This window comes from Coturnix japonica, chromosome 10 (genome assembly GCF_001577835.2).
Source record: "Coturnix japonica isolate 7356 chromosome 10, Coturnix japonica 2.1, whole genome shotgun sequence".
Classification (NCBI taxonomy): domain Eukaryota; kingdom Metazoa; phylum Chordata; class Aves; order Galliformes; family Phasianidae; genus Coturnix; species Coturnix japonica.
In genome coordinates, this window is record NC_029525.1 from 13,337,942 (window position 1) to 13,410,030 (window position 72,089).

General features: G+C 42.9%; 1 long non-coding RNA gene across 1 annotated transcript; it reads left to right on the forward strand.

The window, feature by feature from the left end:
- The first annotated feature begins 31,775 nt into the window (after positions 1-31,775).
- Positions 31,776-59,277, forward strand: LOC107318834. The gene is made up of 5 exons (XR_004308590.1): positions 31,776-31,873; positions 40,439-40,516; positions 40,644-40,752; positions 49,509-49,705; positions 59,166-59,277. It is a non-coding gene; the product is annotated as an uncharacterized LOC107318834 (long non-coding RNA).
- Positions 59,278-72,089: the final 12,812 nt, after the last annotated feature.

The following is a 72,089-nucleotide window of genomic DNA, read 5'->3' on the forward strand; positions in this document are numbered from 1 at the left end:
GGATAAGTGTCTGACGGCCCTTCTGTCCTGTAAACACTTAGACTAGGTGAGCTTCTCGATCTGGAGGGTGGAAAAGACAGTAAGAGAGAGCTGGAAAGTCATGGCATTCATGTCATTGTTTTCTAAGATGGCTGAGCTGGGGCTACTAAAGGGTCAATGAAAACTACCGTAGGTTCAGGAAATAAATAGTATGAATTATTTCATCATGAGGCACCAGAAGTTGCAATCCTGACTGCTTTGTCGTGTAAAATATCCTTTGGCAATGAGTTCCACGGTTTAAGATAAAGATTCATGTAGAAACTTGCTCCATTTTTGTATGCTGTTTCTTGATAAATTCTTCATCCGTCGTGCTTTGAGGAATGGTGAATAACTCTTTGCTTTCTAATGGAACAGCTTTCAAAGCTGCAGTTAGGATCTTATTTACTTCTACAACAGTCGGTAAAACATGCTTGTGACTTATGAGCCTCCTTTGCAGATAAAGAAGTAAACCGTAAGAGTACACACATTTTCTGTGGCTACTTCTTGATTTTCTGACTTGGAGACATAGTGTCCTGCTCTTGCTTGAACTGCATGGCTCCCAGGAAACTTAAGAAGTAGTGAAAATTGAAGAGCAGAAGGAGCTGAAAATGTTCCCAACCGAGTGTGGGATAAGATTTAGCCAGGCTGTTCCGGGCAATGTGAGGATGGGGCTCTGCTCAGTTATATGGTTTTTAGGGTTTGTGACTTTGTCTTTAAGTATTCACACTAGAATTTGTTTCACTGAACAGAGAATTAGGCCTTTAATCTTTTGGTTTCCATTAAAGCCATAAGAGACAACAGTGAAGAAGAAAAGGGTAAATCAATGACGGTTTTTCTCCCTTTTCTTTACTGTAATCATCTCCTCTGCAGCTGCAAAGTGGTCCTGGAGGAATTAGGGGCCTGCCTCCCTTTGTGTCTTCTTTAGAAGTAGCGATAGTGAAGGGCCAAGCTAAATGGTTTTAACATAAGTAATGTTCACAGCTTTAATTGTGGAGTTCCTTATTTTAGTCCCTTTTGTAAGCAAGGCAGTTGATACCTACCCAAGCTCCAAAGCTTATTCCTGCTGTACTTAGTACTAAGTTGTCACAGCTTCTGGAACTGGAGATGCATTGTGTGAGTACATATGGTCAGAAGTAGAAATCTTTTGTGGTTTCCTCAAAATAATTCAGGTCTGACTGAGGAGGGAGGGTGAAACCTCACGGGGTGCTGCTCAGGCTCAGCAGCCATGTGCAGTCCTCTCTGCTTGCCTTCTGAACCATTGTTTTCAGGAGCTCCCGTTAACCTCATTTACTAGATTGCTGCCTAAAGAAAAAGTCTTAGATGAAAATCTCTGGAGCCTGGGCAGTGAAAAAATAAATATTCAGCATAGGTATTTCTTCCACAATAACTGTGTGTGTTTCTGTGTTTATACGTGGTTTTAGATGTACGTTCCTCTTCCATATCCAGTTCCAGAAGGGACTCCTTTGCATGGGAACATTATGGGAACATTATCTTTTTTAATGTATATAGCACTCGCGTACTATATGTGACCAATGTGGTTCCATCCACATCATCGTGCAGTTTGAGCAACAACAATGTTGGGCCACCTGCCATGAAAAACCTCAGCTTCTGGCTTGACTGCTGGGGAGAAATTTCACAGGTCTTGTGGAAAGTGAGGCATGAAAATATACTGTGGGATTGCAAGCAGCTTATCAGTGAGAATGTGCCTTGCGAAGTCAGAGCTGAGCAGAGTATTTCATGTCTTTGGCAAATGTGGTGTGCATGATCTGAACCATTAATCAAATGCTGACAGCCTGCTTGGGGAAGCGGAGTGTCAAATGGAGGAGGGCTTGCACAGCCCGATCCAAATGGCATCTGGGGGGAAAAGAAGGGGGGGGGGGGGGGGGGGGAAACAGCAAGGAAAAGAATGTTTATGGTGCTGGAATGATTTTACTTGCATTTATTCTAAGTGTTTGGAAACCTATACTGATCTGAGGAGAAGCTGGTATGAGTGGAAAGAGTCAAATCAGCGCTTCATGTTGCCCTCTCAAGTTCGATTTATGCCAGGCTTTTGACAACCACTCAGTTGAGAAACCTATCAAATGTGCTTTAAAAAAAAAACAAAACAAAAACACAACAGAAACATCCAAGCAAACAAAAAACCTCTAATAACCCAACTGCAATAAGTTTGCACAATTCTGTACATCTGGCATTGCTAATGTCTCTGTGATGCGTGTCCAGATGTCTACTTAGAGAAGGTGGAACCGTGTTTGGCTTTTTTATGTACAATATTTGCTGACTGCAATTCTGGCAACCTGTGGTTTTGTCAAAATATAATGGCTTTGTCTTCGGTTTCCCCTCCTTTTTAATGTTCTTTCTATTGTGGAATTAAATAATATCGTGTAAGGCAAAAAATATATTTTTAAAGCATTTATAGAAATGAAAATAATAAAAAAAGCTATCCAGTATATTGCCTTTATGAATTCATGTATGTATTGGAAAGCACAGAGCTGACCCTTTTGAAGCTCATGTTTTCTCTGCTCCATTTATTTTGGGAGGAATCCATACTCAGTTTTCATAGTGATGAGAGGTGCATGTAGTCACCAATGTGAGAAAGAAGGTTTTAAGTCTTGTGGTGCTACTGTAAATTAACAGAAATTCATTAGAGCTATGTTTAATTTCCAGCAAAGCCATAGAGACCAGCTGATCACCAGAACAGTGGTATCACATAGTCCTGCTGGACATGGAAATTCATGGCTGACAGATTATAGTTTGGCCTGCTCTTCTAAATTACTGTTAGCCTTCTCCTATCAATAGTGTGTATGTATATAAATATACATACATATATGTATGTATATAAATATACATACATACATTTTTGTATATAAATATACATACATTTTTTTTTTCCTTTGTCTTTCTTTTATATACTAAAGAAACCAAGAAGCTTTGGCAGCAGTCAAGCAGGAGCAGGGGCAGATCTAGGAGAGTGAAGAAAACAAGAAACAAAAGGAAGAAAACACGAAAATTATTATTATTATTATTTTAATGGTTCCTGATGACATTATTTTAGTCTTGGAATGGCTCCAGGTGAAAAGAGGGAGTGAATATGTTCCTTGTGTTTGAGATGTCCTGATCTGAGCGCTAAGAAGTATTTTGCTGGGCTTAATTTTACAGAAGGATGTGTCTTCATTGTTTGAGCTGTCCTTCATTTTCCAAATCTGTGAGTTTCTTTAGTTCATATTTACACAGCTACAGCATTCATGGCTTTGTACGTGCAGTGAGTTCATGCAGTTAATAAATGATGTTATAGCATTTGCACTGCGTTCCTTATAGTGCCCTATGGCTGCAGTCTCATGAAATTAAATCTGTCATTAAAATAAAAAGCTTTATTGACTGTTGCATCTATGAGGACAAGGGAAAAAGCAGATATGCTACAGAGAGAGCTGGCAGTGAGCATGTTCATATCTGAACTGGACTGCAGGATGTTCCTTTGGTTGCTGAGGGCTGAGTTCAACTCTGAGATTACACCAATGCCTTTCCCAAATTGTTGCGTGTTGGTCAGGGCCGTATGGTGTTCTGAGACCAAGTTCTTGGATATTCCTCCTAGCTGTTGCATTTTAGGGCTTATTTTTAATACCTTTTCAGAACAGTGTGGGCTCTTCAACCTGTAGGGGCTGAAAGGAGAATTAAGATATTCTGTCATTTAAGAGGGTGTATAACTGTGTAGCTGCTTTGGCAGGCACTGTGCTGCCTAAAAGCCGCCCTGAGCTCTTTGCATCCCAGTAGCAGCAGTAATGAGGGTTCAGTTAAAGGACTTGTGGGCACAACCTTCTTCAAAACCCTCGGAGGTTTTTTCAGGCTTGGTTTTTGAGTTCAGGTGTCCAAGGAAGGCCCAAAGATGTGCTGTGGAAGCCTGTCACAGTAAGTCATGATTGCTATTCCAAGAGCAGAACAGGAAAATTGCATTGCGCTCTGCTGCCCTACTTCAGATAGAGCAGGACTGCAGCCAGGCTGCTTCCCTCGTGGTGAGAAGTGGAGAAACAAGCCCATTAGACTCAGCCAGTTTTGTTCCCCAAGGAAAAGAGCATTTCTTGGTAAGTCAACACAGAATACAGTATGTATAGAAAAAGCCTGCAGAGATTAGACAAGCGAAACTCTGTCATGCACGGGCTATCTTTAAAACAAAGAGACAAGAGGGAAAAATACTCTGAACTTCCAGTTACCTCTTGTGCAAAATGCACTCAACTGCGCCAAGTCAACGATGAACTCTGTCTGCTTTCTCCCTGCTAAAAAATTCAGGCTTGTCTCAGCCTTGTTTCTTGATGTCAGTGAATATACAGTCAGTTGCATTGGCAGGTAATACGATCTTGAGGCAATAGTGAGCTCTTCCTTCCATGGCATTTTAATTTTTGAGCTCAAGGGTGCCAAAATAATCAGGGTTTTGCATTTCATAATTTGGCTGTATATGGCCCAGGTTCTGATAGTTAATCCTTCAAGGTGGCAGTAGCCTAATTAAAGCTACATAGTGGTAAGAAGATAATTGTAAGTCCTTTGAGTGGCTGGTCTGGATTTAAGCCATGTATAGTTTGATATACTCATCTATAATGTATCAAAAGTCTGCAATGGCTTTTAATGTAAAGCCATGTAAGATAAATGAAGAGTACATGTGGCAGGTGCTCAGTACATGCATTTAGATTAAGCCCTGCTCATTGAGGTGGTGATTAGATGAGTTATGTCAGGGAATTGTAACTGCTTCAGTGGATGAAGAAAAGGTTATTTCTAAGAGCTCATTTTAACGGCATAACTGGCGCATAATTCAGATATCAAATTCTGAATGAGAAAGGAAAGCAAGAGGAGTGTAGATACTGAGCCACGTGGACAATGCACAAATGCAAGGGAAGTTGCAAGGCAGAATTAGTGCTAAGAAGCTATTTGAGTAATGCTCTTTCATTAGCTTTAAGTAGTGGTATTTAACTATATCTAATGTGATGTTAGGATGTGATTTGTTCAGGAATGGGGGCTCAGTCATACTTATTTGCTGTCTCTGTGCCTCTATTGACCTGAGAGCACGCAGGTCAGATCTATTGGAGCAAAGTTGGAAGCGCGAGGCTTGCCTTCCACAAACAGTTTTTTTAGCAAGAGAACCAGTGTGTTCATCAAACTGGCAGGAGTCCTGAAAGAAATGGTTAGGTCTTGCTCTTTCAGCCCTGACATGGGATTATAAAGAAAGTACACACGCACCAATGGGTTTGCAAACTCTCCAGAAATAATCCCAGACCTTTTTTGTCTGTGCTGTTTCTCCAGCTGGGCTTGGGCAGATGTTGATCAGGGACTTCATTGAGCACCAGTGGGTTTTTCCCATCTCCCATGGGCTGGTGTGAAGGGGATGAGGGCAGAGGAGAGGACTCATGGCAAGGATTCCTGAAATAAAAGTTGAAGTGAGAACTATTGGTGATGGGTGGATGGTTGGAATGGGTGATCTTGTGGGTCTTCTCCAACCTTGGTGATTCTGTGGTTCTTTTAAAAGGAAGAATGAAAGTGGGTGGGCAGTGATCTGGGTCTGTTCAGCTTGTACTTTTGTATTATGCTCACAAAGAAAACAGCTCAGAAACACAAAGTTCTGGACTCACTGACCTCTGTATTAGGCTCATGACCACACTCACAGTGTTGAGAGTGTGATGCCTTGTCTCGCGTGCTGTATTTCACGAGAGTGTTCTTGGTCTATTTTTTTTTTTCAGCAAGTGCAATGTTATGCTCTGAGATTTTGCAGCATTAACTGTTGTCAAGGTATGCCTTTCTCTTAAGGGGCAGCTGAAATCATGGCACCTGTTAAGTCCAGCGCAGCACAAGGAAAGGCAAAGTGGGATAAGTGAGATGTAATTCAGTGGTCTCTTAGATGAAACTGGCGTGAAGTAGTAGGATCTGAGTTTTGCATCTAGTGTTCCCATGTACTGCAGCTTCATCTGTCCAGTCTGATGCTGGTAGATCCACAAAAGGCTCTGAGCACCATCTAGCAAGTTAATTTTGTTGGGTGCATCTATGCTTGATGAGAACTGATGAAAACGCTAAAGGATCCCAGCATGTTTCTTGCCAGCTGTTTTCCACAGCAGCAATATCTACTGTATCTAATCTCACGCACTCTATTAAACTTCTCAAGCAAGACAAGTGCCCTGTGACAAGTGATTGATCTGCTGTGCCTTGCAGTGACCTCACTAAGCAGAAGGCTCCCCTCAACCAAGGCTCCTGGAGGGGAACGGTGGAACGGTTGTATTATTTCTTCCTGTTATGTGAAGACTTAGCAGGCCATGCAATAAAAGACATAACATTCAATTGACCTTTTGCTTATCTATAAACGTAAAATGAGCTACACAGACCCCAATTCACTGAGGAGCCATTTCCGAGAAATTTATTTCCTTTTACCAGCCATAAAAATAAATTGCTCCACACAAAGAATAGGCACAAAAATAGCTCGACTAGCCTATAGTTAGATTATTATGAAGGTGATGTTTTTCCCTGGGCAATCACAGCCAGCCAATGTGTTGTCAAATTTTTATCTCATTGAATTGCTAGGCACGGATTAATGTTCTAGGGAGATTTTGTGTGTTGCAATGGCCTTCTGTAACCTCCTGCAACCTCTCTACCCAACATGGGATTGAGGGATTGCCTTGTATTCTTTCAAGGAAGGATTTCTTTTTCCCCTGCCTTACTTTAAGCCAGATTTGAAGATTCTTACACAAAGCATTAAAAAAAAAAGAAAAAAAAAGATTTTTTTTTGTGTGTCATATCAATCTATTTGGACAAAGCCAGGCAAAACTGTTCTGAAAGGCAATGAGAGGATAAGGCAATAAGTCAGAGTTTATCCAGCCCATTTCTTTTTGTGGAGCCCAGTACAATGAGCTTAGCTATTAATCTTGCCAGGGTTCTAACTGAAGAAGTTGGCTCACTCATTTCCCTCCTTTCATTCCGCTTTTCCAATGGAACTCAAGAGTGTAAAACACTCATAAAAAAACTCCTTTAAGAATAAACCTCAGCAATAGTGCCCATCTGGAATTAGAAGGCAGGAATTACCAAAGCAAATGTTTTGTGCTCAACTGTGTCTCGATGTCACATGCTGATGGACACACGGAGAAAAGAGCAGGTTAGGAAGCCCCAAAGTTGGGGGTGAATTCTGTTTGGTGCTATGTCCCGCTCTCCCTGCCTTTGCCTCCCTTCAGCTTTTCTTTCTGGTTAACTCTGAGATCTTTAGGGTAGAGTCTGTTCCTCGTAGTCTGTTTGCAGAGAGTATGGAACCAGGTGTGCAAGGAGAGCTGAAGCTGCTCTGCAGGGTATTCCAGCACTTCATCACCCATTTCAGATTCAGTCTCATGCTTCCAGAATGGGAAAGTAACCCATGTTGCAATGAGTACCACCTCCAGCATCTTCTAAAGGAGTAAATGGGCCAATGTATCATGCCCTGAGAGCTGTTCCTCTGAGGTTTAAGAACTGGAGTGGGCAAGAAATTTGCCCAGAGAACCATTGTGGTCTCAGTGTTTCTTTTTTGCTTGTGATAAAGCACTAAATGAAATTCTCAAGGTAAGAAGAGAGTTAGAATGACATCAGAATGAAAAATGCAGGTTTCTTGTGTTCTAATCCGTGCTTGAGCCATCTAGCAGGAGATGCTGCTGTGGGCTGGGTTACAGGGAAGAGGGGCTATAACCTTTAATGCTATCAGGTAGAAGTTCTTAGGTGTGTGTTTACTTAAGAGTAATGTGCCATTAAGTAAATCTGGCTTTTCTTTGATAGTTTCAGAATATTTACTGGTTGAAAACTTACTTGAGCTGAAATCATTGTGTAATGGTGCTTAACATAATATAATATTAAGTTCCAAAACAACGTTCTCTGTTTTGTTGTGTTACTAATGAGGAATGATTAGTAAAATCGACATGAAATTTATCTTTAGAATCATGATCTTAAATGGTTTCCTTTACTTCTATAGTTCTGTGTATCTCTTTCAGACTAAATGGTGTAAAATCTCCTTTCTTATTCCATTCCTACTGACTACCCATCATGCTGTGTCTAACAGTAGTGCAACTAATGCTTGTGTGGGTGTGTGTAGATATATATTATATATATAAATATATTTTATCTTATATAATTATGTAGTTTTATAATATATGAGAACACGATGACACAATGATAGGTATAAGAAACATTTGTATGAACTTTGAGAGTTTACTTCATTACTCGTGTTGGACCTAGCCTGTGGGTGGGCCTGGGTGTCTGCTGTGCCCCCACCTTTGGACATGGTGATCAGTCAGTGGGGTCTTAGTTTCACCACAGCCCCTCTGGGCTGGACTGCTTTGGAAAGACACATGTTGGCACCAGCTGGGACCTGGGCACTCTGAAATTCAGCTCTGACAGGCAGTTTGGGAGCTGGCTGTGATTTTAATAACTGGCTTGACTACACTGTCTCCAGCAGATCTGGATGAGGGGCCTGCGTTTGGCAGGAAGACTTTATAGTGGCATAGATTAACCTGGTAAGATGCTGAAGTAATTTTCCTATTAGGAATGTGGCTTTGCTTTGCATGAGTACAGCATGTCTGCATTTGGGATTTCTGGTGGGAGTGTTCTTAATTTAGACTGAGGTCCATGCATATCAGCAACTCCCCAGTCAGCCATTTATTTTTACTATAGCCATGCTGAAAGGATGGGTCCAGTTCCTTTTAAACCATTCCAGAACTCATGCTAGGGCAAGAAAATCAGTCTTGAAATAAAAGGTGACAGATGGAGGTGATATTTTCAGCTGGATGTGGTCACCTCAGTCCACAAACTGATGAGTGAATTGTATCCAGCTGATAGTTGGCTCCCCATTTATGGATTCTCTTGCTGGGGCATGCGTATTCAGCTCCCATGTACTTGGGACCCTATATGTCCTTTTACTCAGCTCTGTCTGCTCAGATGAGTCTTACAAGTGACACGGAGCTGTGTAAATGGACTGCAATGGAGCGTGGATCCGGTCTGTGGTGTGCACAAATCCTATTGCTTCCTGGCTTTGCATCTCTCTCCCCCCCAAACCCCTCCTGTGGTAAACAGCCTCTAAAGCAAACACACATTTCTGTGCATTATGTCACTTCTGGGTAGCAGCCAGGGGATAAGATTAGCACCATTGTCATCAGAACGAGCATAGGCTGTCTCTTTGAAGAATGATACTGGATCCTCAGGACTGTGCCTATGTATTTTTGGATACAAATGCAGCCTCAGGGCATTGGGGGTGAGGAGAAAAGGGAGAGAGGGGTGATGAGAAAAGAGAAAGCAATAAGATAGCTTTGCTGACAACCCATTTTCTCCTTTTCTTTTTGTTTCTGGAAACAAACTCGAGGTATGAAGAATAGGTCCTTGAATCTGCTGGTTCCCTTCTGTGCCATGGGGAGGACCTAAATATAAAGAGATATATGGAACAATTAACGTCACTTGGCTGATGGTGGCTTTTTTCCTTCTTCTTGTGGATTCTTCATCCTTATTTAGCTCCCTGCCTCTTTCAAATACCAAAGATAGGGTCATGTAAGTTGTCAGGCCTGAGGTCTTAAGCACGGCCTGGCAGCTGCTGTGAGCTGCCCTGTGTGCCCATGGTGTGTACTACTCATCTCTTGTTTTTTTTATTTTTAATCCTTATTCTCTGTGTCTGGTTCTCATTTGTCCCCTTCTTTCTGTTTGGTGCTTTGTGCAGCACCTTCTGCCACTCAGCACAAGTGGGAGCTCTCGATGTTGGACAGAGCGAGCAATGGCATTCATGTCCCTAAATACCTTCCCTTACAAATGTCAAGATGCCCTTTCAAAGGGACTCAGGCGAACAGATTCTTTTTTGGGAAAGATAGGTGAACTCCAGCTGAACTTGCATCCTTTTTTTTCTTTCCCCAGACTCTAATTCCAAACCAAATATATTTTTTTAATTAGAAAAATAAATGATGATTAATTTTTTGGAAATTTCAGTGTTTCATTTCAGTGTTCAGTCTATTGGCATGTGAAGCAAAGACAAATGCTGTCACTAGAAACAGCATGAGTTTCCTTTGGTGATCTCAACTCTTGACAGCCCTTGGTTTGAACGTCTGTGACTTTCCCCACTGTAATCCATTGTAGAACCTATGTATTAACATAGAGATTGCTTTTATTACCTCGAACCAGAAAACATCCTCATTCCTGTCCTGTGATATCAGTGTGGTGGTTTCACCATTTCTTCTGTGTCCATCCATCCAACGTCCAATTGATATCTCTTGTTTTGAGCTTTTCCACCTATGTAAATATAGTGCCTAGCACAATATGACTGCAAACAAACAAACAACAAAGCAATCAACCATCTGACCAACCAAACCAGGCCAATCTAAATTGAAATCTGAGATGGTAGCCCTTCCCCAGCGTAGTTGTTTCATTACATCCCCTGCATTAGGTGGTATCTTAGGAATTAATTCCCTGTGCTACTGGAGATAGAGTGAAAACTAACCTCTCTCTTATGAAATAATTTCCTTCTTTTCTCTCTGTGGGAAACACATGCGCTTTTCTTCTGTTAAAGGGAATTGTGGGTTTGGAAAGGGAAGAAGGCAGTTGCTTGGACCATTCAAGAAGAACATTATGCACAGAACAGGGTTGGGATCACTGCAGCATTCCCCAGCTTTCCCATTGTGTGACCGTTCACCTGGCTCTTTTCATTCTTTCTTTCCAATTTTCTCTTTACATAATAATGACCCAAAGGAGGGTCGTCACTTTGTAAACACCATTTGGTTGAATTTTGATGAGGGAATTGAATCATGCTGACAAATGGGAGCCTTCTGCATGGCTGGTTCTAGGGGGGAATCATAGAAACATAATTGTTTGAGTTAGAAGGGACCCATGAAGGTCACCTAGTCCAACTTCCCTGCAATGAATAGGAACACCTAAAGCTAGAATGAGAAAGCCTGGCCCATGTTTTGTCTGCTCAGGTATGAAGGCCTTCAGGACATGAAAAATCATGCAATATTAAGGCTGGATATTGATGTGGTGGAGGGGAATAGTGCAGGCAATTATGACTTTCATCAAAAAGCAACTCAGGCAGTTTAAGCAATTACAGAAAGATATCGTACTTATTCTGGTCCCTTCTCCCCTTTCTCTCTCCTTTTCTATCAAATTCTCCCTCATGTAACTACCTTCTCCCAAGGTACTTCAGGTACTCGGGCTGATGGGGATAGTCAAGACCTAATTGTAACTGACTGTGCTTTCGAAAGGGCTGCGAAAAATCACGTTCTAGTTTAACTTCTGCTGAAGGTTGGTTGAGCCCCAGGAGAGCTTGTGGAGGGCTATCAGTGATGGGTTGAACCTGGTTGTACCGGAATTAAGGCTCGCCTGGGAATCCCGGTGCAAAATGACATTGCCTGTCAGTGTCCTTCCAGCACACGGACTTGTGTGTGTTTTCACCAGGCTCTCAGCACATGGGATGACTATCAGCGTCCTGGGATATGTTTTATATTAGTGCCCGGGGGGAGAATGGGATTGAGTTGTGTACTGCATGCCGAACTCAGCTGAACTTTCTTCTTATGCTTTTTATTAAAGTTGTATATCATCAGGAGAGTGTGAAAGTCACATCAGAGAAGGGAAACCATCTCTCCAGCACTTTGGCCTGTGAGGCTATTTTGCATAATAAGTTACGGAAATGAACTGGCCATTTTTAATGCTCCAGGACAGGCAGGGAGAGCAAGAGCCTTCTGAGGATTTTATCACAGCACGGCGTTGTGCAGCACATCTGGTTTGTTTTAGGCATCTCTGTGCATTGGGAAGGGAGCAGCAGGGGATGGGGCGGGAATGCTTTATTTGAAATCTTTTGCAATGTTTCTGAGTCAACTGTTTATAATAAGAACAACAGTCTTGGGAAAACTGCAACCGGGAGGCAAAGCATCTGAGGCAGTGGTGTAGGAACTCCTGTTGGGTTCCTTCACCTGCTTTACTTCCCTACCTTCCTCCAAAGGGAAAGTCTGTGTAAATGCTTTGCCTACTGCTGGGCAAGGCTTCGGGGCATGCAGCTATACAAACACAGCTCTTCTGGGTCAGTGTGCTCATCAGAAAACTCAGAACTGTTCATGTGGATTGCTTTGCTCTTCTCTGACAGCTCAGATATAATAGCGCTAAAAAAATCAAATAAGATGCAAATTTGTTTTGTGCATAATGAAGTAGCAAGCACAGAAGCATTTCCAACCAGACTAAATAGCACTGGATTGTTCTTTAGCATTCAGAGCCACTCTGTTCTTACCAGCTGTTGTGCTTTTCCATGACACAGCCTTCTAAAACTGCTATTTCACCCTCTGGTTTTTATCTTGGAGATCTTAAGAAAACAATTAATTAGACCTCAGTGCTAACTGGAATCGATCCTTCATGTTTTTAGCTCTCAGAATTAATTGCAAAATGATGTATTGATAGCTTGATGGTGAAATATAGATGGGTATCTCAGATTCTTCCTCTGGGGTGTCGTTCCTGCTGAAGTACTGACTGTTTCCTGCCTTTCCTTCCTCTCCTGCTTCTCTTTCTGTGTTCTCATACTCTTACTTAAATCTCAGATCAAAAATGTAGTGGTTTGATTTCCAAAGTATGATGCTGAAGTAGAAAAACTGCAAGGCACTGGGTACTTCTTGTGTTTTGGAAGGTAGAGGGAGTTTGACTATGGGCTGTTGGAAGGGGTTTTGTGTTACTGTTCTCTTCTGATTCAGCTGATCAAGTGTTTGTCTCTCTGCTGATCCAGAGAGGAAAGGAAACTATGAAGGCTGCTCTGAAAGTAATGCCTCCTTTTTCATTATACTGACCCCAACAGCATTACTTTCAGAGCGACCTATGTATATCTTTATACGGTTCTCACAGTCACCCAGGAGCGCCTACAGTAATTAGTAATGTGCTTAAAACTGAAGCTCGGGCTCTCCTGTGGGTTTCAGAAGCACGCAGGGAGGTCAGACCCCAAATACCTGCTGATATCCTGCTGAGTCCTTAAATAATAGCCTTCCTTATACAATCTAAAACTTGCAGAGTGCTGAAAGAGTTATGTGGTAGCCTGGCCGTGCATATCACTAGCTATTGCTCCTAGGGGTTCTCTGGGTGACTCTTATCACCAGCCTCAAATCATCTCTGCTGTTGCAGGTAGACTGGATAAGCAGCCATATAGTCTTGATTAAGCATGCTTAGCTGTGGTGTAATAAACCTAAATATACCCATACGTGCAGTTGGGCTGACTCATGCAGTGCAAAATATTTCCGCTAATAAATGCTAATACCCAGGTGCCAAGTGTTAGCCCTGGCTCATGGGGCAATGGGGATGGTTGTGTGAAGGACCAAGTGTGAAGTTGGCGCTGGGAAGCCAGAAGGCCAGATTCAAGCTGGAATAGAAAGGAATTGGTTGGTGTTAATGTCATACAGAAATTAACACTTAAACACATGCTGCTGGTATATTTACACCCGCAATTTTTATCTGTGGTGCTCAGGAGTGGTGGAAGGATTATTTCACAGTTGGAGCAGTCATTTTATAAGCATAGTAGAGACTTTAGAAAATGTTTTGTCATTTCCGTTCTCAGCTTCTTCCTACATAAACAAGTCATGGACAGAACCCTGTTTATGATACCTGCAATAATAACTGAATGTGTGTGTAGGTGTAAGAATTGCAAATAAACACATCTTAAAACAAGATCCATCTTCCTTCCTTTAAAGGGCACACTCCCAAATGAAGTCAATCATAAAATTCCCTCGTGCTGAATGCAGACATTTTTTCATGTATGAAAGCCAGTGACCTCACAAGCCCTCCACATGATGAGGAGAGTGGTGAAACTTTCCAGCTATTTGGTGTGATGTGAGCACTGTTATTAGCAAGATGTAGCCGGTGAGAAAGCCATGCATGCAACTGACTTTGTGCGTTCGTGCCAGCTTTCCTGGTACTGTCCAAAGAAGTCTACACATGAATACAAAGAGAGATATTTTTCTGTATCTGTTCCCAGTTCTTTTTGCTGTTGACAGCCCTGTACATGGGCTGTTGTTCTGGTTTCTGTTTCTCCAGTCCTGCTGCTGTCCCAGATGGATGCATGAGGGTTGGTTTCTTTTTTAATGTAAGTTCATGAGTAAGAAACATCAGTAAGATTTAAGGGAGAGCAAGCAGGGAGGTGCTCACTCTCTAGTAAACGTCTTTGTGTGATTTTGTGACTCAGGGCCACACTGTCTTCTTAAGTCAATAAGACAGAAGCATAGGAAAAGCTGTAAGCCAGGAGTGAGCCAAACATTGGAAGTCTGCTACTTCAATGCATATTTTCTTTCTTGAAGCAGCAGAAAGACTTATATATAGAAAAATCACATTTCTCTTTAAACAAACAGCCCTCTAAAATTTCCAGGTTTGAACACTGTGGGAAAAAAAGGCTCAAATCTGAACACTGCTGTATGTAAAACAAAACAAAAACCCCACCCCCTTCTTTTCCTTATCAACATTAAAAATAGACTCAAAAGAAAAAAAAACAGAAATGATTTATTCCAAGATAAAGTTAAAATATTGTGTTTCTGGGGAGAAAATAGAATGGCTGAAAAACTTTCAGCCTAATATAGTAACTTATCACCCAACATACAACTTGGAAGGCAATTTCTAAAACTGGAAAGCAATTCTAATGACATTTGTGAGCGGGGAAGCATATGAGTCTCTTTTGTGCTTTGATTAATATTCTCTATTATATTAGGGATCTTAAAAACTGAAGACATACTTTGTCAGCATTGTTCTGTCATTCCCTTAATGCAAACCAACATCTCTGTTTAAAATGAAGAAGTAAATCAGCCAGGAAAGGGCTCTGGACTCTTTCTGACCTGCCTGATGCAAAGCAGAACCTGGTGATGCTCCTTCAGGCAATCCGATGTGTGTCCCCACAGCTAAACCTCAGGCCACATGCAACTGTGATAAGAGAGGCATATTTCTGTGGGAAAGTGTAAAGCATTTTTCCATGTTTTCTGCCTTCCTGCAGGAGTTGAAGTAGGAGGTGATTCTCTGTAAGCGTATAGGACAAAGCAAATGAAAGGAAGAACAAACAAAGAGAAGGAGACAAGGGAATTCATCGGGGAACTTGCTAGCAGCCTTTAAGGTTTAAAGCTGGAATAAGATTTAGCATGAGTCTGTCTCAGTCGTATCCAAGCCCCCCAGGAGACTCAAAGGCACAGGAGTGAGCGCATGGGTCCCTACATCTGGAGGAGAACATGGGGATGATGAATTATTCATCAGTTATCTACTTTTGCTCAGGAATTTTCTCTTTATTCATACTCAAGGAAGGGGGAGAAAATTTGTATCATACCTGCATTTTAATTTAGAAGGGAATCGCTGGTAGTGCTGTGGGCAATGTCATCTGGACTCAGTGCTGGGGTTTGGAGGATGAGGTCTGGAAGCCATGGCAAGCTGCAATTGGTTTTTGTTTTTCAAGCAATCTGAGAGGGTAAAGTGAAAATCTGTGGGATAAAGACTGTCTGGCACCCAAAAAAACCCAAACACCCCAGTCTTTCAGGTCTTTTGAAATGATGTACAGCTTCATCAGGTCAGTGAAGGACTGAAGTGGTATTGTGAAAGATGCATTTCTAGTGCTCTCCAGGCATCACAAGTCCCTTTGCTTTAATTTGGAGTTGAATTAATCTTAGTCTTCCAGACTGGTAAGTGTGAAAAGTCCTCAGAGAAGGCAATTCATCCTTTATTATCCTGGCCATGTCTCAGTGTCTCTAGAGGGGAAGATTTATGCCAACTGAGATGAAGTTGGCTGGAGAAAGGGGACAAGCCATTTTTGACATGTTAGGCTAACACTATCCCCAGTGCTCTAGGTTATATTTTTGCCCTTCCCAGATGGTAGTTACAGCCCATAGAGCCATGTTTATCCCTGATAGAGCTGTAGTTGATGAAAATGCTTTTTGTCCTATTGGGAATTCAGAGCCAAAAGGTCCTATGTGGCCTGATTAAACAGCCCTTCCAGATCCATGTGCACCAAAGGTGAGAAATGCTGTAATCAATGTTCTGCTTTCCTGTTTTTGTCCAGTTACATCTCATATTCTTGTACCAGTTTTGTCCATAGCTTACTAGCCCTTCTCCTTGCCAGTACTTCTCCTCTGCTCCCCTCTTCCCTACATTATATGAATACAGTGCAATCATGTTACTCAATCAACACAGAGATGTCTGCTATTCAGTTGCGTATTTCTTCATTAGCAGTGCTTTGATTTCAAAAGGTGCAGATCTGCTGCTGAGGCTGGAAAAGACTTCCCAAATGATCCAAGTCTTGTATGAAAAAGTCATAGTTCACGGGCTGGCAACATCAGGCTGTAGATCCACACTCATTACATGTTTCCTAGGCATGCTGATTGTTTGCCTGGTCAGAAATATTAGCTTTCCCTGTTATATTATACAGCCTGTGCTTCTGAGCTTACACAGGGGAGTAATATAACCTATTTTTAGCTGAAACCAGCCACGGTATTTTAAAATAAGCTAACAGGTTAAGTGTTCTTTTTTGACAGGATCTGTCTCTTGTTGGCAATAGCTGGGATAAAGTACAGGAATAGATGACTTTGTGTCAGACTCTCACCTTGTGATGTCTTGTGACTCCTGGAATGTCTGTTCACTTGCTGAATCTTTGTGAAATGTGATGTAAGAAGCATTTTTCTTTTTTGCTAGATGGTGAATGTCAGGATCTTCAAGGGCTCTGTGCATTCAATGCATCATTGGGTAAAAGGTTGACCTGTGAGAGCACTGACTTTATACTGCGGACACGGTCCAGCAGCAGAGCTTCATACCTGGGCAAGAATTTACACCCATGGCTATTCAAGCCCTGGTTGTCCTTGAAAGAGAGAGCTTTAGAGGGAAGTGATCCCATCTAAACTGATCAAACCCTGGGCTAGTGAACTTTGCTGGTTGGCTGGATGATGCTTGGCCTGATGGGTCTTCCTTTCACAGAATAGCCAAGTGGAGGTTGTTCAGAGAAATGGAAGTGTTTCTGATGGAAGGCTGTTAAATGGATAGATATTTCTGTGGGGTCTCTGATAAGGAGCACTTGATAGAGGTCAGCAGTGCTGGCAGTAACCTTCCCTATACACTCAGCTGAGGAGACTGAAGCGGGGTGTTGCTAAGGAAGTCTGTCTGTTACACAGTGTGAATCCAACACTCAACAGGAGGAGTGAGAATAGCCTTGTGTCCTACCTTGCAGCAGAGCAAATCCTGGGCTTTTCTATATTACTGTGGCAATGGTTGATCAGTCCCAGCCGATGACAAAGTGCAGATTGGATTTTCTGAGTGTTTCTGATCACTGCACAAATCAAAAGCACCGTTCCATGCCAGTGCTTCCAGTACAAGTCATGCTTTTAAAGGTCGTGGTTGTGAAGTTTGTGTTCAATTTCACTCCTGTAAAATTGTTGCATTATTGCTATCTCTCAGCTAGCCAAAGCATGGATTTGTTTTTCCTCTATTTCTTTTCTTTGTCAATCAGCTCCTAATGAGGCACTGTCAAAATCCAGACAGACTCAGCAGTTGTTCCTAGTTCTGTTTAAGCTCTCATCTTTACTATCTTGTCTATCTAAGGGGAAATTCTTGAGCTGTGCATTGGGGCTTGGATTTTTTTTAGTGTTCGTAACACTTTCTAACCTTTCCAGCAGAGAACAGAGTCTCCTGGGGCTGGGACTCACTCTGCTTATTTTGATGTACCAGAAGATGCAGGAAAAAAGCTTTTTTTCCCCTCAAGCCTATAGTTGATACTTGCTTTACAGGGGAGAGTCTTGACTGCAAGAATCCTCCCCAGGTGTCAGCTGAGACACTTGATATTGCTGGAAGGAAAGGACATCTGAGTTCAGGCAGTACATCATTAAGGTGCTTGCACTGTTTTGCTTTTTGGAAGGGCAAGGAAAATACATAGCTTAGACAGTTGGTTTGTTCTTCACTCTGAAAGTGCTAGTCTCGTCTGAGTGAGTTTTACTGACTTCAGTATGGCTTTCCCTGGCAAGGGAATCTCTGAACCTCATGTTTTTGTCACCAAGCTTTGTGAAAGGGCTCAATGGCTGCGTCTACCAAAGTATCTTGAACACAAGAACTACTGGAGGATGATCTGTAGTCAGCGGGGCTATGAAGAGAATGACTACTTGGTTTGCCCTGGTTTTTGTCTTTGGGTTTGTGTAAGCCCACCAGTGGGATGGTGTTTCCCTTACTAGTCCCTGTCTTGAAAGCTCACATAAATGTCTTTCTTCTCAGAAACCCTAAGTAATGTCAAGACCCCAGATTCCATGTGGAATGAGGTAGATAGAGAGACTAAAATTTGTCTCATAAAAGTTGGGGGCTAATCAAAGGATCGGCTGTCAGTGACATCAAGCTGGGTTCAGTGTGCCAAAGGCTTTCATCTCCAATTGTAAGGCACTGAATGACCAAAGCACCAGTCAGTGAAAGTACAGTTATCTTCAGAAATGAATGCCACAACATTGATAGTTTCTATTTTCAGTTTTAAAGGTGGAATAATTTATAAGAAGACATATTGCACGAGTCCTTGTCTCCTTGAAGGACTGTTGAAGGCCAGAGAGGCCGTGCCTAACATGTCATCTTCACAATGAGAGCTAGGAAAGTCCATTGTAGCATCTGAGACTTCAAAATGTATCAGATTCAGTGTCTGAAGAATGGCTGAGAAAAGACCTGTCCATACTTTTGAATGTCTGAATGCACTGGGCGATTTCTTTTAGAAGTAAACTAAATACAGCATGGGAGAAATAAATTATGATTGTTTCTTTGTTGTAGTAAGCCATGCAGAAAGTGTTAAACACTGAAACATTTTAAAAGAAAAGCAATATATCTACTGCTTTTTTGCACATGCTCAGTCAGTTTTGTTTTCCCGTGAGCAATGCTTGGGATATATACTATTAATTAACAATTTTTATACCCTTAGCCTTAGAAATGACAGGCTCAGATATATACTTACGTACTTCACCTGTTTGTAAGGTACTGATTTAATCCTCCTTACCCTACCCAAGGGGAACATCTATTCACTATGCCTGGTGGAGTGCTGGAAGAGATGTAAAGAAGGCTGTGTTTAGTGTGTTGCTCTTTGCTTATTATTATTATTATTTGTTTCTCTCCCCAACCTGACAGCTTGTTTCTGTAAGACTTGGCTGGTGTTTAAGTGGAGGTTGAGGCTAAAGCCTGTAGTCAGTGTCTGTATTTTCAGGGGCTGAAGTGGCTCCTCTACCAACTTGTGTTGTTTGCTGTTTAGAGAGGGGATAAAGCACACTTCAGAGACAGGAATTCACGCTGAGAGAAATCTGCTGCAAAGGTTGGGCTGTCAATAGCATCAAGCTGTGCTGAGCATGTGAGAGCCTTTTGTCTCCTAATGTGGAGACTGAGAAAAACGCCTCTGTGCACTGCCAAGGGTTTTGTTTTGGTTTGTTTTCCATTCATTTTTCTTTGCCAGATTTCATTAGTCATGGAGGAGCCATCGAGGATTGATTTGGGGGATTTATCTCAGCCCCTGCCCAAGAGATGGGTGGGAGCGTTAACAAGGAGTGGGCCCAGGCCAATATTTTGGGTGCTGCGCTGTGATTTGCCTTAGCAGACTGAACTGTTTATCAGTGAGGTTGTTGTGCCAGAAACGCTCGTTGATAGAAACACTGCTGGTGAGCAGCAATCTCGCACAAAGTCTTTTAATTATTTACTTATTTTCCTGAAGTGATAATGCTTTTGAATAGCAAGGCACAGCTTGCTCGTTTTAGGTTGGGAAAAGACAGGGTTTGGACTGAAAATAGCCTGATGGATCTAAAAGGGGGCAATTCCCAGCCTCAGTGCCTCTTGGCTTCACGGTCAGCCTACCTGGCTGTGCCGCATGTGCTTTGAGAAGGGGCACCATAGAGTTAAAACTGCAGGGACTTCAGTAAAGAAATGGCATCCTTCAGTCAACCACATATTTGGAAATGTGGCACTGATAGCAGCTGAGAATGATAATAGGAACAAACAAAAGAAAAAGATGTTTAAATGCATTGGCAAGGGGGGAAATTGATCTGCCAAGCAGATATTTTTAGTGCGTACTCTCTACATTAAGACCTTCTCAGATCTTGAATCTTAATGCCTGCTTTACCAAAGAGAACTAAATCCTGAATTTCAGGAAAACAGCACTTCTTGCTGCTATTATTGCAGAAGATGTTAAAAAAGAAACCACTGATTCATCTGCACTGGCTGCCAGGAACTCAAACAGGCCTAACAAATCATGTTGCTGGGCAGCTATTAGACGTGTCGGCTGTTTTCCTGCTTTCTGAGTTAAGAATCGATTGGGAAATGGCAAAGAATATTCAATGCTTTCAGAAGTTGCTTTCTAACTAATTTCTTTCTGAATCTAGCTGTCTCCCCGGAGCCATTCTTTCAAACCTACATTGTATATTTATTGTTATAATCTGCTTTTCACCTGAAAAGAATAATAATCCCCATTTACTTTAAGCCTGGCTGAACATGCACTGGATTCAGAAATTAATTTCTCCCTGCTCTTAGCAGTTAAGCTCTGAAGGATAGATACTCAGCTGCTATAAATTGTTTAGCTTCATTGAAGAGTATTGCCCTGTGTCTTTAACCTCTGGAATCAAATCTCAGCTTAGAGACCATATGAAAATTGATTTTGCTTGTCATGTCATTATCTTCATTTGGGTAAATGGTGTAACTGATGCACTGCTAACTCAATCCTAGGAGGCTCGGAGTGCACCTCGGCACAGAGCAAGCTCCTGCAGTGCAATAACAGAGACCAGGGGGCGAGGGTGCTGAGCACCCTCCTGGGATTTGCTTTGGGCCTCAGCTGTTGGGCTCCGAGTTGGCACCATTTCAGTTCTGTCAGACCTTCAGATCACAAGCATCCACCCTGCAAAACTCAGGAGTTCTGAGATGATTAAAAACTAACGCGTGGCTTGGCTTGAACTTCTTTTGGCTTTGATGCATGGAGGGATGTTCTGATCATGAGGAAAACTATCTTTAATTTACCAGTTCAGTTTGATAGCTACTTGCTCACCTTCGACATAAAGACCTTGATGTGACCAATAAAACTGTGATGAGCAGCAAGAGCTCTTTCTAGGATTCACTTCAGTCTGGTTGATTGGATTAGGATAGGCCTGAGTCCCTGGGTAAGGTCTGAACTGCTTTTGCAGATATATGTGGCTGAGCTTATTGCCAGGCTATTTACTTCAGACAAGGCTTCAATCCTTGAGGTTTATATAAGCACTGCAGACTTTTTCAGTTGGAATATCTCCCTAGGTGAAGGCAGAGCCTTTTCCTTGACCTACCATGTGTTGGAAGAAGAGCCTCGCAGATGAGACTTGGAGGCCTGTTAGTAGACCAAGGTTAAGAGAAATAAACTGAAGGATATTCTGTTGTTTAAATTTCTGCTATTTTTTTCCTGATCCGCCAGCAGCAGTTATGTGGAATGGGACACAGAGCTCTCATTGCTTCTTCCCTGAGCCATGAAATCCTAATGCCCAAATTGGGAAGGGCATGGCAAGGCTGTTTTCTCCATCCCTCTGGTTGCAGTAGGGTCTTGAACCTGCCATTAAAAATTAGTGATAATGCTGGTTCCATAGTCTCCTCTAGCAATTTGTTTTGGTGCTTTAACTAGCCGTGTGGGTCACATACTCATCCTGCACTTAAATCACAGTGCTGTCTGTGGTGGACCCCTAGGAAGTATTTGGTGCAATGGGAGAGAGTCTGGTGTGTTACTGCAAAATATTGCAGTGTATGTATGTCAGATGTGCATGAAGCAGCATCTCTGCCTGAAGCTGCCAACTGTGGAGCAGGGAGCTGGCCTTGCCGGCCTGGCATATTGCAGGGTAATTTATTAATGTCTAATGGACTCTCTAGTTTCTGTCTGTCTCCTTGTTGAAACCAGAGGGTATTTCTTTTTCTCTCTTTCCCCACCCCCTCTTCTCCTTCTGAAGTGCTAACGCATCTGGCTGCCTCCAAGCAAGGACAAACTACAAACACCTGGGTGTTTTTTCTTATTCTCCCCCCCAAGATGTGCAGCTGCACGACAGCCTGATGCTGGAGGTTGTGAGTGGCACCTTCTCCCCAGGGCTGCATTTCCAGCAGGAACAGCCCCTGGCACTCACTGTGTGATTTAAAGGCCCTTTACTCTGTGGCTGACCTGATTACCTCATGATAAAATGATGCGGGGCCGTGACACTGAGCCATGATGTCATGGGCCTGGTGGTGTCACCAGCTGAAATACAAGCTTCCTGCTGCTGTAACCTTATTACAAGGTGATTTTTTTCTTCTCCTGCACCTTGACCCAGTGGTAGGCATTGTGCCCATCCCATTCCTCCCCTCCTCTGAGACCACTACCATCATTAATTCTGTTACCCACCACGGCTGTACCCCCACAGCATCCCACCCTCAGGTCTAGATGTGCCCAACATGCAAGTATTGGATGCAGTCTCTGCTCACCCAGCAGCCCAGTGCTGCTCCCAGACACCTAATTAGATTGAAGCTTGAAGGCTCTGGATATCATCCCATACCTTTATTTGAAATGATTTATCATGCCGTCTGATACAATCCCTGCAAATATCTGTTAGGAGACCTTGTTTAACATGCAGTGCACACCCTGTCCAGCACAGAAAATGTTCCTGACATCACCATACCCAGGCCTTGGAAGCTGTCTGTAAGATTCTTTTCCTGTCTTTTCCTGCACATCAGCCTTGCTGATTGCACTGAAATCCTCAGGAGCACAGGTTTCACAGCACAAAGCAAGGAGAGAGCAATTGCACGTGGAAACACAAAGGCTGTCTCTGCTGTATGGCATATCCTTCCAGAAGCTGTATTCTTTCTACCTTCCCCCAGCAAGCAGAGCAGGATTTTCCTACTGTTTTCACTGGAAAATCGGGACCTGAAATGAAAGGTGACAGAATATGCTGCCTAAGTCTATTACTGTCAGTTTGCTCAAGCTGGCAGATAATTCATGGCAAGTAATTTATATAGCACTTTTACTTATCCTGCCCTTTATCTCATCTGTGGTCAATTTGTTGGAAGTCTTTCTAATTAGAGTTGTCTTTGCCAATCACATGGTTTATTTCTATTAGCTCATTGGCTGAATGTAGCGGTTATAAGCCATTAATGGCACGTAACCGTTATGAGAATAAGAAGAATAACTCCTTTCAACTGGAAATGATTTTGGTATTGTTCAGGAAAATGGAAGTCAGATTAAAAAAAGAAAAAGGAGTTTATTTTTAACCAAATTAATGTTTGTTTAATTTTCAAGTCTTTAAAGGACCCGCTGTATAAAACTGAAGTAAATACAAAATTGAGCACAGTTGAATGCCGAAAGCTTTTCACCTTCTATTCGCCACCACCGCTACATGTTTTTTCTACCATGATTTCATGTTAATCATTTCAAACTTCTGAAATGTTTTGTATGACCTGTATCACGTCTGCTCTGTGCAATATTCCCCAGCTCCGTATACCATGATAAATCTGAAAGCGATTTTCCTGCAGGGGTAGCAGCATTAGCCTTAAATGCCTTTGTTCTTCCCTGTGAGCTCATTTGCTGGTGTGTTTGCAGAAAGAGAAATACAAAAGCGAGGTGAACAAAGGGGAAGTGGCTGAAAGAGCGGAGTGAATTGTAATATCCCAGACAGCAAATGGAGGGCGAGGGAGAAAAGGTAGATAACAGTGCCACCAAGCTAATGAGCAGAACTGCTCAGCATCTTGCCTGTTCTAGGAGAAAGGTTAATTTTTGACTTTTCTTCTTCCTGGTAAATCTAGTGGGTGAGTGGTGGGGTGGGTAAGTGAGCAGTGTAAAACCTCCAGGTCTGTTGGGTATCCCAGTGATCTGTCTGCTCTGGTTATCTGCATAATCTCTCCCGTGGGAGATGAGCATCTAAACCTCAAGAAAAACATGGGCAGGAGCTTGAATTATCCTGATTTCCCCGCTGATTGACCCCTCTCCATCAAAATAACCACCTGCAGGTATCTCTGAACTCGATTTTCTGCTCTTCATGCTGAACAATTTAACCTCTGAAGCAGTTTTGCCTCAGCAAAGCTTACAGGGGACCAAGATGGCACAACCATATTGCAATTACGCAGGCACTTCTGCCAGGAGGGAAAGCTGAGGGCTTTCCTATCTGCAGCAGTCTCCCACCACCTGGTCCCAATGCTCCAAACAAAACCATTTAACACGCATGTCAATGCTTTTCATTGTGGGAACTGGCTGTGCTTCCCTCCCCTCCTTGCCTTCATTTCTTCTGCTGAATGTCAACGTATATTGAAGGAACAGCCTCATTTATTCATTTATTTATTTATTTTTAAATGCTCTTTGGCATAAATATTGTGAGGGGCACAGATAACATGGGCTTAATCGATAGAGGAGGAGTTGGGCTGCAGGGCCATTCACGCCTTGAATTTAATTTCACAGATTGATCTACGGAGCTGAAGACAGGTTGCAAAAGACAAACAGCTCTCTGTGCTGTGCTATACCATGCCCTAGTTGTCAGAGTGGAAGGGAAACCAAGCTTAGCGGGAGAATGTTTTGTAACTTCAGGCCTGGGTATAAGGAAGAAGTTATTTACAATCAGGGTGGTGAGGCGCTGGCATAGGATGTGTGGCCCATCCCTGGAGATGCTCCAGGTCAGGCTGGATGGAGGTCTGAGCACCTGATCAGCTGTAGGTGTCCCTATTCAGTGCAGAGAGTTGGACCAGATGGCCTTTAATAGCCCCTTCCAACTCAATCAATTCTACTCCAGGGGTTCAATTCACTACTACTTCTCCAGGCTATGGGGGCAATCCAGTGCGGTGCAACCATCTGTGGCAATAGTTAGGGAGGGAATGTAATCAAATAGCTGGAACTGCTGCTTGGTCATAGAAAGAAGAGGACAAAAACCATATGTATGAAGCCTAATCCAGTTTCTTTCTGTGGAAGTGGGAATCTTCAGCCTTGCTGTATACAGTTCTGGCTGCAAGTACTCACCCCAAAGGACATTTGGAGCCTTATCTGACTTCTTTGGTCACACTGTGCCTTCAAAAAAGGATGAAGAAATCTTTGCTGTGCAGGCTTCCTAATGAGATTTCTCATTGCCCTTGCTCCAGAGCCGCTGAGGCATGGGGAATTCTCCCCATTGCATTCCCTATCTGCTGCTGGTGCCAGCTGGAGTGCCAAGGACAAAAGAGCATGAAAACAAGTAAATGGGATTTGGGGGGAGCATGGCTGTCAGGGTTTGTTTTACATATGTGCAAGCAGGGACTGTGTGAAGCATTAAGCAATCTCTACCAGTCTCTACTTACAAGACTTGAGACATAATGTGGTGTTTTCTGCCCTGTGTGGTGGTTTTTTTTTTGGTTTTTTTTTTTGTTTTTTTTTTTTTTTTACAGTAAATCTTTCTCTTACCAGAGCCCAGAGTCAAATTCAGTGATGGGATTATACAAAAAAAAGCAGGGGATCTTTGGTGCTTTGTCCAAATTTCATACATCTCTGTTGTTCTTATAATCTGTTGGTTTGATTCCTTTAGGACCACTGTGAGTCCTTCTCTTTTTCCCCTTTTGCCGGTTGTTTGTTTTTCCTTCAAGTAATAAATAACCTTTGAAATACCCTTTTAGCAATGGGTTAAACAGTGCAATGAGTGACAACCTGGTCTGAAGTTTCCCATGCCTGACTTTGATCTCCTAAATCTGTGTGTATATATATATATATATATATATATATATATATATATATATATATATCACCTCATTTTCCCTGTTTCTTCCAATATTCAAAGCTACTTGTCCAGGTTTTCCTTTCTGAGTGATGCTCCCTAGTAATGGTTGCGCTGAGCAAACACCTGCTGTGACATTTAGCATTCTGCAGCCTAGAGCAATGATTTCACCCTCTTTGCCAACTCTTTCTAAATATTCACTTGCTTCCCTATTACACGGCTGGCACTTTGCATTAGGTTAGAAGTCATGATTTTGTTTTTCTACTTGGCTGCAGCTGTCACTGCCCTGTGATCGTGGTACTGTTCCCATGTATGCACAACAGCTCTGACTTAGCATAGCCTTGCCATGACTTTCAAGCTAATTTCATCACGCACAGCATTGCCCTTGACTAGCATAAAACTGCTAAACCAGGAGAATGCTAATCTGCTTTTATTTACCCTTCCCCAACTGAAGCTGTGAGCAGTTTTTGCACCAGGGCAGAAGGGATTTCTGTAGGAATAGGATTTTTTTTTTTCTCTTCTGCAGCAGATCTGCATGTTGAAAGGCTGTTGCTGTGGCTGAAGCTGGGCTTACTCATGGTGCAGCTTCTTTTACTGCATCTTACAGTTTATGCTTTATCTATGCTGGCTGCAATGGATCTGCTAGGGAGGAAATTTTATGACTTTGGGGGGAAAAAAGATCATATCCCAGAAATGTAATTTGTTGCACTGCATGTTTGCCCATGTCTGTTACATTTGCTATGTCAGCACACATTTTTGCAGGAATGATTATCATAGGTCTCACCCTGAAAATCTGCAGCATCCTTTAGGAAGTGGGTCTTGTTCTGAAAAGGGAGATAAAATGATGTGCTTTGCTCACCATCAGTTTTTGTTTGAAAGTGTGCAATACAGAGTGTTCCCATTAATGTGTGAAAGTTCAAAATGGACTAAAAGACATAAGCAGGGCAGCTCTGTCCCATGGCTGCATCTTTAAGACATGCCCTGCACGAAACCCAGCTCACATCTCACAGGTCAAGACTGTGCCCTCGTGGCCAGGGGCAGCTTTGTGTGTGTTACACAAAGTAAACTGAGTCACGGTTGTAAGAGCTGCAGCAGCGTGGTGGCCAGCTTGGCAGTGTGCCCATCTCAAGGTGTCCAGGTGCCAATCAGATAGGTTTCACACCTTACAGATCCACGTCCCTTATCGCTCTTGCCGTTGTTTCATCTATGCTGAAAGGGCAGGAAGGTAAGAACAAACTGTTACGCTTGGCTTGATAGACATCGCTACTTTCAATTACTCCTCTGTAAACAGATTGAAGATAACAGGTGCAGCCATCTCTGTCTGAAGCTCAGTAACTGCTTGCACTTGCCCACTCACCCTCAAATGCAAAACGTAATTGCATTTCAAGTCACCTCTTTTGTTTCCATCTTCTTTGCTATCAAGTTTGAGACGAGAATCTTCGCCACTCTTGTTTAATGTCAGCAGCAGCCTTCAAGCAAGAGTGTGAGATGCACTGACAGATGCCAGTAACTGTTTTTAAAGAATGCATAAAACCATTCTTTGTTGCCAACATCTGTTTTCTTTTACACTTTCCCATTTGTGTCAAGTAGGACTGTGGGGTTTGCATTTCAGGCTTGACGTTATGTGGCTCATCATTTTCTGACGCAGCTCACCCCAGCCATGCCTTGCCTGCCTGTCGGTGGCTGATGAAGCAATGGCCATTTGTTCTTCAGATCCCACCTCTGAGCCATCTTTACTGTAATTTACAATATGCTCCTACTGCTCCGGTGGCATTTAGATGTGTGGCAGATTGTGACTTTTGCTGCCCGTCACTTTATTACTCTTCTGAATGTTGCAAACGGCGGATCTGTGATGAAGTGCCTTCATCTCTTATTACATCATCTTTCATTTCTCCCGACTATGTTGTCTGACATAGGGATGCCTTTCCCGCTGAGTCTAAGGAGTGTCTGCAGACATGTTAGCGAGATGTCTCAGTAAATGTGGCCTAAAGTGTACTGTTTTAATTGCTGGAATTGCTGAAATTGTTTGAGGGTACAAATGGTCTGACATTGGCAAGGGCTGCCCAGGGAGGTGGTGTCACCATCCCTGGAGGTGTTCAAGGAATGTGGAGATGAAGCACTGAGGGACGTGGTCAGTGGGCATGGTGGGGATGGGTTGGAGTTAGACTTAGTAAGACCATGATTCTAGGAACATCCTCTGCCTAACTTGAAACATGCTGGGCTTTGTTCAGCAGCTCAGAAGGGAGGTGTGTTTGATGTACGTTGGCCTTTGCAGTGAGGTTCCTTTTCGATAGAGGCTATTGATTTAATTCTTGGGAGAATGTGGGATACCCATGGCTGAAGCACAGGATTGGTGGCTGATCTGTGTCCCCTCCAAACCTAGTGGCAGCATTCCCATTGCTCTCTATGTAGCTGGACCTGCCCCCTAACGTGGCACTTACCCATCCTCCTTGAACACTAGCTGCCTTTCCAGCGCCTCCAGACATGACAGGGTTTTTGATTTATTCATCAAAATTCTTCTAGCAGCAAATAGAAGTGCATCCCCCTGTTTCACACTAATATGCCTGCACAATCACCCCTGCTGTTTAGATGAGGGCCTGATTTCCATGCCAGGAATCCCGCATTGTACCAGATCCCTTTATTCTTCTTGGAACTTTGAAGATATATTATGATGCTAATTAATTCCTTTCTCAAGAAGAGAGTAATTGCAAGTATTGGAGGCAACTTCATCAATGCAGGAAATGAAGGCAAATAAATGCTCTTTTTCTTTCTTTCTTTCTTTCTTTCTTGTTTGATTTTCCTTTTGAAGCCATAGACCATGAATTGATCTGACTTCTGGGTTCTGTCATTAACCCACTATGATCTAGCCACGGGGTCTGATGCAGAGGGTTGCGAAGCAGTTCTGTCCAAACCTTGGGGTTGTTTAGTTTGGTAAATCATTTTCTGTAACCCACCTTATGTTAATTTGAGTTAGTGAAATAATCTCGTCTCTGGGGCAGGATTTGTGTTTTCTTTCTGCCCCTGTGCAGAAAGCTGCAATTATACTGCAACACTGCAGATACAAACGCTCTTTTGCATCTCCCCTTTAAATCCCATTTACCTTATCTGTACAATTACCTGACCATCTTGTAATGTGCACACCTGTGCCTTGGATTGATTGGAGGCAAATCACAGCTGCTCCAGCAACAAGTGGGATGTCCAGGCAGCCTCCCTCCAAACACACCAAGCACCGATCCCATAAATAAGAGGGGCTGTAGTATGGGGAGATGTCATCTGGTTCCCTTCCTCTACAAACCTGTGGTTGAAACTGATGGTTGGATGATGCTACTCAACAGGTACCCGGGGAAATGAAAGTACACAGGGAAATGGAAGTAAGGGTTCCTAAGTGGGAGTGTTTGCTCAACAGGAGCTTTGTGGCCCGCTGAGGGGTGGGTTTGGATTTGGATACCTCTGTGGCTCATTGCATATCCTGGTTGGAGATGGTAGGATGGCTGTGGCATAAACTTTCTGTTCTTTATGGAGCCTCCCTTGGGAATCCCTTGACCTTTTAGATGCTTGTTTTATATAATCCTCTCAGAGGACAGACTAAAGAGGGATATTATCAGCCAATTAAAAGGTTCCCTCCTGAGGAGGGTGGAAAATAGCTGACAGATTATCTATTTTTTATACAACATCAATTAGCATTCTGCTGCCAGATGTTGCACCGAGGAAGATCTGGGCTGTAATGCACTCTGTGGGGCTGCTTCTCCCAGGCTGAAACTCTGGGAAGGGAAACCCCATGGTGGATTCCTACAGGCATGAAAGCATTAATTGAGCGTTTGATGGGTATGAAGTGCACCTTTCTGACAAAGAGCAACAGGCAAACCAGCCTTGGTTATCTCCTTATTTTCTCTTGCTTTCACACTCCCAGCTGTTCTTTGCATCTTGTATGCTGTCAGTAAGCTTTAAGGAGAGAGTGTGACTGTGTGTACTCGCAAAGATATGCAGTTCTACAGTATTTATATCAGGGTTTTGGTCATGTGTGTTGTATGGAAAAGAAGGTGCTTCAAATGGGGAACAGTTGTTGCAGACTCTGGAGCATTAAACATTCTTGAGAACAACTTGTGGAAAGAAGACCTTTTGCCTTTCTCAGATAAAAACTTAATGGGTAACTCAAGCTCAGAGAATTTTTTCAACAGGGAGACTACTACTGTAGCATATGCAGGTTGTTAATCCATCAGCATTGGGCTGTGGGGTGGGTATGGAAGGGCAGAGGGTAGGAAGGGAGAAACAGAGACAGAGGACTGAAGGGTGGCAACTGTGAGCTTGGTCTTAGGGCAAGGAAAGTTTGTCAGGCATCAGTTGCCTTAGTCTTGAGAAGGAGCTGCCCTTCTAGACATGCTTTAATGTGCTGGGGGCCTTAATTTGGTCATGAGAGGCTTCTAGGTCTCCTGTGGGTCTTATTTTCTCTTGTGAGCCTCGGGGGCTGTCTCTTTGTAACCATCTCTTTATTTTAAACTGTGTTTGGGGAAAGATTCTATCTATTGTAGCTTCTACCCACCTGTGGTTCTGGTGACAGCACCGGTAGCAATTTAATTCACTGTATAAACCAGTCCTCCTGATGCATAGGTGTGAATTGGTTCAGACACCTCTGCTGCATTAGTTTGGCTTCCTGGGCCATGGGGAAGACCACACAGCATGGCAAAAATGTTGTCTGCACTCTCTTAATTGCTGTTCAGTGTTCTGCATCCTGAAGAGATTAGAGATTTGTGAGTTTGCAAAGCTTTGTCCAGGCAAAGTTTCCTTCACAGATGTGTCCTGTGGTATGAAAGCTCCCATTATGCTGCCCTTTTAGCATTTGCCTGCCTTAGCTGAATGATGCTCATTAGTTCATGTCCAGTCGCTCCTCGGTTAATCAGTCAATGCCAGCTATGATGGATGTGCTTGTGAAGAAGGGCGATGGTACCCAGGAGTTGCTGAGTGTTTAAAATCCAGGTGGGACAAAATTTCAGCCCATCATTCAGTGGTGATGCCGATTCAGCAGCAGTGGTGTCAGGCAGCTTTTGAAAGCAGTACAACTGCAGTCCTAGATTTATTTCATGAGCTCAGCGCTGTCCAATCTAGATCAATCAGGTAGATGGATGCTTCTAGAAGACTTTCTCCAGCCTGTGGTTCTTGCTGAACTCCGCTCCATTTCATTTTGGTGAGCCTATAGGTCAGGTTATCCTAAGTAAAAGATCATCCTAGTACAGTTAAGCAGGAATATTTTCATTATGGACTTTTGTCAGACTACAGTGCAATTACGTGCCACAACTCATCATCCACACACATGTGGATGAGGCCCAACTCTGTAACACTGAGTATGGTGTGTGACGTGAACAGGCAGATGACAACCCAGGCCACAGCATCCATCACTGCTTATTCACAGAGAGAAAGACTGATTTGTAATATGAGATCCCTCTTAAGCCTTAGTGATAGTGTGAGGATGGGATGTTGTGACAGCAGGAGAGACTGTGAACGTCTATGGGCTGCCCACGTGGCCTGTTCTTAGTGGCAGCCTTTGTACATCAAAACAGTGTGCTGCTGACAGCTGTAACCTTTACAAAGAGTAAGCAATCACCACAAACGACCCGAAGGCAGACAAATAAAACTCATTTTGAGTCCCTGCTGTACTCTATCAAGGAATCCATTTGGGAAAGCCCAATAAGAAATAAGAAATCACAAGTGCTGTTTCAGTGCCATGCTGCAGGTGAAAATGCAGCTCTGACCTCTGATGAATCAGTGTAGGTTGGTGCAAGAAGAGTAGACATGTTTGATGATTTGGAGAGAGAGAGAGAGAACCCAAGTGCAATTATAGCGAGGAACACCTGAACTAATATGCATGCTGCAGAATACAGGCAGTAGGTGTCAATTTAAAGATTATGCAGTATCTTGTTCAAAAATACCCCCCAGAACAAAGCAAAATACATTTGAAGCCTCGAGGAGCCACGTTGTCCCAGGCCTGTAAAGTGTGCCATGCTGTAAACCAGGGCTCAGGTTTCCTTTCTTTCATGTTTTCAGTCATTTTCTCCTGCCAGTCATTTATAGCCACAGTCACATTCCCCATCTTGCTGTCTGATGTTCTCTTTCAGGTCATGCATTTATCCATTAATGTTCCATCACTGAGCTCTTCAGGTTTCTGCTCTGTATTTTCCTGATTCACCTTTGGAATACACCTGGCTTTCTGCAGCAATGTAAGTATTTTTGCAAAGTAAGGTCATGGGGTTTAACCATTGTGATGGAGATCCAAGGAGATGGAGAACAATTTTCATGTGTCAGTGGTCACATGTGGTTTGTGTTCCCTGAAGATTTCTGAGGAATTACCTTATAAGAGCAGATGTTTTATGAGCAACTCAGATGGTCTTTTCCCTTGGAAATACTACTAGGAAAATGAGATATTGAAAATCAGGCTGTGGAAGAGTAATCTGTACCATTTTCATTCTTATACCCTCTGCACTCAGACCTTACTAGATCTCCTTAGTTCAAGAACTTCAGAATTTGGTGGGAAAAATTCATTTTTAGGCCAAAGAGAGGGGAAGGCAGGATGTAAAAGAGGTAGAAAAGAAACCTGAAGTGATGGGAGTTTGTAAGAATTCCATATGCTCTCGGGCTGGAATCATCAGAAATAATCACTTAATAACTAGATAATTTGAAAAACAGATGACGAAGATGGTAGAAAACAGCTGTTCCAAGGAGTCCAACCAGGTTATTTCCCAGAGCAGGAGAAAAAAATAGTCCTGTCAACAGAAAGAATGATTTAACTCCTCATGATCTTGTGAACCTCTGTTGTGCTATAATGATACCTGCAGGTTCCTGAGCCTCCATGGCCCAACACAGGGCCTCCTCCATTCACTGCAGTGGCTTAGTGCTTGTCAGCAAAGCAAGGCTCCACATTTTCATGCACTTTCCACCTTTTCACTTGACATTTAAGTAATATCTCAGTGTTTTCCCATGCCACCTTCCAAATGCAGTTTCTGTTTGAGTTTAACTTGGACAACTCGAAGTCTCTTTGTCTTCTTTCAGAGAGCAGCAGTTTTCTTAAATCAGGAATTATTGTCCCTAGATGCCTCCATCTGATAGCGATTCTTTCCTAAAAAGCCTCATTTATTTTTCTGGATGGCTTCCCTGTGTTGTTCAGAACACAAACCCAATCATGCCCTAAAGGAGTTGTGCCCTGAAGATAACACCATAGCACTCCAGCTTGTTGTCTTCTGCTCTGCTAACCCAGTTTGATGGAGGATGATAGAAAATGCCACTGGTACAAAACTCCTCTTGGCAATTTGCATCTCTCATGTGAGGCACTGGGCTGATGGTGCAGGAGTTGTAATCACAATCCTTTTGGAACATAGAGAGGTGGTTTTAAATGTGTCCACTTCAACAGCTGCCCTGCAAGCGATGCCTGGTGAGGATTGTTTAAGGAGCACTCGCTCTGTCTTGCCTTACATGGACTTTTTCAGATGCGAGGCAGTACATTTCTAGCATCAGCTGCTGCCAAAGTCCAGAAAGATTCCCTTCTCCCATTACCCTTTCTCTCTCCCCAAAACGAGTTTAGATTGTGAATGCCGCTGGGATCTAAGTACTTTGGAGATGGTTTGAGGACAAAGTCATTGTCATGAGTATCTCCTAACAAGTTCTGCTCCCTCTATTAATCTTTTTTGTGAAGAAGAAATGTGACAGCATTGTCAGCAAAAGCTTCTCAGCTCAGCTAGTGAAGGCCAACATTTCAGCATAGCTCACCAGATAGAGTTTCTTTCTTTCTCTTGGAGACGTTGAGGAGAGACTCCAGTAAATGAATCCTAATGATGCAACAAATTGCATTCAAGCCCATGATGGGCAACAGGTGGGTTCACTGCTGACTTTGTATTGGTTATTTTCTTGTTCTTTGGGATAAGATGAATCCTATTTGTTTCCAACCATCTCCCACCAAAGCCAGAACCCATTCCTCCTTGTTAGCTGGAGCTCAAGGCAACTGCAGGGCGTGAGCAGGTTTCACATCCACAGCCACATCTCTCCGTGCAAGCTTCACTTTATTTTATTTGCCTTCTCCTGACATCAGATATACATTTCTCAACTTGTTTTATAGTGTTTACTCATCAGCTCTCACCCCATAAAACTTCCTGCAGCAGAAATACAGAACATGATGGGGTGTCTTTCTGTAGCTGGGTTGTGTTGGTTTCTTTTAATCCTTGTTACCTGCCATCCCCAGTGCTGAAGTTTAACAACCTTAGTCTTCAGGTTTGGGGTTTTTGTTTCTGTTTTGCTTTATTTGCATTATTGGAAACTGCAAGTGATCCCAATAAATTCATTAGAAATCATGAGGGGAAAAAATAGCATAGGAATGGTCAGAATTGCATCCTTTTAGTGTTTAAAGTATAGCATTCCCAGTGGGTAAATATCCTGTAGTACCACTGTGGAAGAGCAAATATATGAAAAAGTACTTAGTACCAATAAGGATACTAATGCAGTTAAAACATTAATCTTGCTGCAGCTGTTGTCAAACCTGTCACAGGGCTTAAGGTGGTTCCCTGCAGCTCCTCAGGAGGAAAGAACACATGTGGTTGTGAGTGTTTTGTACGATCTTAAGAGGAGGAAACTGGATCCGGGGCATTTTTCATTTAGATATACAGAAAGACATGTGCTTCCTCCCCAGGATTCTTGTAGGCTGCTCTCATCTGCACAGTATCTGTGAGAACCTGGACAGACGTGGGGCTGGAGGCTGGAAGGAGCAGGTGGCAGGAGCTGCTGGGGATGCTAAGCTGTAGGATTTTGTCAGGATGTTTGCAGTGAATGGGAAAAAGTCCCATGAGAAGCATCCACAAGTTTCTTACAGAGTGCTTTAATGGTGCTGGGAGCAGCAACATGTGTCCTGCTGAGTGGCTACCTCTGGTCCTATGCCTTCTTACTTTGTGGACTGATGTCCACCAATAAATGCCTTCCTGGAGGCATTCAGGGCCAGCTGGGTGGGATCCTGGGCATCCTGATCCTAGTGGTTGGCAACTCTCTTCATGATGGTGGGATTGGATATAGATAATCTCTAAGGTCCCCTCCAACTTGAGCCAGTCTGTTTCCCTACATTTATCATTTGCAGTCTTTCAGTATCAAGTAGCTTCGATCTCTAACTGGAAAAAAAACCAATTTGTAAGGGGAGGAGATGTGGTTTATTATTGTTGCAATACCTAGAAATATTGGATAAGTTGTACCTGAGCAACTGGAATTTCTAAAATGACTTCAAAATGTTTGGAGAGGAAAGGCTGGTCCAGGTGCAGGAGTCAGGAGGGGGTCAACATTGCAAGCACTGAATGCCAAGGAAGGAGGATGCGATGTGTCCGGGGCAAGGTGCATGCAGAGCACAAAGGCTCTAATTGTCTCTGTTGAGTGAAATGGAAACCCAAGTGCACCAGCTGGCTGCCTGCTGTCTGGTGGCTGGGTGCCCTGGGCCGGTGACATGGAAAGGCTATTTTTTTCCATCTCAATATTTCACTGTGCACTGAGCTGAGCTGGAAACAGGCCAGAGCCCACCAAGATGGAGTGATGTGGTCCCTTGGCAGAAGGTCAGACGGTGGAGGTGGGCAGTGGTGGTGTCCATAGGGAAGAATACCACCCACCTGGGTGAGGGACAGAGCATGGCGTGGGATTTGTGACATGTTTGACAAAGGTTTCTGCTGTTTGGTGATGCGGGGCTCTGTTTGGTCTGCCCTTGTTACAATGAGACCCTGTCGGTGGGGCTGGAGGGCACATGGAGGAGGCAGGGCTGCCAGTAGGCACCCCCATTACTGACCATGGGCAACAACTGAGGTGGTTAATGGGTACGAATGATCTGATGTTTCTTGGCAGATGTGCTTTCCACCAAAGCTTTGCATGTTTTTTAATGTGGGAATATAAAGCCTGCACTCCAGCATGGGAAGCAATTTCCCTCTGAAAACTTTTCTCCTGCAGGTGAGGTTGTGCCACTGCCATTTTGAGGAACGTTGAGAGCAATTTCTGTTGTCATCTTAATTACAGCCTGAGCTCTGCTTCGGTCATTGGCGTAGGGTCAGGTGAGCAGAACAGATTCCTGAATGCATGAGCTGAGCACTGCAGTTCATTGTCATCTCGTTGCTGTGCTGGGAGCCTGTGCTGCATTGTGCTGTGTCTCTATTTGCACACAGCCTTGGCCAGATGCATGGCACTATGCCAGCAGACTGGTCCTACTTCTATTTGTTGATAGATCTCTCTCATATCTGATACTTTGATTAACGCACATTGATTTCTCCTGTTTCTGCTTGGTGGTAAGGGTTTTTGCCTAAGAATTGGTTTCCCTTGAAAGGGTTTCTGCATTAAATCCTCAGCATGTACAGCTACGAATCAGCCCTGGGCACAACATATATTTTCAGGGCTTGCTTTTCCCTGCCACATAGTGGCTTTAAATGGCAAAATATTTTTGCAAAGACAAATTGCTTTGCAGGTACCATGCTGAGCTTCTGGAAAGGCTCCAAATGCACACAGAGGGATTCGGAATGATTCTCTGAGTCCCAGTCAACAAAGTGAGATAACCCCAAGCACTTACTTTCTGTGTATTAAAACTAGATAAGTGTGAAATATTGGCAACGAATTGTGGCAGTGTTTCAAACTGAAGGTGGTCACAGTACCAAAGAGGGCTGGGTTGCAATACCTTGGCTCTCCTACAACTGGGAGCATTGTGCACTGAGATGCACAAGCCACCTCTGAGCAGAAAACAGCTAAAATAGGACAGTTTTCCATTGAATATCATCTTCTATGCCAATAGGAATTTTGGAATAAATATGTGATGCCTCCTCAAGGCAAGGTATTATTTTAATGCTGAACAAAGCCTTATGTTACAGTATGCTTGGAGATGCTTTGTCTGCCCCCGGCCTCTTTTCCCATTTACCATCCCTAGAACATTCACTTGGTGAAGATGGAGGTGTAAATTCCTGCAGTGGCGCAATTTCACCTCTTTTCCTGGCAACAGAAAATCTGTGGTTGTTCTCCACTGCCCTTAACTGGGGCAATGTGGATGCTAGAAATTCCCTGCTGGGAAGAACAGTTCTGAGCTCTCTTCCTCCTGCAGCGCTGGCTCCTTCACTCCTCTCCCTCTGACCTGCATCAAAATTCCCTCAGTTACAAGCAGAATGGTTTTTTAACCTTTTTCTCTCCAGAAGCAGAATGGAATCTAATCCCCTACGTGTGGGTTAAACTGCATGTCATTTATTGAAATCAGCAGCTCTACAAAGTTAGGTAAGAAGTTGCTTTTCAAGGCCCTGGGTGGCTCTAAACATTATTAAACGTGGTCATTAGAACATGCTTTTCCAACCATTGAATGGTTGTGATCATTAAATATTTTGTTTTAATAAGTGCTTGCTTTTTCAGCTGCCGCATGGCCTTAATCGTTTCTTTTTTCCCCCTCATTAAAAACTGTTGATTTTCCAGCTCATGAGCCACTGAAAATACTGTTCTGTGTTTTTTTTCTCCCCATCTCTTTCTCTCTTTTTTAAATTCACTGATCAGTTTATTTTTATTTAAAAAAAAAAAAAAAAAAAAAGAGTGAGGGTTTTGGAGCCTTTGGCTAAAATAACTTGTTTTCAGCTACTAGGACAAGTATAGGGCAAGGCTTAGGATAACATAAAATCAAACCTGGCTTGTGTGAACAAGTTCCACTGAGATAAGAACATGCAGACTATCCAAACATCAGCAGATTGTCTTCTCTGTGTGCTCTGAAAGGCCTGATGAATCATACTTCTGAGTGCCAATTTTCCCACTTGCCAATCAAGCTTGTCCTATTGTGTCATCTGAATAGATTCTCAAGGCAACATATGAAGCAACCATAGGGTCAGAAACAAAGCATGTATGTTTTGGATTCAGAACGGGGATGGGAAGTTTGACTTAAATTTCATTTTCATGATTCTTTTATGTTTAAGGAAGACCATGTTCTGTTGGAAGAAGGGCAAATAGGTGGGAAGGTCTTTTGCTAAAGCCTTACGCTGGAAAAGTCTACTTCTGCCGTGTGCTCGTTGTATGGCTGTGAGCAACTCATTTGTGCCGTGATTCTGGAGCCTAACTTTATACTTTAGAAACTGTTTGGGATGCTCTAGATGGCCTCCAGATCCCCTTCTGAGGGAGGAAGAAGTCTCCTGTAGGTCGTGTGTTGTTTTCTGTTAGTGAAGTGAAGCCCTGGGGATTGCATTTGAAGGGACATTCACTGTTTCTGTTTAGACAAATGAATTACAGTTTAGTAGTCCTAGTGTTCGTCTAACAGTAAATCCCATGAATGTTCAGGAGACAGAGACTACTCTTACAGTGTCCTCTGCCATTCCTGCTGCCATGGGTTCCTGATTTTCTTAGTGGTTGTGATGGAGGAGGAGGCATAGACAGCAAGGAAGGCATTTGACGTGAAGTGGCCGATGTCTTGCTCAGCCGAGGAGCTCTCTGTAGGGAGTGTCAGTGTGCCAGCCTTCCCCTGTGGCTGGGGCATTTGGCTTTCTGCAGCTTCTAAATCACCCACTTGGAATGCTCTGTGCATCAGCCTGGAAGGGAGTCAAACCGTTTTATGAAAGCTGCAATTAGTGGCTTCCCACAAATAGCATCTAGCACTGACAAGTGGCTGCTCTGTAATGCTGTTTATGGGCTTGTTTCAGGTAATGGAATTTCGTTGCCTTTCAGGTGCTCTCGCCACAGGAAGCACATATATTTTTTCAGCTCTATGATTTTTTCCACTAAATTGCACAAATCATTTTATTTGGGCAAGTGCATTGGAAACATTTTATTTGGCATTTATTTCGTAGCTCAAGTCCTTCTTGAAAGGAAGAATAAATATGTTCTTGAGGGCAAACAACTGAGTTGGGAAAGAGGAGAGGGAACAGAAACAATAGGGAAACAAAGCACCTTTTCTCCTGTTATAAGTCAGTATGTATGCACTGACTTTGGGTATCAGTGCAGACTGTTAATGAATATATCCAGTTTTTTCCTATTTCCATCCCTGCACTGTGTCATCTTCTAGAAGAAGTGATGTTGGTGTCTTCTGGACACATGCATGTCTACCCTGGGAGGCCTGACTGTGAAGTGTTGTGGGAGTTTCCCAACTCTACCACTGCCTATTTAAATACAATTGCTGTCTTTGTAGAAACTGAACAAAGCGAATGGAGAGTTCAAATCATAGGATCATCAAGGTTGGAAAAGACCACTAAAATAAGCTAATCCAACCATCAAGCAATCACCACCGTGCCCGCTAAATCATCTCTTTAGCTTTATTGGATGGTTGCGTTGTGCTGAATGTGGGAACAGGAGGTAAGAGTGAGTCATATTGGTTTTGGTCATCTTGTGTAGTTTGAAGGTTTACCCAGGATGAAACATAGCATCAACCATCCTCAGGATCTCCCTGTGTGGTCTGTGCTTAGCAGAGTCCTGCTGGGCTGGTTGACTGGTGGTTTGTAGGAAAATATCCCACATGAGTAGCAGTGAAAAGAAAGCCAATGAGGTGAGATTGCTTACACTGAGCCTGTTATGTCGGGGTTAGGTATGAAGTGCATTTTTAAGGAAAGCTAAGCACCGTACTGCACAGCATCCTCTTTAGTTCATGACCCTTGCTGAAATCGCAAGCATCAAAGGGGAGAGAAGGCCACGAACCCAAAAACAGGTAAAAAAAGGCAACATAGTTGCTTCAAGGGGGAAATGTGAAATCAAGGTTGCAGAAAACCAGGGCTCCTAATGGGATAATACAGGTAATACTATCACGTGGCACTAAAACAATATAGGACTAATTAGCTCAAATATTTGCTGACAATGTGGATTTTGAGGAAAGGGGGAGGTATGGGCTTTTATAAAACTTAATTAACCCATAGAGTAAATCAGTTTCATTCATTGGCACAACAGAGCCAATCAAGATAGGCTTACTGTTTGCTCATTTAGAAAGCGATTAGGATTCCCATTTAGACTTAATTACAGTGCAAAGGTTGACAATTATCATCTTTGTGGAAGCACTGGATGCCACAATATCTCAGTTGAACATGTGCCTATAATTATACACATCATTTTCTTAGCAGAAAATGTAACCCACTTATTACCTGGGTTTCATGCCTGTAATTAGAGATAGCAGTAATAAAAAAAAATGGAAGAAGTGGGCTGGTGCTGAATTGTTTTGGTTCCTTCCATAGCAAATTGCTTTGTGCAACTGTTTGTCACAAATTAAAATCTCATTTTGTCCTTGATACTTTTTATGAAAGGAAAAGGAAATTTGTAGACATGCCAAGGACCCAAACTAACCAAACGGGGTCGTATTTTCACACCACAAAAAGCCCCACAGCCTCAGATTGGTCTGGTACAAAAACCCTTCCTTACAGCTCCCTGAAGTTCCTCATGTTACACATATGTATTTATCGCCCAAGTCATTGCAGAAGCAAGCTGTTGAGAGAAACTTGGTCACTCTCTTTGGAAAATCACAGCTTGAGCTAAACCAAAGCTGAATAGACTTAGCCTATTGACCAAAATAAATGACATTAATCTTAAAGTTCTCAAGAATTGCTTGACAACAGTCATGTTTAATGCAGCCAAAACCAAACGATGAGCAGGTTGAGTTTCCCCTCACCCCTTGCATCCAGGGGCTGCCCCACAAGGGTGTCAGCTCAGATAAGGGAAAAATTGAGCTCAAAGCATTACACAGAAGCTAATTACAGATAAAGCAGGAAGTAGAATGAGGTTGTAAGAAGCCTAACCTTGCTTCAGTCAGTTCTGTCACTGTCTGTGGCATTTCTTTCTTTATCCTACAGGCTTGTGTAGCTGTTGTGGGTGAGTGCCCTTCGCAGAGAGCATCAGTGGTTTGCTGTAACACCAGGACCTGAAAACAGGTATCACAGCCACACAGCAAAGTTTATTTGCTCCTTCCTTTTGTTCTAGCTGCATTTATTTCAAAGCCAGAGTGAGAGGTGGCAGAATGCAGGGCACTGACTTTTTTTGTGTGTTTGTTTCTTGCAGCATATCTCATCTTAGGATAATACCTGAGCCTTCCAGGGCAACAGTAGACTTTGGAACCAGGATGCTCTTGTTCCTTCAGCAGCATTTTAGCTACTTACTGGCTGAAATGGTGAGTTTGCCTCATGTGTTTACAAGGTTTTCAAGGGATAAAAGGAAGGATAGAGTTTCCACTTGTATGTGCTTTTTATTTTCTGCTATTGGCAAGGAAAAGCGCTATCAGTATTTCTTCCTTTTACTCTTGCCCTGTTTCTTTTTAAAAACACCACCTTTCCTGCTGAAATGAGCGCTGCCCTGTCAGTCAAAAAAAAAAAAAATAACGAAAAGCACCTTTATCAGGTCAGATCAACACTGTGTACCATGACAAGCAGATAGTGTCAGCAGGACTCCAGGGAGCTCATTTCCATAGCCGGTTTCTGCAGAAAGGCAGCTGAGATGCTGCAGGCAGAAAGGTGTTTTTGTTGGTTCTCCAGAAATGCTAACTTGCATTTGCATTCCGTTTTCTTCCGAGGTGAAAGAAAACAAAGTGTTTGTAGGACAAAGGGGAAATGGTTTTAATGTGAAAGGTTGGAAATCTAGTTTAGATGTTAGGGGGGAAATTCTTTACTTAGGGGGCGGAGAGGCCTTGGCACAGACTACCCAGAGGAGTTGTGGGTGCTCCATTTGTAGAGGTGCCCAACACCAGCCTGGATGGAGTCAGGTTGGAGTCAACCGGCCCACAGCAGGGGATTGGAACTGGATGGGCTTTAAGGTCCCTTCCAAGAAGAAAGATCCTTGCAATGTTAGAGGTGCTTGAGATGCTGAAGATCTTTCTTTGGTCCTGTAATGCTACAATTTCTCCAAGCACTGGCTCCCAGCTGCCCGGCAGCCCGATCTCTTTCAGATCTATGCAGAAAGCCCTGCATATTTTCTAATGCCAGAAGCTGCTTGGTGGGACTGAAGGAGGGCTTCCATGTGTCTCTTACACTGGGAGCTCCATGCTGGAGCATCCCGATTGCTCCAGACAAGTTGGGGCAGAGCAGACGTGCCCCAGCTGCAGTTCTAAGTGCAGGATGGATGAGTTTTCCTTTGAACTGCTGAACTACAAATTCCCCTCCTGGCCAAGCAACCGTAGTGGGTGGGACAACGAGGAGAAGAAAGAGCAGTTCAGCGAATGAAATACCAGTAGATGCACGTGTGTAGGTGGTGGGAGCAGCTGGCTTGCCAAACCTACTTGGATTCATTCCACCTTGCTGAGTGCAGTTGGGAAACCTGGCAGGGCCAGGATGCTGGGTACCTGGAAAAGCTCATTTGGAATGCTAGGTATCTCCAGCTCCCCACAATTAAGTGATTAGTTGCGATGGGCAGAGGTGTGAAGAAATATGGTGCGTTGAGAAATATTGTAAGTTGCTTGAAAACTAGGCAAAACAGATAAAAATGAAATAAAGCAATAGAGAGCCCTAGGAGAGTGGAATCCTTGTAACAGAAGGAGGAAGCAGGAAATGAATGGAACAGGGATTTGTTAGCAAACACCAGCCCATGCCTATTCATTGCTTCATGCAGAACAAGTTGTGCCACTTCAGTGTTTATCCACCTCAGGAGACCCAGGTAAGAAAGCAAACAGGCAGAGGAGCTTTCTGGCACACGGGCACTTGCTTGTTATCAGGCTGCACAGGCATGTGAAATGTCAGGCAGAATGTGCACTGCCACGCATAGTGTCTGCCTTTAGGGTGAGCAGTGTCAAAATCCTGCAGGGGGATTAGTAAGGGTTCAAAAGCCAAAGCTGTAACGTGTGGGTGCGGGTCACTGGCCCAGGGAAGATGGGCAAAAAGATTCAGGAGCAAAGAAACTGTTGGGCTGGATGATCTTAGTGGTCTTTTCCAACCTTAATGATTCTATGAAACACAGTGGTAACAGCCTCTTGCATGATGAGGCTGCATTTACACCAACCTAATCAACATCAGAAACATTGAGTACCATTTGCATTTTGTCCTTATTCACCTTCTGTATCATTTTTGTTTATTTCTGAAGACAGGGACAAAGAATGTTTGATGTCTGCCCCAGCCAGCAGCAGTCTGAACAGCCCTATTGCTTTAACGTTTCTGAATCACCATTGTGGAGGGAAGAAGTTAGGGATGGTCAATGTGAGTTTTAGGAAGCACCTGGATTTTGCATCCTTACATGGTTACAGCCCATGTGAGCCATGCAATTACTGTCTTTGTAACTCTTGGAGAGACAGGCAGTCTCAGAGCCATCTGCCTTTCACAGGTAGACAGTATGGGAAATCAAGAAAAGTCCGTTTCTTGTTACATTGCTTTCTGAAGGTTAAGTCTGAAGCAGGGCATATGTGTTGTTTAAAGTTGCAAAAATAAGCTCTGAGACAGCCGTAGTCTTACACAGAAATATATAAGGAAATTGTTAGTTTATTATTGCCATCAATCTGAATATGTAACTGAGCAGAAAGTGCCTTGCTGTAGGTATTTCATACCATAATTATTAGTTGGGCTATTCAAAGATGTGAGTGACTTCAGCGTGGCGATTAAAACCTCTTGCGTGGAAGCACAGCTTTGGTGACTAATAGGAGGTGTTAGATGCACTCGCCTCTGAGAGAGGTGGGTGTTTGCATTAAGTGAGGATAAGATACACTGCCTGAGCTCACGCTAAGCCCCTCAGCTGAGCTCCAGGTGCAGCTTATGCAAAAAATTCATCCAAGCACCCAGAACTAAGCAATCTTCCTTTTGATACTGTGTGCATTGTATTAGTGAGCTGCAGAGCCAGAAAATTAAAGGTGAAGTGGCCCAGATCAGTTTGGCTTTGGTGTTCAGGTGTTTGAGTGCCTTGCTTTAAAAGAAGCTACAAAAATAAGTGCTGCCTGAATATGCAGATAACTCATGGGTACCTGAAAATAGGATGCTTGCTCTTTGTGAGATATTTCCTTGGTGCTAGGATGTCATGCAAAACAAATCTGGCAGAAGTGATTTAGAGCAGACCACAAGTGCTGTGAGCAGGTTTGGGATGGCTCAGCGCATCTGCTGCAGAAGGAGCTTTCCATATTCCTATCTGATTTTTAAACCAAGATCCAGAAATTCAACTAGTTCCAACGGGGAATATTATAAGAAAATAGCACTAAATCATTAAGGGATGTGGTTTAGTGATGGGACTCAGAAGGTCAGGTTGATGGTTGGACGTGATGATATTGAAGGTCTTCTCTAGCTTAAATGATTCTGTGGTTCTGTGCTGGGCAGTTGGGGGCCTGCAGAACTCATCCAAGGGTGTGATTCAAAGGGACATGATGACCCACTTCAGTCACCCTCCTAGCTCATTGCTGTGTATGCATCGTAGTACTGTGCAGTGATCAATAACTTGTGTCCAAGGCTCCTTTGAACTCTCCCTGAAGGAAAATCTGGAGGTGACCATTCTGAGTCACACCTGGTTTGGAAGCAGATGTCTTTTTGTAGAAGCAAAATGAATATCTGATTTGTTCAGCAAGGAAATATGTTTTAAATCTTAGCGTAATCTGACTCCCTGGATCGGGAGAGATAGTGCATGGTTTCTGAGACAGAAATATATCCCATTCTTGAAGTGGTTGGGAGAAAGCAGCGATCTGTGTGGGAAAGCCAGAGAAATGGCAGGAGGGAAAAGAGAAATTACATGCATTAGTGGTTTATGCCTTCCAGACATTTACAAACTCTGGGTAATGCAACTCAGAGAGAATTGTAGTCATTCCAAGAAGCCTGCGTGATTTAAGAGGACATAAGGGCTGCAGTTTGCTCTATGGTTTAATCTACAAATAAAACTCCCATCAGCCAGTTGAATATCTGGAAGGAATTTGGGGCTGCATTTTTTTGGAGCACAGACATTAATAAAGGATTGCTTTATTGCTTCGGTGACCTATCACCTTCGTACTGTCTGGCCCAGCGCTGCTCATGATACAGAGAGGTTAATGCATAAAACATACCACAGCTTCAACAGGTTTGGGGGAAACAAAGACAGTCTTCTGTTGTTGTCCCTGTGCTGTTTTTTATACATCAATGGTCACTTTCTGTTACATACTTTAGAGACCATTTGCTTGGTCTATTCTCCCTTGCTGGCGCACTATCTGCCTAACTGTCCAGTGGCCTTCATCAGCTCATGATCTAATTAAATTAAAGCTCTGACAATCACATGTCTCTTACCTGCTTTGCTCAGTGGTATCTTCCAGGTCTTCTCTTAAATAATCGATGCATGGTAAAAGCTCCTGGAGCTTACTTTGTTACACGCATACTGTTATTTAGGGTTGGATTAAGCTCTTTTAGCACTCTTTATTAAGAAGAGTGTGTACTGTGTTTAGTTTTTCTCCCCATTGCCTTTCACTCTTTCCTTATATTTTACATATTTTTCATGTTCCAAAGTATTGTTGTTTTGTTTTGTTTTTAAAGTTAAAGCATCTATCAGTATTAACAAAATCCTACAGTCTGCACTGTGATGAACAACAGATGAGAAGGACAGCAAAGTGTTCCCTTTCTCCTGTGCTGAAGGATATCTATTAAAAAAAAAGGAAAGATCTGGAGCTGGGATGAGCACATCAATCTACTGAAGGTTTAATTTTTATCCTTATTTTACTAGGAGGGGGAAACAGAGGCACGGTGACTTGCCCAAGTGAATCAGTCATTCAGCCTCAGCAGATGTGCTGGTATGAATCTGGCGTCTTTCAGAAATACCAAGACTCATTTTGATTGCAAAATACTTACTGAAGTTCATTATCAGGGAGTCTCAAAGGAGGCTCGTCCGAGAGCTGGTGGTTTGAGGCTGTTTTGAAGTAAGGGAAAGTAGATCATACACCATATTTCCATCAGACAGTGAGCAAGGGCCCTGAGCAATTAAATTCAGCCCTTTTGCCCTTTGTGCCATGCTTTACATCTCTGTGCCACACTTTACATCTTTGTGCTGCTCTGGGAGAGCGCTCGGGCCAGCGAATACTGGAGTCAACAGCTCCGTTTACACTGCAGGCACTTGAGAAAGCAGGAAGCAAATGTATTCTATGCAGCACCAGAAAGCAATGTAAAACTTTTCAGTTTGCATAACTTGCAAATACACCGGAAGTGGCTTAGCCAAGGCGGCAGAGAAATCAATACAGGCTGTGAAATTAACTTCAGAAGCAGAGTGAGCACTGGGTCGTGGCCCCATCATCATCTGCTGCCTCATAAGCTCTGGAATAAAAGGGGAATGCAATGTCCAGTGTGCCATCGCAGTGGTTCTCAAGAAGGCTCCCAGATCTTAGATCCAGAGCCCCAATGCATTTTATATGCTAGAATATCACACAGGAGAGAATCTGTGCTGTTATCAATAAAATATGAGGCATGCAGAGGATAGCCCACAGGATTTATCTTAGCAGCTTGCTCTGATCTTAGCACAGATAAGGTTGCAGGTTTTCTTTATTTGAACAATTGGAAGATCAGCTTGTTTAATAACATTTTTTAATTATTTTTTTTTTCAGAGGAGGTAGAGAGAGAACCAGAATTATTTTCATTGCAAACATTATCTGAAAAATGCCTTGCAAAAAGTACCTCTGCAAAGCCAGCACAGGGCTTGGGATGCTCTGACAGTAGCCAAAGCAAGCAGCAAAACATGTGAAAGCCTCCAGACTGCTTCCAGGGTTTTGTTCCATTGCCAAAAACTGAGACGTACACTCACAGCATGAGGCAGCAAAGTTCTCTGGCTTTATGTGCTTGCACATGAGGTGGATTTAACACAAGAGACTCGTGCTCCCCCCCCTCTTCTCCCCTTCTATTCCTCCCTCAAGATCTTGGTTTAATAACTAAGAGAATAATATGGAAGTAATTCCGGATCTAGCGGTGCCAAAAGCAGATGAAACGACTTTGCCAGTTGCAGCACATATTGATCAAGCCATCTGTGCCTGTAAACCCTTTGGAAAGACCAGCTTCAGTGTGTTTCATCAGGTTGCTTCCAGCTTGGGCTTGGGGCTGGTTGGGTACAGGGAGATTTCTGATGTCCTGTGTGCCTCCTTAGGGTTTTCGGAACATAGGGTCAAAGATGCCAGAAGGAGAAGTGGTTTCTGCTCAGAAGGAGCTGGATAGGTACAGGTGCTTTCATGGTTAGTACCTGACTTTGCAGATAAGCAGAGTCAGGGCAGTGCCTTGGAGCATTCATCTCTGGAGTGAAGCTGTTATCATCATCTATTTAAGAAAAAAAAATGGTGATTTCAAGATGGCTCAGGAGTTGAGTCACTTAATTGCTGCCAAATCATTGGCATTTGGGAGCCTGACAGCAATGAGAGGTGGTTAGCCACTCTTTGTAAATATAAACCCCTGCACATGGCATCTCTAGTTCGCTCCCATTCCCTTACTCTGGAGGAGCTGAACTGCTGCAGACTGATGCATTTGCACTTTTGTGATGCCCACTATGTCTCTGATCTTAAGGGACACTTTGAGGGATGCTGTCATGGCGCTGCTATGGAAGGTCCCCTTTCTGATTCTTGTTTCCCAGTTCACCCAGAGGCTGGAGATACCCAGAGGTTATGGAACATGGCTGAGGATGATCCTCAAGAAGCCTGTCCAGCAGGTATGTGTGTCTGCTAACAAACATGCATTCCTTAATCTGTATGGGTGGAGACTGAGCCTCTCAGAGAGAAATTTTGATCACTCTTGTGTGATAATCTCATGTGCAAGTGTCAACATTTATAAAGCCTGTGGGTTCTGTTTCAAGGTTATGGTGAAAATTTTGCCCCTTTTTATTTTGCATCACTTAAAAAGAGTCGGGTGGCTGCCTAAAAGGTTGTCAGCTCTGATTAAATCAACCCTTAGGAATCATCAGGTAGAATCCTGGCCCAAACCAATGCTTGAAAGTCTTCATTTCAACTATCTTCTGCTCCTGTTTTGATTATGCATTAAAGCAAACAGGCAGCAGCACTCTGTCATCTGCTCTCCTTCACTTAAATGAATCGTAAGAGAATTTATTAGATGATTAAGGAATTCCTGAGGGCTTATTTGGAGAATGGCTTCTGTGGGTCTCCTACTCTGCAGAAGTGAGAGCAAGTTACGGAAGCTGGAGATGGGGAGAGGCTGGAGAATAGGAGCACCTCAAGGTGCTCGTAACGCTCTGTGGTCAGCCTAGGGCAACGGAATCTGTTATCTCAGATTTCTCTTTGCCTAATATTTGACCCAATTCCATCCTTCAGCTGTTTGGCTTGTTACGCAGGGCAGGTCAGTCTGAAGAGATAGGCAGAGTTCAGTCATCTTTGCTTTGGAGTTGTACAAGAAAGTGCTGGGCCTCTTACCCATGCTATCTCCAGTCTCTCCCTCCAAACTTCACCCTTTTTATGCTTCTGAACAAAGAGCTGCAGATACAGATCACGATCCAGTGCCAAGAGAAGCTGTCTTCCCAACATGTTCGTGCACGTAGAATATTTCCCAGAAGCAAATGCATTTTTCTAATCTCAGGATTCTGCTTTGTGCGTTGAGATCAGATCTTGAGCAATAGAGATTTGCTGCCAGATTTCTCCTTTGCTGTGTACAACTTCTGCATATCAAAGGTATGAAGGATGGGATTCATCTGTATAAAACCGATTTGTTAGAACCTCTGAAACCAGGCCACATTCACATGGCATCGCAGGTGAGCAGCATCAGTTTGCTGTAGGATGGCATCACTGAAGGGCATTTCTCATGCTTAATACTCAAACAGAGCCAGGAATGGGAAGAAATATGTTAAATTACCAATGATAAATTTGGGGTGTACTGATCTTCACCAGGTATGAAGCATCAAACGAATTCTTGGTTCTATTTGATCAGCTTTGAACCTCACTGTTGAATATTCAGAATTTTCAGATATTCAAAACTTGGGATTTAAAAGATTTATTAAGGTTAGTGCTTGGAGCCATTCTGCCCCACAACTGTTGAAACCAGTCTCCTGTTTTTCTGTTGTATTTGTATTTCCATGGTGCCCAGAGGATCCTGAAACTGCCAGGCACAGTTGAACGATGCACAAAATGTTGAGCCATCAAATTGCAAAGAGTTTTAAATTGCCAGTGTATTTCAGAAGCAAACTCTTCACCGTTCAATCTTCTTTCCAGCTGTATGGCGTAACAGTAGATACTTCATCATGTTCTCTGTTAGATTTGTTTTTTATTAAAACAGAGGGCTTATCTTAGTGCTGTGCTACTAAAAATTTGTAAATTAAATCAGTGGAGATAAACAGATGTCCATATGCTGCAATACAAAGCAAGGAAACGGCAAAAATAATTCAGCATCATGAATCTGAGCATTTTATTTGCTTGCTTTGCTGAGTAAGCTGCTCCAAGGGCTGGTTCTGACCACGGGATTTCAGTCCTGGAGCCTTGAAGCAAAGAGCGAGTGGTGGAGTTAAGCTTCTTCAGAACTGCCATGAGTCAGACTGGCAGGAATACAGAGAGCTGAATCATGCTCCTGAGCTTGTGTTCATGTTGTTAAAAGCAGATAAAAGGAACCTTTCAAAAGGGATAAAGGAGAGATGTATGAGGAAGGTGCAGCGGTAGTGAGAACTTGAGATGTTTCTTAGATGTTTTTTGAAGTGCAAAGTATTAAAGTTGGTCAGTGATGGAATAGGATAGGCAGAGTTATTGGTTCTTGGGAGTTTACATTGATCTAGAAGAAAATCAAATGTAATGAAGCACCTGTACAGGCTGCCTAAAGCAGATCTGTGGGTCAGTTTGTAATGTTGCATCTGGTCAAAGAAATAGATCAACTGAATGTTTCTTAACAATCCCTCCTCCCAGCGTTTGGGTCTGTGTGTCTGTATAGATGTACACTCAACGCTATTTATTCATGGAATCATCCTGTGAACAACCTGAAGCCTTCAACAGCAATCAGTTATTTATGAAGGTAATAAATGGATGTAACTCTTTATTCATTGCAGGTATGCCTGTGTCTGGATGAGATAGAGAGCAATTTACCGATTTCATCCACACGATGGATGTGGAGGAGAAGCCATAGAGGATGATACCCAACCAGAAACACGCTGCAGTTTTGTTGTGAATATCCAGGAAGTCTCTGCAGTGCAGATGTGACAGCAACAGCAAAACTTATTTCAAGGTCCCATCCCATGAAGAGGCTGTGAGTATCAGCAACCACACAAAAGAACTTGCAGAGGGGGGTGGGGAAGTGTCTTTAAAATGACAAACATCATCGTCTGTCCTGGTGGAATGTGGTAACTATTTGTGGATCCCACTGCCTAAACCCCATCAAAGTTAGAGCGTAGCACTGCTATCTATTGTTATTCTGTGTGATGGTTTGTTTCTTTTTTTTTCCCCCCTAAATGTTTCCAGCATGTTGGCTGATAGTACCAAAACCCTGCAATTCTTAGAAAGTGTTGCTTTGGTTTGTTAAGCAGAGTCATGAATACAAGTATTCCTGACTTCTGAGACTGAAGGATGTGTATGAGTAGATGAAGCACAATAGGATTATTATAATCCTTGTTACCAGAGGAACCAGCCTGAGTTTCACCTGCCTGCTCCTCGGGTCCTTTGTAACCTGGTAGAATGGCTTTGTTGGGAATGAAGAGCATCAGGATCTGAGATGCCTAAGAGCTGACATACTTAGAGTTGCTCTGTTTGGGGTGGCATCTCTTTGTAAGTGTGGTGGTTACCTTACTTTTTCACTTCATGTCACTGTGGGGAACAGATCAACCAATGGTTCCGTTAGGCTGGAAAAATAAGAAAGTTACCAACAGAGATGTTGAGGAGTAGCCTTTAAACACAAGTAGTGGTAATAATATCTGAACTCTTTTTAGAACATAGATCAATTAATTAATGAGATACCATGCCCAGGATCTCTAGTGATCTTAATTAGTGTTAATAGCTTTACAAAAGATTTTAAATCTGATAAGCATTGAAGGCAATTTCACTATATAGGTCTTGGATCTGTGTTGTCTTCTAGTATAGCAGCAGTATAAATAAACTGAATTGTGCTTCTGGAAAAGAAGAATTGGGCCAACACAGTTTCAGGATATTTTCGGTAATACCTTATTCAGATTTTATAGAGCCCTACTGGTTTCATTCCTCTTAAACACTTTAAGATTTTCTTCCATAAAGGGTTGTTTTGAAAGCTAAAACGTATTCAGGAGGGAGAAGGTGGTGAAGCAGCCAAAGGTGTGTGATAAATTAATCTAATTACTCAGCTTTGTACTTTATCTCAGAAAGATCCCATTTGTACATGCTGTGAATGCATTCGTATGTGGTAATAATGGCAGTATAGTATCAGTGCAGACAGAGATGGACATACAAGCACCAGCTGAGATGTGTACTATTTCTAGATGGGCTGCATTGTCACATATGGCTCCATGCTGGTAAAATGGGGCTTTCATGCTATTTTTATACCAGACTTTCCTTTCACAGGACATTTGTTCAACTTCCCACTCCCTCTCTCCTCCTCCTTTTTGCCTCTGACTGCACTCTACATGTGCTTGGGTACTGCTGGGAACATCCAAAATCACGCTAGCTGGCCAGGTACAGAAGGAAAGGGGTTGTTGTTTTCGTACACCTCTTGTTCATACAAATCTGGTTACTCCAACCAACCATTTCTCCTGAGTGAAGGACTCAGTCTGGCAACTTCAACCTGCTGAAATTGCTTCTGGTAAAATAATTAACCAGACTTCTTGTGTTGGCCATGCTTCTGGGCTTTCCCTATGGAGCAATCCTTAGTCACAGAGAACTTTTTTCCTTTAAAGCCCCATATACCTTGGCCTGCTCAATCCATGCTTTTAATCCCAGTCTTATCCACTTACTTTGATCCTCTGCTCCTTTATTTGAGCTGGAAAGCTCTTCATTTCACTCTGAGGCAGTCATCCAAGTTCCTAAGGGACAATCACAGTAAGACATGCCGTTCTCCTGTAGCAGAGGTGTCGCAGTGGGTTCTGTTGTTCATCCATACCTTTGTACAGATGTTTACTGAGCAAGGACCTCTCTGTGAAGGAGATAATTGCCAAAAAATCAGCAAACAGGACCCATGTTTGTCATCTTCAGGCTTTGACGTTTCCTGCAATTTTCAGTATTTTAAGTAAATGTATATAGCAGTTCGATCACAAATTAGTTTGAGGTACTCATTTAAGGCCAAAAGCCAAGTCATAGGTTGAAACCAGCAGAGATTAATGGATAAAATGTGCAATAGCATCATGTGCTTGAAGATTGACTCCCTTGCAATCACATTCAGATAGACCTGTAGCATCTGGGGAGCCCCACCTACCTACAGCAGATGCTGTTTTCTCCCCCTTGTGTTTTTATGCACTCAAATAAGGACACTGCAAATACTCAAACCATGGAAGAAAATATTGTTTTTTTTTTTCTTTAGATTTAAGATAAACATCATTCAGCCACAGCAGCTTTCAACTTTTGTTTCCTTTTGTTTTGTCTCTTGCTTAAAGCAATGAGAATAAAACACACGCTGTCTCAGTTAGGCATTTCCTGACTCAGTACCAAACAAAACACAGCAGTGTGACTTTCTGTCGGCAGTTACTAGAAGCACAGAGGTGCCCTTGCACTAGGTGCAAAATGTTCACAGCTAGATGCATGTTGTCTGCAGAGCAGCCTGGCTGGAAGCACTGGAAAGGACTCCACAGTGATGTTTATAATTCAGTTGGTGATAAAATGATGACTGCACTTCTGTATCAGATTCCCAAATCATGTCAGCTTCATTCAGCAGGGTAATTTGGAGACCATCTAAGCTTTGGTTGCACAGTTTAGTGGAAGCAAATGCTGTACCAGTGCTGTCAGCGGATGTTACTGTGTGGGCCAGGCAGTATGGAAACTTCTACAGCTTCTGCTCAGCTGAGACCTGATCTTGCTGTGCTCTTACCCTTTTGTAAGACTGACTTTGTTCTCCTCCAGGTGTTTCTTTTGCTTTTTGATAACACCGTACAAAGACTCAGCTGCTCACATTTTTATTCATCTTAAACTCCATCTTTCCTCATCCCGATGTCCTGGGTTAGAATGTCGTAGTCAGAGATTGAGATAGATTGAATTGTACTTCGTTGGAAGCATCACCACCTTAGATAAGAGACACAACATCTCAGTGTTATATCGACTTCTTAGTGGCTTTTCAAACAATTTTTTCTGTGGAACACTTGGCTGACACAAACAGTTCTGCACAGCAGAAAAGAGGTGGGATTCTCTGGTAGATTTACTGTGCTGCAGTGGCTACACCTTCCAAGGCGTTCTGTTTCAGCATTCATTTCTCTACTTACTGGAAGGAAGGATTAGACAATAGGGTAACTACAGTATTCTGTAAATATTTGGTGAAGACAGGCAAGTCTTAAGCCAACATCTTTGACTTCGCTAGGAAACAAGACAAAGGCTTTTCTCTGGAAGGGATTGCAGTAAGTACAGAGGCTTGAGATTGGATAGGTGGAAGGGAGATATGTTTTCTGTTTGCTCACTTCACTGAAGGACACAGCTTATTTTAAGCTAAGGTTTTGATGGTATGTGGGACCTGCAGTGTGAGGGGACCCTATGCCATCTGTCATTCCTCCCATACTCTGCATATTTGAGCAGGAGAACACAATACATGTTTCTTCAGCTTAAGTTCAGCTCCTTTATTCAAAACTACCCTCAGACGGAGTGAGGTTGTTTTTAACTGTTGTATGCTGAACCCACTGGAAGTGTACTACAGTAGTGTAATTTGTTTCCTTTCATTCTTTGCAGACAAAGATTCCCTTGGTAAGCTATAACAAGTGCATAGGATAGTTTCTGTAAAATGCCTTTTCTTCCTTACTTCTCTTTATATTGCCTTTGGCAATTTCAAACCTTCAGAGACAGCTGCAGCCTGCACTACTGAAGCAAGACTTTAATTGAGCACACCAGCATCCAAATATGATATCCTATGCTGCTGACTGATTAATTTTTAAGTACCCTGGCTATCTCATGAAAGGCAGGCATTCTGGAAATACACAGGTATTTTTCATCTAGGTTTCTGCTTCCGTTTTTCCAGTGTGAACTCATCTGTTCTGCTGTGATAAATAGGAAGGGGGGTAAATTGACAACTTAAATCTAGACAGAGAATTTCATGCTGGTCAAAACAAGGTTTTATTTTATTTTTCCCACAGCCTCAAGGATTAGAATTTGAGGGGGAGAAGAAGCATTTCTATTGAAGAAGTCATTTTATCAAAAACTGGAAGAGGTTGAGTTCTGCTGCTCAGACTGCATAGCTATGGGATTTGTTTAATTTAGAGGAGGATCTTGACACCGAATCCTTTATAGAATATGGAGACATGCAATCAGGCGCTGTTTCAAATTCTCCCAGTGCTGCTGTTCCAGTTTGCTGGTCTTACCCACCCAGCAAGTTCATTAACTCTGGCTTGTCTTGCTCTCCTGAAAGTTTTCTTGAGAACTGTTGAAAGGTTTCGTATTTGTTCCACTGTGGAATGAAAATCAAGTGTCAAAATCATGACGCCTGGGGCTTAAGGGTTCTTTTTTCCCTTTAATGGAATGAGATTGCTGTTTTCAGTCTGCCTCCATGTACTGAAATGACTCTCAATTCAAATTGCCTTTACCAAGAGGAAGATGATTTAGTTTGGGCATCTGTTCCCTGGGACCTGCAACCTGCCTGGCAAAGAAATATTGTCAGGTAGAGCTTGCCTCATTTAAATGCTATTATTCCAAGGACTTGCTCAATCTTTGTATCCTGAAGTGGGAGAGAGACCACAGAGAGTGGAAAGATGGATGGCAGGCTTGGATGAATGCCCCAGTTAGATTCTCTGTATTAGATTGTCGTGCTTTTCCTGGCCCAGACACTAACATCTAACACATTTTTAATACTATTGCCTGTTGAGATTCTATTAGAAAATGATTCAGAGTCTGGAAAGTTGGGAAGGGTTGGGGGAGGGTCGTGTGTGTGTGTGGGGGTGGGCAAGGAGAAATTAATTCCCTAGAAATAATACAGTCATTGTGTGTACGCACAATCCAATATGTAACTTGGGTTTTTATAACCTCCCTGCCATCCAGTACACTAGCTTTTAAAAACTGCAGTCACACTCATTATAAAGTAAATGCGACCGATTCTCAAAACAGTTTGTAATTTAGATTCCTATTGGAAATAAAAGTAATGACCTGCAGCAGCTCATTAGTGGCCATGCAAATCATTCGTTATTTCTTTTCTCTTTGTCTTCCTCCTGCTTTTCTCCCATTTGCTAAAAGACGGGAGCTTAAAGATTTAGACTACCTTCAGAGCTATCCATGTCTAATGGTCCATGAAAGTGCACATATGATTCCTGAACAAGGAAATCATCATTCCCTGGTGTTTTAAGAGGTTTATGTGTGTTTATGGAGCAGTCCATGAGGAATCTGGGTGTTTCAGATAATTCTAAGAAAATGTTTTATATTTATGCCCAGGAGACTTTTAAAAATTGTTCTGAGATATCAAATATTGAGCAGTTTAAGAAGTCCCAGAAAAGAAGGATACGGACACTTTGGAGTTTGAGCCCAGCTTGCTTCTGATGATACCCTGCTGCTGCACCATCTAAGGTGTGTTTGCCTCCACTTTGCTTGGTGATGATGCACAAGGTGAAGGCTCCTGAGCCCTCTGTGCCCTACCAACTTCCCCTTACAGCTAATGTGTAAGTACCAAACAGTTCTTGGTTACTGTTGTGCATCAGTGCAGCTCATCTCTGCTGGGTAAAGAAGATGCAACATCTGCCATGCAGATGATGTTTGGATTGCTGAGGGAAATGATGTAGGGGAGGATATATGGAGCTGCAGTGACTCTCTGCATTGCATTGTGCCGGAATAGGACTTCATGAGCACTGCAGACTTGTTATCATTACTCTGCATTAATTACACGCTGCCTGAAGCCCTCAGTCCTCCACCATTAGTCCCATTCTCTCCTCTATGGTGGCTCGTGCAGCAGCATTGGCTGTTGGCGTGGTCATGCAGAATGTTCTTGCCACTAAAACCCTTATAGTAAAAGGTACATAAAAGGTATAGTATGAAACCTCCTGTATACCACATGGATCCAGCATGCTCTGCTGCAGTGCGTTCTCAGAGGAAGTGAGTATGAAAAAGCCTTATTCATGCTTAGTTTCTCCCTAGGTTAGTGATTCTTCTTTGTTAGCAATCAAGGCTGATGATGAGCACTGATGAGGCAGGACTTAATGCAAATATCTTTAGAACAGAATATAAGGCGTTGTTGGCCTGCAGTCTTTTATAAGTGCATACCAGAAGCTTCAGTGACTACTGTGTATGTGAAGGGATTATTTTGGCAGCATATGCATGATAACGTGCTTAGAAGTGGTATCTATTGTTGGAATTTGGGCTCTTTTGTAAATATTTTGGACAAAAATTCTGTAGAAACTGATTTTTCCATTGGAAAGTCAGTTCAGTTTTATGGAATTGCTTCAAGCAGGTGTCTACAAAGCACAGTGCTCCTATGAGCCACCGGCATTGTGGCTGTGAGCTGGCTTGCTAATGCTTATGTTAGGTCATCTAAGAATCCTTCTCCTTCAATGTGTATTCTGGTGTGTCAGGGTTCAGCTTTGCTGGTTGGGTTTGTGTTAGATGTGATGCTAATCTCTTTTTCCACATTCCCCTTCAAAATGAGATTGTTCTCACTTTATTCATTATAAACTGACTACACAGTACCACCTGCTGATGGGCCAGCATCACAAACCTGGCTTTTATTATTGCTTTGTCAAAGGCTGAGTTGTCTGTGACAGCCTCGGTCCTTAGGAAGGGGCATGTGTTAGAGGCAGGAATGCTCTTGTGTTCATGCAGTGAACAAAACCCTCTCATCTGCTACCATTTAGCAGAAGGATAATGCTGTGTCAGAAAGAGACTCGGGATTTGGAAGTAAGACTGAATAGTCTCCATTTTTCAAGGCCTAAAAGGGCAGAAAAAAACCCAGAGCATATGCCATCAGACCTAAGGCTATTCTCATTTACATCAGGATTTTTGTAGGCACTGTATACAGACGAAGACTGGTAATCATCTGAATCTACTTCTGTCACCCATCCTAAGGCTCCAAAATGAAGTATTTGAGTATCGAGGTCATTATATTTCATTAGTCTTTATTAGCATGAGAGCTGGTCTTGGTCTGCTCTCTTATTTCAAAAGCTTTTACCACTTGAGGCACAAAACTCCTTATCCTCCCCAAGATTCAGGAAGTATGTTAGTGTAATCTCAAGAAGTAGTTCCGTACTTTTATTATGAGAGCCATTCAGTGAAACATCAACTGTGATTTTTCAGTTGATTCTAAACCCGTCACTCACCCAGGAACGTTCCAATAACTTCTGGCCTAATAAAGGTTCTCAGGGTCTGTCCCTTTCTAGGGAGCAAAATCAGTGGAATCACAGCCAGATAACTGTCAAAGAACGAATGCAAAGCCAAGAAAAAGAGAAGACAGAGCCAGAAATTGGTATTTTGCAAATCCAGATTCTCAGCTCCTTCAATTATCTATTGAACAGTTAAGAACAGTTAGCCCTATGTCCAATAAAATGTGATCATCTTCAGGAACTTCCTTTTCCCCCAGTTTGCAGGGTTTTCTCTTTCTCTTTATTATTATTTTTTAATTATTATTATTTCTTTTAAGATGTGAAATCCTCCACTGCCTTGGTTTTGCTTTTAGGAAGGCTTGCTTTCTTCTTCTTTTCATGTAATCAGGACAGAGTTCCATTTGTTCAACATCTGCACAGGACAACATCTGGAGCCTCAGGAAATTCAGCTGCTCTGTGTATGACGCTTAAACGAAATTACTTTTTCATGCACTTCAGAGGAGTATCAAGAGCATCTCTCTGACCAAACAGGGCCTTTTGTTCTCCTCCAGCAAGTGTTTCTCATTAAAAATGTCATCTCCCTAACAAATTGCTTCATTGCCTCTGCAGCTGGGGTTATTGTTTTCATGGTTTTGTACTTGTGTGATTCTCTAAGGGAGCAGAAAGCAAGGGGAAGTGGGGCTTGATATCTTCTCCATTTGCCCTGCGAGTGCCGTGTCTTGCTTGGTCACCTTTTGTAGAGTACAGACAGTCCTTCATAGCAGCAAGCAACCTTGCAATAAACCTCACCTAGCAGCATCCAACTGAAGGAGCTCTGTAATTTAAGTGAAGAACAGCTTAGAAAATGTCAGAAGTTCAGCAAACATTCTGCAGGCAGGATACCATTTAAACCCCAAACATAGAAACTCATTTTTCTTCCCTCACCTCTCACTTCTCAGCCCAGATTGCCTCCTTTGTCCATTTGAAAAACATGGTTGTTGGTTTTTTTTTTCCAGCTGAAATGTGTTTTTCAGCCAAAATCTGAAAATCACAGATTAATTCAGGTTGGATGAGACTTGTGGAGGTCACCTAAACCAGCCCACACCCAAAGGCAGTCAGCTTTGAAGTGTAATGGCTCATTATAAATAACCGAGAGGCCGCATCTCCTTTGCATAAGTGTTTGCTATATGGTAACACACCATCTGCTTCACCTGATATCTCTGATTTGTAGGTGACTACAAATTGCTCCGTAGTAATTTCATCAGCCATGCAAACTCACTGGGTAATCCCTTTGTGCAGGCTTGTTCCCCAGTTCCAGTGCTTGTCTCACAGCATTTGCAGCTTTTCCTTGGAGTTATTGTAGTTTCCTGAGAATGCAAGTTTTTGGCTTTTCAAATGGCAGGAGCTACAGAGAAGCAGTGAGAAAAAAGGCATCATAAACCTGAATGTAAGTAACACCCCCTTAGATTTAGGATTCACCACAAATCTCACTGTTATTTAGGCATTCTGATGGTGCTTGGTGCTTCAGCTTGTCACTCCAGTTTCTCCCTTGTTTGTAGGTGAGCAGCAAGCCATAGAATCACAGAACCATTAAGGTTGGAAAAGGCCACTAAGATCATCAAGTCCAACCGATTGCAAGATTTTCCACTTTTGCTGAGTGATTCCTTAATGGAGCAGCTTCTAGGTTTATTCCTCTGCTCCATCAGGGACACAAGCAGCCATTTAGCTTGCAAACCACAACAGTTACCTTTGGCACCGCTGATTTTGCTGTGTCACCTCTCCTCCTCCCATTCCAGTTCCACCCAATGGAAAACGTTTCCCTGTGTTAAATATAGCGCCAGGCAGCTGTCTGTGTGGCAGATATAGCAGAAACGTTGGGCACCACACTGTGGAAAATAAGTACGTAGCAGTTGTAAATGCATATATACATATGTATATGTCTATGTGAAATGGTGCTAGAGCCTACAGTCTGTAATTTGTGGGTGACCTTTAACTACATGAGGATAAATGGTTACAAATGAGGACCTCTGGTCTTGGCTGTTGTAACCTATTTTCTTACTCCCGTTAGTAAATAAAAAAACATGTATATCCGTGGGGTTTTTAGTGCAACATTTGGCTTAGATTTAAGCTGGGATAACTGAACAAAGTGGAAAACTAAACAAATAAATGAGATTATCCTGCCATGTTTTGTTTTGCGGAATCAGATTCTGAAATAAGCAAAGCCAGTGAGATACTTTAAGGTCTGTAAGAGAGAGGCCTGCTATTCCCATCGTGAATTCTACCCTCTGAATTAGGTCTTTGTGCTATTAGGAGCTTTTTCTTCTGTTTATTTTGCTACAGGATCATGCCTTCCCTGGAACCAAGCAGCATGTAAAACCTGTGATTTTTGGGGGCCCTTGAGTGATGAAGCTGGTGATGGAAAGGCCACTTCTTGCAGCACTGACTATAAACAGAAGGTAAGCTCCAAGCTTCAGGGTGTTCAAGGATATTTGGGTTTGATATAAGGAGCTAAAGGCTATTTGTGATGGGGAGTGTGTGGCAGTTCAGAAATAGGACAGATAATGGGTAGATCATCTGAATGGACAGATCACTAAGCAACTGCCCAGTGATAGTGAATCCTTGAGAGCAAAAGGCAGGGAAAACTAGAAGGTGTAACACCCAAAAGCTATTAATCCCCTTGGCCTTTGTCTTCCCTAATTAAGTGTGCACGCAAGAGTTTTGTCCATGTTATTTGTTCATCACCATACAGAGAAGCATTTGTTCTTCAGCCTATAGGGCCTTCCATGACCTATGGAGCCATTGGCCCTCTGGGCTCTTCATTTTTCCAGATTAATTTCAGTGGGTTAATTTCTTTGGCAGTCTCACATTGCTGCTGAGCTGTGGCCCATCTGTCTTTTGCTTTGAAGATGAGAGGTTCTTGTCACAACAGAGAATAAATGTTAGGCTTCATGAATTCATCAACTTATTGCCCATTTGTTTCAAGCTTCCCCTCGGCAAAGGTAGCAAAATGAAAAATCCTAACCGAAAGAAAAGCACAAACCCTATTAGCCCAGCTATATGTGGGTGTCCTTTCTTTCATCTCTCTTTCATCCCTTCTTCATCTCCTCAGAAACTCATTTAAAATCTCTGCTTCATCATCTGAGCTATACCATACACACTCGATCTCAAGGTCAGTTATTTCCTGTTTCTTCAGAGTACCTGCCCTAGTCAATCCCTGCCACATTTGATCTCCTTCTTACCAGCCTGACACTTAAGGCTTTGCAGTTTGTTTCTATTAAGCTCTGGAATGCCTTCTGCAAGCTTTGCACAAGTATCCTGAGCCTACATGAATGCAGTAGACAGTTTTCATAGACTTCTTAACTCCTCTTCCTTCTCAGCTGGACTTTTCCACTTTCATTTTTGCAAAGCAAGACTAGAAACCTTGTTTGGTGGTGGGAAGGTGTGTCCTTGGGGAAAATGGTAGCTAAAGCAGCAGTGATTCTAGAGGTATCTAAAAGATGTGCACTGTGTGAATCAGGAAGGAGAGGAGAGTTATAAACATGAGATTTTAGGTTTCTAGTTTTGGGAGCAACAAGCCTAAGGAGCCAGGTTTGTGTTTTGGGGCCCTGAAAGGAGACGTGCTGGATAAAACCTGGAGCACAGCTCTGAGTTAGCAGCTGCCAGCCAAGTGATTGTGAGAAGGCCCTGTGATGCACGCCAGATCCCATCTGTTAGTGCTGCCTGGAGTGCAGGTTACTGTATTGCCTTCTGTGAATCCTCATGCACCGCACTAAACCCGAGGGCTTTTTACACAGCTATGATACGGAAATCAATCTTCGCAAAGAGTCCCTTGTCTGCACACTCCCCAGCCTCACTTCATCTCCCATGAGGGTTTAAGGAACTCTTCAGACTCCTGAAACATTTCCCATTGGTATTTTCTTATAGTGAGTTTCCTGATGGTTTATCCTTCTTGTTATCGCAACAATATAATATCTTAGTGTTCATCACACACACACATACACACACACAAAAAAAAACACCCCAACCCAACAAAAGCAAGGTTAGGATGTCTCTGGTTCTTGTCTTCTTTATGGCTAAAGAGATTTCTCTCCTTCAGATGTGGGGAGATGGTGAAGCTGTCAATGTCATCCTGCCCATGATGGAAAGGGGGAAGGTTTTTCGCAGTTTCCCAAAGGTGCTCTAACTGGATTTGTCTCATTTCCGCTGCAGGTTTCTTCCACAGCTGGATCCCCTCAGCTGGGAGGCTTTGTATTGTGATTTTGCACTTTGCTTTGGGCTTTTCAATCTGCACTGTTGCAAGGAGGCATGTCCAGTGTGCAGACGGAGAGCAGGTTTGCAGTGGGCACTGCACTAATTACAGCAAAGATTAGCTCTAAAGAACTCAGCCAGGGAGAGAGGCAAACCCAGAGCAAATGGGAGTTGAGGCTGGTTGGTGAGGGTCAGGCAAAGGAGTGCGTGTGTAATGGTACAGATTACACCAAGGGAGCCCTTGGCTTCACATTGTATTTGTCTGGTGATGCTGTGTCTGGATCACAGGCACTGCACACAACCCCATTTTACAGACACGGCTGGGGATTACAGGTGCCTTCCCTCAGTTATTGAAGTTGTGTCATTTCTGTTCTTTTGTTTTTAATATACCTTTCTCATGCAAGATTCATTATTCTGGCTTTCATACCTAAATCCTGGTCCCTGAAGAGGTGGGAAATCTCATTTCCAGGAATTTGTGGCTGTCTCAGTAAATTCTTAAGAGCTCACTGAGATTAAGGATGACTGCATGCTCCACCTCTACCCTTTCATTCTCTGTCAGTAAACGCAGCACTCAAGCAGACAAGATGCTCCCATAGAGCCACTGGGCATAAAATGGGTCTCAGCCATTCAGCTGCAGCTTTGTGGGAGCAGCACCAAGCACTGTGGATGTGAAGTTCATCCTTCCCCTTGGGGGCTTCAGCACTCTGCCCTGCTGTCCGAAGCCAGTGATTTATATCCATTCTATAACTGGTTTCACAGAGTTGCTTATTAGAAACAGCCTCCCTTATGCTCCGTTTCCCCTGCTGCTGTCCGTTTGACCCAGAGGATGACTGCAGCTTTCCTGCTCCCCAACCCCTGGCTCCAGAAGTTCCTCCCCACTGTCCCTTCCCTGTCCCCAGGCTGCCCAGCCCCACCTCAGAGCTGGTTCCTTAGCTTTGGCAGCACACCTTGTTCCACGAGGTGTTTCGCTTGCTGATGGGCGAGCGTATTGAGTCAGAGTTTGGTTTGGATAAGCTCCCATAAATTGTAACGCTTGACTGTAGGTTATCCAAACTATACGATTCTCTTGAGACTCTAAATTGGCTTGGAAGATCCAGGCTTATTTCTGAGATTTTGGCACTTCCTGATCCAAATAGCATGGCAATGGGCTTTTGCATTAGAGGTCAGCATTTCTGCTTCTTGTTTCAGCTGGATCCTGATGCACCCGTCCTCTCAGTCAGCTGTATCTTCTCCAAACTTATTAACACTGGCGATTCATAATTGCTTAGGCAGCGAGATTGATAGAGAAAGAAGCGGAATCCTTAAAAATAATCTTTAAATCTAATGACAAATATATATGGGGTCAAAACTTTAGGTCGGTTCTTCTGTGGTAGAAACCACTCATTCTTATAACTGCAGAACTGCGGTTGTGGATGGATTCCTGCTGGGTTTGGGGATGGGATGGAGCGTATACCTGCGCTGCCAAGTCTCCAAGACAAAGAGAGCAGGCTCTGGACTGGTGATGTCATTTATTTTCACCCACCTTCAAAAGGCCTTTTCCTTATCTCAGCCCAAAAGCACAGGCTCAGTCATTTTGGCCAAAAATGGATATAAAATGGGAAGGAAAAAAACAAAACACCTAACAAAATTCACGTTAGGTTGTAGCACATTCTTGAGAGCAATTTGCAGCGTTCGGGTGTTTTTGCTTTAAACGCTGCAACCCTCCCTCTTTCCAGCCCCAGTCTGGTGTGCAGCCCTTCCTGCCCACATGGTATTACGCTTCTCATGGACGTCACAAAGCGATTGCTAAATCACAGCTGTCCTGCCAAACAACTGGCCCTTCTGCACGCCAGTTCTCCTCAGCCTCCAAAAAGCCGTACGACGTCTGCTGGGCCCCATTCAAACATGAGCGATGTTCGCAGTTAAAAACACCAAATGAAATGCAGGTCGCTAACAGAGCAGTTCGGTTTTGATTAACTCTGTGAGAGGGTTAATAGGAATCTTCTTCTTTTTTCCTGATTTTTTTTTTTTTTTTTTGAATTTTTAAGGGGAAAATAAAAAGGCATAGAGACCTGAGTGGACACAACTAGAACAAAGCCCTGTTTATGATTAGCATGGCTGAAAATATCCATGTTAGGCCAGGTGCAGATGGCTAATTCCCCCAGACTACAAGCCAATTTAAACCATAATTCCTGAGATAGACCAGTTTTCCCAACATTAATGGGAACCAGCTGCCTCCTATTAATAATATGGATGATTACAAGGGGAAAAAAAAAAGTGGAGGAGGGAGTAGTGAAGTTAGAGAAGATATTATTTTCCAGACTTTTGGCTGTGTCCTGCTGAGGACAATATGGAAAGCTATGGAATATGAGTCTTGAAAATCCTGTCAAGTTAAATACGCACAGTGTGTTTGCTCAGGAGGAGGATCGAGTTATCTGTGTACTTCTGTGTTTCAGTGACAAGGTTATTGAAGGGCTAGCAAATATTTAGTTATTCGCTGGCTCTTTGCTTGTGCCTTCCATCCGCTGGGGTTGGATGGTTTTGATTAGCCTCCTAGGAGGGAACCCACTGCCTTTTGTCCACTGAGCTGGGCCGTTCCCACTGCAGCCTGATTTCATGTGAGATCGTGGAGTACATCAAAGCAGAAGGGCAACAAATGAACTGAATTGTTCTCTTGAGAGCCTGGTTGGCAGCTTCGAAACCTTAGTTCAGCCTTCCGCTATCGGCGTGAGATGAAATGTGATGACGTGGAAACTTATGGCACGTAACATCCGTGTGTGTCTCAGGAATGCTTTTTTTAAAAAAAATAAATATATATAAATATATATATATATATATTTATAATTATTATTTTATTTTAAAGAATTAATTCCACAACGTTATTTTTGATTTGTTTTGTTTTGCTTCTTTGGAAGGAGGAAGGAAGAGGTCTGCGGAATTGGTCATTTTGGCTATGCTCCTTGTTCCTTTAGTAGACTTGATTCCTAACACATGGAATCATTGAGTTTCTTTGGGATCAGTAAGTAAAGGAGCTAAGCTACAAATGAACTTCTTTCTCAGCCCTCCAGGAGGTGGGTAGGACCAAGTGCCCTCATCCCGGATGTTGTGTTAGGATTTGGGGGGATTCTTGGTGGCCTTCAGCCAGCTGCATTTCCTCTTAATCCCTTTCTTCTTGGTCTGGGGAGGTGCGTGAGGAAATCCAGCATTTGGCTCCATCGTTCCTGCTGGGAGGTTTGAAGGAGTTGTTCTGTATGCCCAAGGAGATGCATAGATCACAAATTATTAGAGGAAAAAGAAAACTGTTTGATCTTTTAGCTAAGCTATGAAACTAAGACCATAACAGAAATGTATCCCAGCAGCAGCCCTTCATTCACACACCCCTGCAGCCCGCTCTTTACAGGGACCACCAGAGCATCTCTCTGAGATATCTACTGTAGAGGGGGAAACAGTCGCTGCCCACATCCAAATTTTAGAGCAGCACTTAGAGCAGAGATAGCAGAAGTAATTGGAAAGATATTATTGGTTTTACGTATGCAAATATAACATTATTGTGTTGACAGTGCCTCTTTAAATAATCGAATAAATCAGCCTCAGCTGACAGTAGCTCATGAGATAAGGAGGCTGGTTGTGGAGGAACATGAGTCATTAGAGAGTGGGGAGTCTTGCCTCATGGAACTGACCCTTACAGGCTTGGAGAAAGCAGGATTTGTGGCTGCTCTGAAATGCCAGTGGTCTGGTCCAGCATTCCTCTTGTCAATATGAACCTTGTGATTTTATTGGAAACATGTGTCAAAACAAAACAGCATTTGAAGCTGCTGTTGTGAAAAGGTGGGCAAGCCTGGAGACAGTCAAGCTATTTTTCTGCTTGTTGCCAAACATACCATACGAGTGCTGCCCATCATGTTTAAATGGAGGGAAATATGGTAAGCACTGTCACAGTAAATAATTCATTGCTATGTGGGCATGTACAGATAGAAAAATATCTTACGCTGCTCATTCTGCTGTCATTCCTTCCTTAATTACGCAGTTCTGTAAGTTAGAGAGACGGTGACATTCTGTTCTACTTTGGTGATGCTCAAGTTGAGAGTTTATATGAGAGTTATCCCCTGGAGAAGAGGCATGGAAGCAAACAGAGTCCTGCATTTTCCTGGATGGGCAGTGGAGCATTCAGTGACCTGCCAGTCAGAGGTAATAATTTACTCCCTACGGGCTGCCAAAGCAATCTGAAAATGTGAGTTATGAACCTTGGAATGGTTACCTGCATCACAGAAAAGGCAAAATAAAGAGGCGAGAGTCCTAGTATCTGATATTTAAAGTAATCTGCCTTTGGGTTGGTTTGTTTTAATTTTTCCTGATTGAGAGTTATTTTGTTGGGTTGAAGTTAAACATCTGCCTCTTGCTTTGCCCTCCTTCCCTTTCTACCCCTCCAGGATGGTCCTATTTCATGGGTGAGTGAGGTGGTTTGGGGAGATAAAGAACTCAATTTGTAATGGACTTGAGGAGCTTTCAGAATGAAAAGTGTGGACTGATATGGAGTGTTCAGTTGTTAGTGTCTCAGTTTCTCTTTTCCTCACCTCTCTTGCTGTGTTACCAGTTCTTCACAGTCCAGATTTGAGGCAATAATGGTAAAAGCTGGAACACGTGAGCCCTATCCAGGCCCAACATCACGTCAGTTCTGGGCTGAATCTCAGCCTAATTGAAAAGACAAGTGGATGTCTGTGGCGATGGGAAACATGGCTGTCACAGGCATTGCTGAGTTCAGTTTAACACAGAAGAATGTGCTCTGGCATCTTTGTTTGGTTTCCATTTTAAAAATGAGGTTAAAGACTTGTTTTCTTCTGTTGTAGTTTTTAAGTGTGATTTACAAACCCAAAATAGAACTCTCTGGGACTCCAAGGTCTGGCCCTTGTGATGACAGGAAATGTTTCTTGCTGTAATACCATCACTATGGCAATTTGTGCATACCTGCTTACCTACCACCTTGTGCAGTCATCACCATTTCTCACTGCACCTGTGATCTGTTCTTCTGTTTTTCCTACTGTGCTGGAATGGCTTAGGAAATCAGAACTACATACATCCCTGTTTTAAGGGATTAAAGTGGAGTTTTGGATTGGAGATGCATGGATATATGTTGAGAAAATTTCCTGTCATGCAAACATAGCTTTGAGATGTTCCATTTGGAGGGCAAAAATGTCCAAAATTCTAGGGAAGAAAACCAAGCTATTTTTGTCTTCTGAGATCTTTTTCAATTGCCTTTTATTTCAGATGCACTTCTTTCAGTGAATATCCATTTCCAGCCTAGAAATTGCAAACAGAGCTTATATGCATAGTCAATGCCCTTTCTGTAAGCTGGAATCAGTATGTGATGACAGTCATGGCACACTCCAATATATAATTTATGGATAAGTTTTGCCCTCAGTGGTAGTTTTACCAATAAGAAATTTCATAATTAATTCATTAACTTCACAAGCTTAATTGATTCTGTTATTCTTCAAGAGAAGGAACCTGAATTTGCTTGCAGTCTTTGACCAAGCCTTTTGGTTTTGTTTGTCTGATAAGTTCTTTGGATAATGGGAAAAATTTCTTCTCAGAAAGAGGTGATGCATTGACACAGGCTGCCCAGGGGGGTGGTGGAGCCATCATTCCTCAAGGTATTCAAGAGCCATGGAGATGTAGCACTAAGGGACGTGGTGGTGATGTGCTGATGGTTGGACTTTAGTGATCTTAGTGGTCTTTTCCAACCATAATGATTCCATAATGCTATGATTTTAGTGCTGACAGAACAAAGGTTCTCCAATGGGTAACGTTATGGAGATCTTAAAACTAAAAAGAAAAGGATCTGATAGCAGACAGGCAGAGCTGTGGATGGCTCCTTCAGAAGGCCTCCTTCGTGAGCTAGGAATTGGCACAAGCTGTGCTTGGATTACACTGGAATTATAAGCACACCCTGCTCGCAGCGGTGGCACAATTGTTTTGAAACTAGGCAGATCCTCTGTGTTTAATATTTGGCAGGTTCTGTGTTTTTGGCTGGCAGCCACACTGAAATGTGTTTAGTTTTAATTGACAGCCCTGGTCAACACTGCAGATCCCAGGTAGGTACTGCTAATCCTGACAAGGCAAGGCAGAAGCAGTAGACTCACTTTCCAGCTCACCAGAATCTAGTTTTTGGGAAAACAGTGGCACTTTGCTTCTAGATAACTCACCCTTAGGATCCAGCCTCTGATTCCTCCATGTTCATACTCTGTCTTAATGTCTATCTGCAGTCAGACCACAGCCGCATGCTGCAAGCAGTTGCAAGCACTGTGATGCAAGGGGAAGCCAGGTGCCTATGCAAGGCAAGCTTATTGGAACAGGGAGACAGTCTGAGTTGTATTTACTCTTCTTATCTTTTTTTTTTTTTTTCCCCTTTTTTTCTTTGGATTTGAGGCTTGAAAGTAAGAACAGCTACACACAGACCTGCAGTTTAAAATACGAGACGTTCTAAAAGTGTATATGGTTAGATTTATGTAAGCCCCAGTTTGTAATGGTTTGGATGTAACCTTCTGGTCCTTGTGAGAGAGTTTCAGCCTGGCTGTCATGGGAGACAGAGAGAAACATAGAATATTTACAAAAGTGAAAAAGAAAAGAATAACATATGCACAGGCTTAGGATGGCTTTGGTCATGACATCTAAGCAGAGAGAGCAATGATTTCTGTGAACCACAAAAAATGTTAGGTTCGGCTGGCATAAAATTCCCCAGAGCACTACTTGTGACTATCTCTCAGTCCATCTGTCTCCCTGTCTGTCAGTCGTGCTTGTACGCTTCATTATTAGCAATGCATTCCTTCTTGTGGTATTGTCTTCCTTATAAGATAATTTCTCAAGGTTTTTTTCTAACTATCTCCTGAAATGCTTTCCATTTCAGTGGCAAAGGAACTTGTAGTTTTGGAGGAAAGACAACTGAGTATCACGACAACATGCCTCTCATTGGCATTTAGGTCTCATCCTTACGATCAATTTACACCTATGACAAAGAGCAGGAAATAACATCAGGTCAGACGCTACCAAAAGAAGACAGAGAAGGAAGAGATTCTCTGTGCCAAAGAGAGATGGGAGAAAGAAATTTGGCGTGTCACCTGAGACTGAATGGGAGGATTGTTCCCCCTCCGTGTCATGGGATCTCCTGTGAGAATCTCACCCGGATCCTGACACAGTGACAACTTCAGGACAGGACTTCAGTGAACCGTGGTGCTCCCCAGCTTTCAGGTACAACCTCAGCATAGAGGTTATTGCTAAAGGAATAAGTAAATAAATCTAGAGCTGGTGGTAAATCTGTAGTACATCTTCAGAGAGACATCTCTGGAACAGCCCCGAATTTATGGCTTTGGATTATTTCGGAGAGCTGATTTTTTGAACCTGGGTGAAGATGAAGAATATCCCCCAGTTGCTCATTTTTAATGGGGCTGCAGATCAAGGTGGGGACCTGACTGCTCCAAACTTTCCAAAAAGGAATTTCCAAGAGTGGAGTAGCCCTACTTTCTCCTTCAACAGGTCTTTAAACTGCTCGGCACTCCTTCATCTGCCTCAGACTTTGATTTGGCACTGCTGTGTCGTGCAGATGTAGCAATCACATTTGCGAGCCTGGAACTAATTAAAAATGGAATATTTTAGATCAGTCATGGTGAGTGTGGCCAGATTTACAGGGAGAATACAAGGGAGTTTAAGGAGCAGAGTGATCTAGCCTTTTAAAAATGTTCTTCCTTCAACATTGGTGCGTTACCTACAGCCAGTTGTGCTGATCCTTAGCAGCACTGTTTTTTGCATACCCTCAGGCTGGTTCAAGTGGAGCTTTAAGGGGACAGAGACCTTTCACGGTTTGCTGCATTCCAGATGTATGGAGAATCGTCTCGAAAAACTGCCTGGCAAGACAGTACTTGTTTTTTTTTACTCTCCCCCCTTCTTCCCCCTATTTCTAAAGAGGGCACGGTTGCCAAGCTTATCCATCAGCTTAATAAGAGACAATGAGTTGAAGGCAGAGGGGAATAGGAAAGAGATCAGAGCAAATGGCTCCATCTGACAGTGCAGCAGCTATATATGTGATGCATGCACAGATCGGGATAGGCTCCTCTCATAGGTAACGCAGTTATGTAAAGCTGGGAGACCCAAGTGCTTTCCATGGGCCACCCCAATGCTGTGAACTCTGAGTGTCTGGAGGGAGATCTTGCCTGCAGACAGCTCTGTGGGGACTTTGGGGAGGAAAGATTATCCACAGAGCAATTACATGGTGGGCCACCGTAATTTTCTCCTCGCTCAGCTCATTGTTTCCTAGGCTTTGCTGTTGCTGGCTGCCAGGTCTGCACCTGCTCCTTGCTGAGTCAAGCTTGGAAACAAAAGAAAAAGCATTGCACTTTCCTGCAGCGTAGTCAGGCTCATTACGGAGGAGTGCTTTTTCCACTTGTACTGACAGCCGGTGTGCAATGATACCAGTCATGCACCAATTACACTGCTCATCACGGTCTGATGGGGACATCGGGCTCCTGTCATGATTGCTTTGTGTCACCTGCTTGTCTCCTGAGCAGCATCTGGCTGTGAGTTCCATGGGTCAGGATCTTCACAGGATGTGCTGGGATGTTGGGTTAGATCTCCTTGGGAGGCTGCCTCAACCCGAAGTAATGGCATTAATAAGGCTGTCCTCCAGGTGTTCCTACTACAGGAAAATAGAAAGCTTACCAGTCGATTAGCACTCACCTGTGATGTTCCTTGTGCAACATTCAGGTGGCAGAATTTCTCTCTGTTTAATAGAGATTTTTTTCCCAGTCCTGGTCTCCTACAAGGTGGCATGGTATAATGATGGGATGTCGTAGGTCAGGCTGATAGCTGGACTTGTTTGTCTTGAAGGTCTTTGTCAATCTAGAAGATTCTAAGGTCAGCAAACAGAAAATGTAGTATTGTACAGCGATTTTCTTTTAATGCTGAAAGCACTTTAAAATGTAATTAGTAGGCAAAGTGGTCATGTGCTGTGTGTAGGTAAGGGCATGATGGCAAAGTTGTATGTCTCAAAAAACCAAAAGCCGAATAAACCAACAACAAAAGCCGTAAATCAACATTTCTTAAACTCAGAAAGGCACAGCTTGCACTCTCTGCAAGGGATTCTTTGCTAGCATGGCTTGTATTACCATTAAAATGATTTAACTGGAACCTCTGCTCAGCAGCATTATAGGTGACACATTCCTTAGCTGCAGTGTATCCAAACAGATTGTTGTCAGGCCTTGAATAAACATTTTCCAAGTCTCGCTCTGAAGCAATTTACATCAAACAGCATTTATTTCATGGGTGCCAACTAGTTTTTGTGTATTACTGACAGAGCAGGCAATGTTTTCTATCAGATCTGCTGGCTGTAAACAGAATGCCTTTTAATAATGTGGCAGGGACCTGACTAAATGCAATATTTATGGCTCATGCATATGAAAGTCTCATAGCTTGCTTATAAAGAGCGAATGAATCCTGCAGTTAATGCCTTAAATGAATAAAAGAACAAGGACAATTCTAAATATTTCTCTACTAGCATACCTTCCCATACGTTTTCATTCCTCTTGTAACACGAAGGATTGATGCTTTTCTCTGAATAGCCTGAAGGCAAAGCTCCTCAAAGCTGGTCCATCCATTGGATTTCAGGAGGTTTAGTGCTGGGGCCAGTACAGTATAAGAAAGAAGTTGGACTAAAGAGTTAAAAACTTACCAAAAAGGGCAAATTCTTTAAGTGCAGTAAAATCCTGAGTTCATCCATTGATATCAGAGACAAATTTAATCTGTGCTGAAAGGGAGCAGGACCAGGTCTTGGTCTTGCTGCAGCGTTTGATGGTAAGATGTGTGTGCTAAGTACCTTCAAGCTGAACCTGGTCCAAACCCCAGCTCTGCAGAATGGAGATGGAAATTTCATGGAGCTAGGCTTCAGTTTGAATATTTTTGTTCCTTTTGCTTTCACACAAATTACCAGAGTTCTAAAAACAGCCTTGAACTCTCATTTCTACTGGCACGGCTGCTATCGATCTTGTCCAGAAAAGGGATGGAAAGACATGACAGAATTGGCAACAGCCCCAAGCCATGGAGTTGGGATCTCAGTCCCGATCCAAGCTTTGCTAATGAACAGGAGTTTTTTGTGTCTGGAAGAATGGTTTCTGGTCTTTCGTACATGCATGGAAAATCCACAGGGCTTTTTTCTCAGTGGTTGAGATCTATTGGATCTGGGATGACCAGCTTGATCAGAAACCTTAGGGGAGAGCAGCTGAAGCAGCTTCAGCTGGGGAGTGGAGGGGCTTCCAGCCATGGGAACCAATGAGGCAAAGGATGTTCCCAGCTCTCCCACACACAGCACAACTCAAATGTTTCCTTCAGCTTTTTTTCCAGAACAGTTACTCTTTTGATAGGATGAGAGGGAATGGCCTCAGTTTATGCCAGGGGTGGTTCATGTTGAATATTAGGAAAAAATTATCTGAAAGAAGCAGTGTTGGGTACTGGAACTGGCTGCCCAGGGAGACGATGGAGTCACCATTCCTGAAGGTGAACATGTAGAGGTGGTAATGAGGGATGTGCTTATTGGTAGTAGGTGGAGGGTTGGACTAGATGATCTTAGTGGTCTTTTCCAACCTGAACAATTCCACAAGTCTATGATTTTGGGTTGTTCAGTCAGATGGAGCCACTATAGGACATAATAAAATTGATCCCTAGGAGCTCCCCTAACTTTTGATTTCAACCAAATGTTGCACCTAGGAATGAAACCAATTTTACTATTTGTAGTTTTTTAATTTGTGGCTCTTCAGTCTCTCCAGTCAAGAAACCAGATTATTATCATGTGGTCGAGCCAACCAATATAATCATTATTATTAAAATCAACTAACAAAAATATCACACTGTACAATTAGCAAAAAGACAACAGCTTGGCAAACACTTCTCCGAACTGTTTAGTAAATATGTTCCAGCAATGAATGTCTTAGCAGAAAACAGGAGAGAAAGACCACAAATAAAATCAATATTATTATAAATATTATTTGCCACAAG